This window comes from Leopardus geoffroyi, chromosome X (assembly GCF_018350155.1).
Source record: "Leopardus geoffroyi isolate Oge1 chromosome X, O.geoffroyi_Oge1_pat1.0, whole genome shotgun sequence".
Classification (NCBI taxonomy): Eukaryota; Metazoa; Chordata; class Mammalia; order Carnivora; family Felidae; genus Leopardus; species Leopardus geoffroyi.
The window spans coordinates 32,278,472-32,350,560 of record NC_059343.1 but is presented as its reverse complement, the minus strand read 5'-3'; the positions used below and the strand labels follow the sequence as shown (position 1 = coordinate 32,350,560).

The window sequence follows — 72,089 nt, the reverse complement described above, 5'->3', positions numbered from 1 at the left end:
TATAGTTAATAATATTGTAATTATATGATGTCAGATGGTGACGGTGAGCACTGAGCAACAGAATAGTGGAATCACTATGCTGTACAGCTGAAACAAATACAGCACTGTCAATTATACTTCAATAATAATAAAACAAAATAAAATAAAATAAAATAAAATACACAGAAGACCTTTCTTTCCTTGTGCTGAAACCATTAGTGGAAAAAGAAATGATAGAAAAATAAACCAGAATGCAGTGATGTCAGGAATCACTTAGGCCATAACCTTCAGATCTTCTGGAATGTTCAACTCAAGCACTGATGAAGGGGAGTATGTGACAGGCACGGGAGAGGCTCTGGGGTGACGGTGGTGGAACTGCTCCTCTCTTCCAAGCCCATGTTCTTATGTCCATCCCTATGGGAATCTCCTTCACACCCAACCCCTCCTAAAGTTCAGTGTCTCTTTTTATTTGATTCCAGGTTGGAGTATCTGTTATTCCTCAGCATAACCCAAGATACAAATGAACTATTATTGTTTTAGGCCACTGAGATTTTGGAACTGTTTCTTTCTGGAACACAAACTAGTTTATCCTAATTCAATCACTTTCCATGTGCAAGCAATGCATTAATGAAACTAGAATCCAAGGGAGGTTGGATTGGAAATCTAATTGAGGCTATGGATTTCTTGAGGTGATTCTTTCCAATTTTGTCGCTTTCTCTTTTACCTGTCTTAAACTATTATAGGTTTAATTACCACAGACATTGATTTGGCCAATCTGTAATAGGATATAGAAAGATTCTGATCTTCCCTCTCTAGGTCACTGTCCTGGATATCAAACAGACTGCAAGACTCTGTGAGGACTCCTACAGTGTTATTTCTGACAGGTTCTCAAGAGTCTGTAAGGATGTAATCACTGGACTCATTCCAGGCATTCATGTCACAAAATTTCCTGACAAAACTGACACTGACTGGCAGACTTGTCTGCAGTTGGAGAAAAGGGCCAGAACTAGAAGGAAATGAACTCAATGATTTTGCTTTATTCTTGCCTTTGTGAGTAGAAAGTATGACAGATGCACTCACCTACTTGAAAGGGAAGGATTCCTGACCTACTGCTTTTCCCATCTGAAATTCTTCCTCAAACTGAAAATATACTCATTAAGAGTAGAAAGTTACTTTCTTTAAGGAAAGAGCAGAGCCCTTGTTCCAATAGGTTTCTGGAAACCCAGCACAGCAAGGTACATGGGTTTGTAGGTAGGACCGTCTTAGCACAGAGTCCTAAAAGTGGGTTTTACTCTTAGCAGTCACATCGGCATTTGATTGTCAGTATCTGGTCTAAATTGGTTTTTGGTTCTGTGTGATTGGTGTTAGCTCTGCACACTATTTTCTCAATAGTTACATCATCCTTTTTTTCCTACCTAAATTTACACTCCTGGCACTCTAAAATGTAAAAGAAGCTGCCTGCCTTCCAATTTAACATTGGTCATTTCTTATGCTGCATAACAGGTGTGATTGTAGAAATGAAGTTGGTAGATCCATGAGGCATAATTTGTTCAATAAACTTGTAGTGTTATTTCTGCCTGTGACTGCCAAAAAACCCCAAAGGATTCAATGTAATTAAAACATTTTCTTTCTTTCCAGACAACCCCTACTTTTGTATTTACTGACTTAGTGGGAATTTCTTCCTCCCAGATAAATGTTGGTTTCTAACTATAGCCAAGCTCCCTTGCATACATACAAAGCTCCCTGCATAGACCCTCTACAATATCTTCCAGGACCATTCCTCCTTCTTTAAAGGTCATTCTCCCCTGCTGAACTGTAAGATTTCAAAGACAGGCCATTACTTATGTGCCTCAGTGTCTCCAGATCCTAGACCAAGGCCTGTGAATGAAGGGTTTCTTAGTTCACCTTTTGCTGCTAGTCTCTCCTGCTATGCATCTTCAGTCAAATCATGATGCTAAAATTCTCAAAGTAGAGCTCAAATAATGAAACTCTATTGGTTAAAAACACTCATCAACACTCCATTGTTTAACAAATAGGTGAAGACTCAGGGCGCCTGGGTGGCTTAGTCAGTTAAGCTTCAGACTCTGGATTTCAGCTCAGGTCATGACCTTACAGTCCTGAGATGGAGTCCTGAGTCAGTTCCATGCCAAGCATGGAGGCTGCTTAAGATTCTTTCTCTCTGGCCCTCCCCTGCACTCATTCTCTCTCAAAAAACAAACAAAAATAGGTGAAGACTCCTTAGCCTGATATTCAAAAGCCTTCTCAATCTGCACGAATTCCACAAATTCTTTCCCAAATCACTGCTCCAGAAAACCTACAGAAAAGCTCAACTCTACTACCTCCTTTTCTCCATATATCAGTGTCTCACCTGTACTTTGGTCATATTTCCTCTACGTCAAATAGTATGCCCCTTTTTCTTCAGCTTCAAGCTCCATCTTTACGCATTCGATAATATTGTTACTGTATTCCTCCAATCCTCACTCAGCAGGCCTTTGGGTCATTCCTAACATGTCCTAGGCATTATGTGTAGCAGAGGACATACAGAAATAGAAGAAGGAACAACATTCTGGTAGACAGAAAGATGTGCAAACTCCTAGGATACAGTGTACACTGGGAGCTCGAGGGATATGCACCTACCCCAGGCAAGAGAGAACACTTTAAAAATGCACCTTGTGGAGGCTATAATATCAAAACTTAAAGTTAGCTAGAAAAGAGAATGAGGCAAGAACACTGTAAGCAGAAACAGCAGGCAGCAGCAAGCTTTGGGGATTCTGGTGTGGACAGCACAACTGAGGCAGTGCATGTAATTCCAACAATTTATCTGCCTTGGAACTCCCATAGTGTCTCACCACGTCTCTTACGGACATATCACTTGTTGCCCTATATTATAGTCATTAACATGCTTATCTGATCTTCATTATTGGATAAGAAAATGATAACCATGCCCAATTAATCTTTTTTGTTCCTAACAGATCCTTTTTTTTTTTTTAATGTTTTTATTTATTTTTGAAGGAGAGAGAGAGACAGAGCACGAGCGGGGGAGGAGCAGAAAGAGAAGGAGACACAGAATTCAAAGCAGGCTCCAGACGACTCTAAGCTGTCGGCACAGAGCCCGATGCGGGGCTCAAACCCACAAACTGTGAGATCATGACCTGCGCCGAAGGCAGACGCTCAACCGACTGAGCCACCCAGGCGCCCCCAAACAGATCCTTAAAAATATCTTTCATTTACATAGCACATGATTAATATGTTTGTTGAATGGATAAATAATTTTAGATTGAATTTCCCTGGATTGTCACTTCAGGAGAGTTTGAATTGTTAATATTTGATTCATAACTTTGAATAGGGACTTCCCAATGTAGTATCTTACTTTTAGGGCATCTAGAAGAAGAAAGCTGGGAAGCTACTTAAATCTAAGGAGAAATAATCAAGGCTCTGGTAATCATCATGACATATTTTTCTGATATTATCATCTCATATTCACTGTGTTACTGGCAAATGCTGTCAAAGCAAGTGCTGATTTCCTATCTGATAATACCACCCTTGTACAGGCTACTTATAACACTTGTGGGGACTGTAACACTAGAACAAATAAAGGCCCACATATCATAAATCTATGTAATTAAAAGTTATAAATAATGCTAAGAAACTGTTAAGTAAAACATGTCCTATGCTCCTGCCTTCGCAAGGTACATTCCTAATCACCTGGAAGGGCAGGTTCAAATTCTGAACTCTCAGACTCTGGAGTTCTAGATTTGAAGGTAGCAGCACAGAAAATATCATCCCTATGCAGGAGCTAGGGGCTTGCTCCCCTCCTCTTCTGCCTGCTTTGCGTCTTCCCACACTGAGAAAGTCCCTGCACTCATGTGGACACCCCCACATACAGGTTAACATCTTATTCATTAATAAATAAAATGTAACCCCCATTAATATCTGCCACTCGGTTACCCCATGGACCTACGGATGTATACACCTGAGGCAGGTCTGCATTCAGCACGATGGCCAAGGAAGAAGCCCCCACAGCCTTGGAAGTGGACTGAGTGCCAGCTAAGAAGAAAATCCTAGGACATGAGTATGCAGAGCGTGGCTAGAAGTGGATTGCTAGTTGTCCCACGGGGCCTAGTCAGAGGTTAAGAAGGGGCTTGTGTTGCCCGGGACTTAAGGCAGTATTTCTGCTCCCCAAGCAACTGCCCCTCACCACACTCTCTCACTCCCAAGAAAACATAATGACCATCACATGTAAACAGTAGTTCCACATACATTGTTAGGGAAAATAACATTTCTTCCTCTGAGAAAGCAACAGTTCATGAAGTACAAATAATAAACATGTGTAAAAGATTTGGAGTACTTGAAATATACAGCAGAATATTTTGTGAGTAGCTCAGAGATACAAGTAATCAAAATAGTGATGATAATCATGTGTGAGACTGATTTTCTGTTAATGGATCAACCAGGAAATAAGGAAACAAAGGATTCTGGATAAATTGTTAACAAACAATGAGAATCTCTATAAAAAACTGTAACCAAAAAAATTAACCTGTAGAAAGTGCGGTGCCAGGATAGCAGATAGATAAATCGGTCTGTCAAGAATATCTACGGTTTCCTGATGCATTAGAAAATAACAAGTTCTTCACCTGATAAAGTAAAATCCTTTGACAGAAAGCCTGGCTCAAACTTCTTTGCATTTGCTTTAAAATAGTCGTAAAATGGAATTTGAGAGACTTTCCACTAAAACTGCCAATAGAGCTTAAGTTTGAGATAAGCCTCTGCTAATTTATGATGGCAGAAAACTGGTCATCATTCTCAATGATAACTATGAAACTATATAAAATCTAGGTTTCAAAGTACAAATGAAGTTAATGAATTCATTTTTAGGAATAATATAAATTTGGGAAAGTTACAACTTGATATCTGTGGTTGCCAATTGAGGAACAAAGGGAAAAACACCAGTTTCAGGCCTCAACTTAAGTTGGAATGCCAGCCTTCATAAGATATATGACTTTGGGTAAGTCATTTAAACTGAATCACTTGAGGACCAATATCTCAGCCTAAAATAAGGATAATAATATTTACTATTATTTTGTGAAGGCTAATTTTGGCTACACGTGAAGGTGCTTTGAAAACACTGATGTGTGGTAGAACTGTTACACAGCAATATTAATGTTATTTGTTTTAACTCCCTCCTGCTGTGATTTCTGACGTATGTCACAGAAAAAGGGTACATCCCTCAATAGTGGGGGTATTTCTTTTCAGCTCAGTAGCAGTCACTTCCTCAGATTTGAAACTTGCAGAACTCTGATTCAGTCATTAAAAGGAGTGGTCTGAATCAACGTGTCATCTTGGTAGTTGTTGCTTTCAACTTAACAATTATGATAAGTGTTTAACAACTGAGACTTTCTGTAACTAAAATACTTATCTCAGCTGTGATAAGTCACTTTGGGTCACTTCTGTCATACTGCAAAAACCTTAACATAATTTTTTAATGAATTTTTATTCTCAAGAGAAGTGTACATGCCTTGGACAAAATAACAAAAGGTAAGCAAAGTTTATACTATATCCTACAATGTGTATGTCTTGAGGGGAAAAAAGAGAGATTTTATATTAACAAACGTATTCTTGAAGCATAAATAAATCATCAAATGAAGCCGAGGTCGTTCAAAGGCAGGAAAGAATACATTGTTGGATAGTCAACAATCAAAGTCAAGCAAAGCCATAAACTGACCCATGAGTCGATTATGGATATGAATTAGGACAAGGATTTGAAGGGATTAATGAAGGCACAGAATTCAAAATGAGATCTCTGAAGTTGACAATAAATACAACTAATTTTTTTTTAATTTTCTTTCATTTATTTATTTATTTATTTATTTATTTATTTATTTAAGAGCGTACAAGCTGGGAAGGGGCAGAGAGAGAGGGAGAGAGAAATCCCAAGCAGGCTCCATGCTGTCCCCCCTAATGTGGGGCCGGAACTTACAAACTGAGATCCTGACCTGAGCTGAAACCAAGAGTCGGACATTTGACCAACTGAGCCACCCAGGCACTCTTAAATACAACTGAATTTTTATTTCGTGTGACATTCAGGATGATTATTTAAAAAAAATTTTTTTATTAGTTTTCTTTATTTTTGAGAGGCAGAGAGAGACAGAGCATGTGTGGGGAGGGGCAGAGAGAGAGGCAGACACAGAACTGGAAGCAGGCTCCAGGCTCCAAGCCGTCAGCATAGAGCCCAATACGGGGCCTGAACTCATGAACCATGAGATCATGACCTGAGCTGAAGTCGGACGCTCAACCAACTGAACCACCCAGGGGCCCCTCATGATGATAACTATGCAAGAGCCTGGCCGCTGTAAAATCTGTGGCACAAATAAAGGCCTTCTCTCGCTTTCACTGGTTCTCTTTCACAAACTCTATGTTGTGTCACTCTTCAAATGCCCTGGGCCCTTATAGGAGATCCTGTGATTTTAGGATAGCTTAATACCTTATGCTTATGATGTATAACTGTCTTTCTCCCCTCTCCTTTTTTGAGAACTATTTAAATTGTCTATTAAGAAGAATTTTGAACATACACAAATATATAAACAGGCTAACTCAGATATCCATTCTCTAGCCCTAAAAGCCATCACTTCACGGAAAATTCTGCCCCATGTACACTCCATCAACTTCCTCTTACAATCTGTGTATTGTTCAGTTTGCATCTCTAAAAGAAACTTTTTTGTTTGTTTCAAGTTTTTATTTAAATTCTAGTTGGTTAACATATAGTGTAATATTGGTTTCAGGAGCAGAATCTAAAAGAAACATTTTAAATAAACATAATCACAATATGATTTTCACACTTAAAACAAAGAGGTTGTCTTTGTCACAAAATATGCAGCCGGTGTTCAAAATTACAGCTGCCTTGTACATCATCATTGTGTTCATATTTTGTCTGATAAAGATCTAAATAATATCTGTATATTACAATGACTGATATACATTTTATGATCTTTTAATTTACGTGTTACTCCTTCATCGTCCCCCTCCCATTTCCCCTAGCATTTAATAATAAAATAGTTGAATAGTTACTAAGTGCCAAGTCCTAGGGAAAATTCTACATGCATGGCTTTTAATTCTTCCAAAGCACTGCAAATTGGATACTGATTCACTCATTCTCATTTACCAAGCACCAAGTTTAAAACATAAAAGTGTCTGACTATAAAGATGGCATTCTCTCAAGTATACCAATTCCTTCCAATTTCACTTTAAAGGTACACAACTGTATCACCACTCTCATCTCTACTGATTGATGTCCTCTGTGCTATGCAATTTTTGCTCATGATCATACTTTTCTGCCAACATGGGAGGAAGCTAATAATTTCTTTTTTTTTTTTAATGTTTATTTATTTTGAGAGAGTGAGTGAACAAGCAGGCAGGGGCAGAAAAAGAGGGAGAGAGAATCCCAAGCAGGCTCCACGCTGTCAGCACAGAGCCCAAAATGGGACTTGATCCCACGAACTGTGAGATCATGACCTAAGCTGAAATCAAGAGTTGGACACTTAACCGACTAAGCCACCCAGGCGACCTGGTTTTACTTTATCTTAAGAGATGTATTAGCTGGGGCTAGTAAATGTGCATAGAAACATTTTTATTTGGGGGCACCTGGGTGGCTCAGTCATTTGAGCATCCAATTTCAGCTCAGGTCATGATCTCATGGTTCGTGAGTTGGAGCCCCACATCAGGCTCTCTATTGTCAACACAGAGCCTGCTTTGGATCCTCTGTCCCTCTCTCTCTCTCTGCCCCTCCACTGCTTGTGCTCTCTCTCTTTCAAAACTAAATAAATATTAAAAAAAGAAACATTTTTATCTGGGTCCTCTAATTTTCTTGGTAAGTCTAGCTAAAGGTCTGTCAATTTTTGATTATCTTTTCAAAAAATGTCACCTATAAGTTTCATTAATCTTTTCTTTTTTTAATGTTTATTTAGTTTTGAGAGAGAGAAAGAGAGAGGGAGAGAGAGAGCAAGTGAGCAAGCAGGGGAGGAACAGAGAGAGAGGAGACACAGAATCAGAAGCAGGCTCCAGACTCTGAGCTGTCAGCACAGAGCCCGATGCAGGGCTTGAACCCGTGAACCATGAGATCATGACCTCAGCCAAAGTCACATGCTTAACTGACTGACCCACCCAGGCACCCCTCATTATTATTTTCTATTGTTTTTCTGATCTCCATTTCATTTACTTCCACTATATCTTTTTATTTCCTTCCTCCTGTTAACTTTGGGCTTAGTTTCCTGCCCCCTCCCCAGTTCCTTAAGGTATAAAGTTGTTTACTTAAGAACTTTCTTTTGTCTTAATGTAGGTGTTTTTTTTTACTAAAAACCTCTGTCTTAGTACTGCTTTTGCTATATCTTATAAGTTTTGCTATCTTGTTTTTACATTCTCATTTGTCTGAAGGTACTTTATTATTTCTCTTTTGATTTCTTCCTTGACCTATTAGTTATTCAGGAATTTGTTGTTTAATCTCCCTCTATTTGTGAGTTTTCCAGTTTTCTTGTAATTTACTTGTAGTTTCACAGCATTTTGGTCTAAAAACATGACTGATGTGATACCATTCTTCTTAATTTTAGTACTTGATTTGTGGCCTAACATATGATCTATCCTGCAGAATATTCCATGTGCCCTTGAGAAGAATGTGTATTCTGCTGCTTTTGAATGGAATAATCTATATATGTTTGTAAGGATTATCTATAAGGTCTAACATATCACCTAAGTCCAATGTTTCCTTATTGATTTTTTTGTCTGGATGATCTATCCATTGTTGAAAATGGAATAATGAAGTCCCCTACTATTATTTTATTGTTAGCTATTTCTCCCTTCAGATCTGTTAATATTTGCTTTAGATATTTAGGTGTTCCTATGTGTGGTTCATAAATATTTTTAAATGTTAAAGCCTCTTTTGATCCCTTTTTCATTATATAATAACCTTATTTATCTCTTAAATGAATTAAACTCTATTTTGTTTGATATAGGTATAGTTACCATTGTATTCTTTTAATATCCATTTGTATGGAGTGCCTATTCCCATCCCTTCACTTTCAGTCTATGTGTGTCCTTACAACTGAAGTGAGTCTCTTATAAGCCACATAGAGTTGAATCCTACTTTTCCATCCATTCAGGCATTCTATGTCTTTTGACTGGAGAATTTATATTTATAGTCCATTTATATTTAAAGCAACTAATGATAGGTATGGACTTACTATTACCATTTAAAACATTGTTTTCTTGTTGTTTTTTAAACTACTTTTTCCTTTCTTCTTCTCCTGTTCTTTTCCTTTGTGACTTGATAATTTTCTACAGTGGTATATTGATTCCTTTATTTTTATCTTTTGTGTATCTACTACAGGATTTTGCTTTATTGTCAGCATGAGTCTTACATAAAAGTCATATATATATATATATATATATATATATATATATATATATATTAAGGTAATAAAAACTAAAACTTTGAATTCATATGAAATTCTCCATTTTATACTCCACTGCCCTACATTTTGTTTTTGATGTCACAATTTATATCTTTTTACACTGTGTATCCATTAACAAATTATTGTGACCAGTCTCCTAACCTTCTTCCTAGTGTTATAAGTGATTTACCCAACACTATGATAACATTGGAAATTTTGTGTTTAACTATATATTTACTTTTGCCAGTAAGTTCTGTACTTCTTATATATTTTTCTGTTACTTTTAATATCTTTTAAGTTCAGTCTAGTGGTGATGAACCCATTTATCTTTGTCTGGAAATCTCTTTCTCCTTCAATTCTGAAGAACAAATTTGCTGGGTAGAGTATTCTCAGTTCATAAATTTTTTTTCTTTCAGCACATTGAATATGTCATTCCACTCCCTTCTAGCCTGAAAATTTTTGCTGAAAAATCTGTAGTCTCATGTGTATTCCTTTGTATTTAACAAGTTGCTTTTCTCTAGCCTGTTTGAAGATTTTTCTCCTTGCTTTTGACATTTGTTTCTCTCTGTGAGTCTGTTCAGATTCCTTTCACTGATGATACTTTGGGCTTCCTGGATCTAGATGTCTCTTTCCCCAGGTTAAGGAAGTTTATGGCCATTAATTTTTAATACATTTTCTGCTCCTTTCTCTCTCATCACTTTGTGGGACCCCATATAACACATATTGGTATATTTGATGGTGCCCCATAAGTCTTTTGAGCTATCGTAACTCTTTTTCATTTTTTTTTCCTTTTTGTTCCCTTGATTAGATGACTCCCACCATCCTGTGTTTGAGCTCATTGGTCCTTTCTTCCACTACATCTAGTCTGTTGTTGAACCCCTCTGTTGAAAATTTTGATTTAGTTATTGCATTCTTCATGATTGCTGCCCTGATTATTTTTTATTTTCTATCTCTTTGTTAAAACTCTCACATGCATTTCTATCCTGACCATAGTGAGCATCTTTATAACCATTACTGTGAACACTCTATCATGTAAATAACTTATCTCCATTTCATTAGGATCTGTTTTTTTTTTTAAATTCTTTTTAATATTTATTTATTTCTGAAACAGAGAGAGACAAAGCATGAGCGGGTGAGTGGCAGAGAGAGAGGGAGACACAGAATCCGAAGCAGGGTCCAGGCTCTGAGCTGTCAGCACAGAGCCTGACGCGGGGCTCGAACTCACAAACTGTGAGATCATGACCTGGGCCAAAGTCAGTAGCTCAACCAACTGAGCCACCCAGGTGCCCCATTAAGATCTGTTTTTGTAGATTTACAAAAATCTTTTGTAAATCTTGTTCTTGTTCTTTTGTTTGGAATACATTCTTCCATTTCATTTCTTTTTTCTTTTTCTCTTTCTCCTTCTCCCTCTCCTCCTCCTTCTTTTTTTTTCTTTCTTTCTTTTTTTTTTTTTTTTTGCTTGACTCTGTGTTGGTTTATGCACATTAGATAAAATAGCCACATCTTCCAGTCTTAACAACATGGTCTTGTGTAGGAGATGAACCTCACCAATTAGCACAGCCTGAGCTCCTAGGTGTCTCTCAAAACTTACAGATAATCCAAGCTGTATTCTTTGTTCTTAGAGGCTCTCTAAGTGTTCTAAGGCATGTCAGTGTCCCTGAGGGGAGGATCACAGTCAGCATCTAGATGCAGGCTGATTAGAAGCTGGACCCTCAGGCAGGGAAAGTATATATTTAAGCCACTTCCAAGGAGAAAGTGGAGCACTTTTGTCTGCCTCTTCTGTGCTGTGACTGGGTTTATAGCCATAGGAAGAATCCTCCTGCACCCTTTAAGAAACTACTTCTTTATTTTGCACAGTCATCTGGGACTTTTAAACGCAAGTCATGTTGGCTCTCAGAGCTAAGTGATCCAGGGACTCATTCCTTGGACAGCAGCTGCAAAACCTGGGGTGTAGTCATGTGTACAAACTTCTTCCAGGGAGATATTGGTGACTTGGAGTGGGCTGGAGGGAGAAGGCAGGAGAGGTGTCTGCCAGCTTCCCTGGCTTCTAAGGAAGATTATAGCTAGCCTCTAGATGTGCACTAAATGAGAAGCCGGACTGTCATGCAGCAGATTTATAAGTATGCAGATAAGTCTCTTTCAGGGAAAGAACGGGAGATGGGTGGTTTTTGCCTGCTCTCTCTACACTTTGTTCTGGAGGGATAGCCATAGTGAGTGCTCTCATGGCCATTAAGAACCATTCTTTGTTTGCTATAGTCTTATGAGCCTCATGGACACAAGCCCCACTGTTTTTCAAATTTAGGTGTTCTGAGGGCCCATCTCTTGGGTGAGAGTCTAAAAAGTTGGAATGCTAGATGTGGGGTCCAACCCCTTTACTCCTCTCTCCTGACTGTATGGCATGTGCTGGGGTGAAGTTTATGGTACGAGTTTGTCTCAGTCTTTCCTACCATTTCAATGTGGTATTTTCTCATTTGCCCAAAGTATTGGAGTTACTCAGCTGGTTTCTAGATCTCTTTAAAAGGGAATTGAGCCATGTGTACATTTGGTGCATCCAAGGGAGAAAGGGGCAGAATTGATGAAAGGCCCTGAGGTAGCCTCGCAGAGATGAACGCTATGCATTCAATATTTTCAAACATAATTTAATTTCATAAAAAGAACATGAGACCAAATTATGTTCAGTCAATGCTTTTTGTTACATACATGTAGGGAAATCTTAAGTTACTGAGGTACTACTAATTCTCCTCAGCTCCTAGAACTGTAGACATTCTATTTTGGAAATAAATAAACCATTTTTGAAGTATGAATCACACATAACCAGACCTACAAAGTGATGGCAAATATCACACACAGTTTTAACAAATGTAGAAAAGAGTCAAATAAAGCATCATTGAGAGAGGATGGAAATATGCATGCTTTATTCAATTAGATTTACATAGAACTTAGGGAAGGATGCTCTCCTGTTTGGCAAACTGAGAGAATTTCTCTCTAAAAATCACCTTAGCCTATTTTCCACAGGATCTTAGATTAAGGTAACAAACAAAACAAGAAGAAAATTATAGCCTTAGGAACTGCTTGACTAAATAGCTCTTTCTAAAAGGGCTGGTGGTTTCTTTGGGATACAGTTAAGTGCCAAGGCTATAATTTCCCATTTATTTTCTTTTGTCATTGTGTATATAGGGTATTTACCCCAATTTGATGCAATTTGCACTTTGTCAGAGGAAGACTTTGCAGATTCATATTAATCACATTTCCTTTCCTAAAACATGCTATAAAAAACTGTCCCTGTCACTCTTCTTTTGACATTGGCCTTCTCCTTACACAGAACTCAGTCATCAAATGATTGAAGGCCTGTGTAATTCAGCTCTAATGGATTGTAGGAGGCAAGGGTGTTTTAAGCTGCTCTAGTTTAAAATACCTTTCCTCAAATAGCTCACATATCTGAAATTGCACACACTTCAAGTAGAAAAGATCAAATTCTACTGTCATGCTACTGGAATAGCTATCTCGACAGGTTTTTATTTATAGATTTTGTTTGGAGGGTGTTTAATGTGAGGAAAGACACATAAATCACAGGTGAGTTGGAGGTCCTGGATGTGAGCTGTTGGACTTTGGCAGTTTGAACAGCAGCCTAGGCTGCACATCCTTGTCTTAAGCTGAGCTTTGATCTACTCTATGTCAGTTTCCTTTAATACAATTTTTTAAAATTTAAATTTTAACCTATTACTTAAATATTCTACCTTTTCACCAAGAGATATGGCTCTATCTTGACTACAGTACTATTGTGGAAATGGGTTCAGTTTAATGCATAGTTTATCATGGCTTTATCTTTCCAAAGGGACTATCTTATCACAAATATTAACATATAGCTCTTGAATAAATAAAACATTCTCTACTGCTATTTTACTTTTTGCCCAAAGTTCTCTTAAACCTCAGTGATACAACAACAAACTAACTAAAAACTGAACCAAGACCATAATGAACACCTTACCAAAAAGAAAATACAGATGGAAAACAAGTATATAAGAAACTCCTCATCATGTGTCATTTGGCAAATGGAAATTAAAACAGCAAAATACCACTAAACACCTATTAGAATGGTCAAAATCCTGAACACTGACAATTTCATATGCTTGTGAAGATATGGATCAACAGTAACCTCCGTACACTGCTGACAGGAATGGTAAATGGTAAGGCCACTTTGGAAGACAGTTTGCTGGTTTCTTAAAAAACTAAACATACTTTGACCATACAAACCAGCAACTGCACTCCTTAGTATTTACCAAAAAAAAAAAAAAAAAAGTTAAATATTTTGTCCACCCAAAAACCTGCACATAAATGGTTATAACAGCTTTATTCACAATTTCCAAAACTTAGAAAAATACAAGATATCCTTCAGTGGTGAACGTATAAATAAACTGGTTCATAGACAATGGAATATGATTCAACGGTAAAGAGAAATAAGTTATCAAGCCATGAAAAGACATGGAGGAACCTCAGATGCATATTACTAAGGGAAAAAAGCCAATCTGAAAAGCTATATACTGCATGACTCCAACTATATGACATTCTGAAAAAGGCACAACTATGGAGACAAGTAAAAAGATCAGTGGTTGCCAGGATTCAGGAGGGAAGAAATACTGAATAGACAGAGAACTGAGAATTTTTAGGGCAGTGAAACTACTCTGTAAGGTACTATGATGGTGGATTCATCTCATTATACTTTTGTCCAAAGCTACAGAATGTACACCAAGAATGAACCTTAATGTAAACTGTGTTATGTGGGTGATATGTCAATGTAGGTTCCTCGGTTGCAACAAATGTACCACCCTGCTGGGGTATGTAAATAATGGGGAGGCTATACAGAGGTGGGGGTCTAGGGATATGGGGAAACTCTCTACCTTGTGCTCAATTTTGCTAGAATCTAAAACTGATCTTAAAAAAATATGCATTTTCTTGGGGCGCCTGGGTGGCTCAGTCGGTTGAGCGTCCGACTTCGGCTCAGGTCACGATCTCGCGGTCCGTGAGTTCGAGCCCCGCATCGGGCTCTGGGCTGATGGCTTAGAGCCTGGAGCCTGCTTCCGATTCTGTGTGTCTCCCTCTCTCTCTGCCCCTCCCCCGTTCATGCTCTGTCTCTCTCTGTCTCAAAAATAAATAAACATTAAAAAAAATATGCATTTTCAGAAACAATGAAGTTTTTTATTCACATATCCATGGTTAAGATTAGTAAGAAAATGGACATTTGTCATTGAGATTGGACTGAATATTTTTATTTATTTTTATTTTTTTAAGTTTATTTATTTTGAGAGAGAGAGAATGAGCGGGGGAGAGGGGCAGAGAGACAGGGAAAGAGAGAGAATCCCAAGAAGGCTCCACACTGTGAGCACAGAGCCCAACGTGGGGCTTGATCCCATAAACCATGAGATAATGACCTGCGCCGAAATCAAGAGTCGGATGCTTAACCGACTGAGCCACCCAGGTGCCCCTGGATGGCATACTTTTAAAACTACCAAAAACTTACCTCATGTAGGTCACTAGGTATTAGTGTGTTTGTCCACGGTTTATTACCCTCCTTTTACCAGTCTTCTTAATCTAAGAATGCCTATCCCTGCCCCCCCTCCAAAAAAATTTATCACACCCGGGAAAGATTCTTACAAAATCCCTTTTTAGTTAACTATGACACAGAAGAGAGAGTTAGGAAAAGCTGTGATACAAATTAGCTTGTACAAATATAAGAGAGGAAGATGAGCAACTGCTGGCACATGCATCTGAAGACGCAGAGGAAGCAACAAATGGCAGGTGCTTACCAGCTGCCTGACCTCCCCAGTCCAGACAGGCTGTACACCTCCAGTCAGCACTGAGGCAAGCACATCTGTCACACATGTGTTCTGGACACTACTGTAAGGTACAGACGGTTAGAAGCAAGGAAGAAAGTTGACAACAGAAAAGGAAAATGTGAGAAAAAAACATGCAAGAGGAGCTCTAAACGGGAACACTTGAGAGATGTCTGGGTTGCCCACTCAGTTAAGCGTTCGGCTTGTGATTTTGGCTGAGGTCATAATCTCACAATTCATGGGTTTGAGAGCCCTACGTCCGGCTCCTGGCTGACAGCATGGAGCCTGCTTGGGATTCTCTCTCTACCCCTCTCTCTGCCTTTCCTCTGTTTGTGCTCTCAAAATAAATAAATTAACATTAAAAAATACCAAAAAAAAATGGGGCGCCTGGGTGGCTCAGTCGGTTAAGCATCTGACTTTGGCTCAGGTCATGATCTCGCAGTTTGTGGGTTGGAGCTCCACGTCAGGCTCTGTGCTGACAGCTCAGAGCCTGAAGCCTGCTTCGGATTCTATGTCTCCTTCTCTCTCTGCCCCTCTTTCCCTCCCTCCCTGCCTCTCTCTCTCTCTTCCTCAAAAATAAACACTTAAGAAAAACTTTAAAAAAATACTAAAAAAATAAATGGGAAGACTTAAAAACAGTTTAAACATGGCCAATAAAAATAGAGAACAGAGTAGGAAAATGTTCTTTGTGTGGTTTGATTTAAATGAACTTACTATAGACATCTTTATCCCTGAACAATTTATAGTTACTTTTATATATTGACTACTGACACTTTATTTTATTTATTTATTAACTTTCTTTATTTTTTGTTTTTTGTTTTTTTTTAATTTACATCCAAATTAATTAGCAAATACTGCAACAGTGATTTCAGGAGTAGATTCCTTAAGGTCCCTTACCCATTTAGCCCATCCCCCCTCCCCTAACCCCTCCCATAACCCTCAGTTTGTTCTCCAGATTTATGAGTGTCTCCTGTTTTGTCCCCCTCTCTGTTTTTATATTATTTTTGTTTCCCTTCCCTTGTGTTCATCTGTTTTGTCTCTTAAAGTCTTCATATGAGTGAAGTCATATAATTTTTGTCTTTCTCTGACTAATTTCACTTAGCATAATACCCTCCAGTTCCATCCACGTAGTTGCAAATGGCACAATTTCATTCTTTTCAATTGCCAAGTAATACTCCATTGTATATATATATACCACATCTTCTTTATCCATTCATCCATCAGTGGACATTTCGGCTCTTTCCATACTTTGGCTACTGTGGATAGTGCTGCTATAAACATGGGGGTGCATGTGTCCCTTAAAAACAGCACACCTGTATCCCATGGATAAATGCCTAGTAGTGCAATTGCTGGGTCGTAGGGTAGTTCTATGTTTAGTTTTTGGAGGAACCTCCATACTGTTTTCCAGAGTGGCTGCACCAGCTTGCATTCCCAATTGACTACTGACACTTTAAAGCCAATACCACCAAAGAAACACAGATAATGATATTGATTTAAAATGCATTTGTGTCTCTCTGCCCCTCCCCCGTTCATGCTCTATCTCAAAAATAAAAATAAAAAAAATTAAAAAACGTTAAAATGCATTTGTGTGTGTTCATATGCATGCACACATGTAAACATACTGGAGAAATAACAACTAGCAACAGAAGTGCACTGCTATGAGCTCAGACTCTGGAGTTAGATTGGTTATTTTCAAATTCTGAATTCAAACTGAGTGAGCCTGAATAAATTATTCCACCACAGAGGTCCAGATTCCTAACCATTAATATGGGGACAATAAGAGTACCTACTTCAGAGGATTTTTGTAATGATTAAATGAATGAAATCATGTGACAATGCTTAGCATATAATAAGCAGTAGTTATTGCTATAGTTTTAATGACTACTCTTGATAATTATTGGAAGGCAAATACAGTCACATGAAATGATGGTATGCTCCTGAGAACTGTAAAACTGCTTCCCCCTCTTGACCTCTGTCATCCAAAAATCACTATCACCATAAGCAGTTGGTGGTAATTCTCTAACAAGCAAAAATGGCACATCAAAGATAAAACAGAGTGAGACGGCGGGAGACAGAAGCATTTCCCCTAAGTTCTGATTTCTACATCCCAAGGGAAGAGAGAAGAGAAAAGCTAGAACCCGAAGTCAGGGGACCTCCGCCGATCACAGCATCTGCAGCTCTGTGCTTCATATTCTGACCTCTGCATATTTACCTTCCTCCCACTTCATGCTCTGATTTGCTTCCTGAGGCAGAGCCGCTGTGTTTCATCAATTAAAACCGGCTCCCGAATCCTCAGCTGTGAGTTTCTCCTGACTCCTGCTTTCAATGGGATGCATTTTTATTGTACGGTAAATGTCAGTTTTCATCAGCTCAAACGTCCTCATAACATAATATGACTTGAAGATATGCAAATACCTTCCTACCAGATACTTCTAATTAGGCAGAGGTCTTGGGTGGGGAGGTACTCCCTAATTACTTCTGAGGTAATCAGGAGAAATCACGTTTGATTATATGCTGTACATTGGCTTCAGGAAGCTCAAAGCCAGCATTCACCACCACAGGGCTTCGGGGAGGCAGGCTCCCAGCTTTTCTTGTCTGGAAAGATACTTCTCTCTCTTCTCAGCTCCCTCAGACCACCTCCTCTCTCTTTGTAGTCACGGTTTGCAAACAGCCAGGGACCTTGGTTGGCATTAAAAGTGGGCCACCAACCAGGCTGAGAGCACATGGCTGCACAGTTCTAAAGCCACCCGATAATCAAACCTCAAAGCACACACACAGGTGCCAGGCGGCTTTAATCAGAAATCACTGGGAAATGTCACAAGTGCAGGCATTATGGTTTAAAGGGAACTTGTCAGCTACTGGGGAAGTGACAGTGATGGTGTCCGGCTTGTGCACAAGACAGGGTTTTAGTGCTACTAACTGAATGGAAGAGAAATCCCTTAAGAACTATCACCATGAGAACTTGAGGCCATAAATCCGTTTTTATGCACTTTTCCCTGTCATTCTCTTTGGGGCCATTAACTTTTTTTTTTCCAGTATATGAAATTTATTGTCAAATTGGTTTCCATACAACACCCAGTGCTCATCCCAAAAGGTGTGGGGCCATTAACTTAAACTTAGTTTGATTCATAATTGTTAAAGGTTCGTGTTCTTAAAACTGATAGGGTTTACGTTAAGCCCCACCTCTGGACTGACAGTAACCAGTATAACTACGAAATCCAGGGAACATTCCAAATGAGTGTGTGTGGTTTGCCTGAGTCACTTCCACTGTCCTGACTCAGGTATAAATGCACAAGGAAGGCTCCCCTCAGAGACTCAGTGAATTTTTCTACTCCTGGTTTGCAAGTGTCTGTGGGTTTTCTACTTAAATATGGGGATAAGAGGCAAATTCTCTACTGTGATGGCAGGGGTCCAGGGAAGGAGGTCAAATGTCTCTCTGCTGCTGCTGTCTACTAACGTAGAAGAGAATTCGAACCACACTGCAGTGCTCAATGCTTGTGTGATTTAAAGGGTAAAGGAGGTGGTACTGTCAGGTTTGCTTTAGGAACGGGGACTTCCCATTTACCTGGACTGACAAGGGTACAGAATGCACTTTAAGGTCAAGCAGTTGGGCTAACTCTGAATTTACCAGGTATTACACAAAGATTGCATTCTGATTTCAGAACTTGTGAACTTCTGTGTTCAAAGACAATCTAATTGCTTGTCATTGCCTTGCAGCCCTTATTGGGGCAGAGGATAGAGCCATCCACTCAAAGTCCAATCCAAAATGCTAGTCATGTAAAAGCATTCACATTTGACATGTAACAGTGGATCGCTTAGGGCCAAGGGGTAAGAAATGGTTCAAGTGTAATCTAGGATTAGGCAAGAGAAAGCGATAGGGGATGATTTAATCAACATAAACAGCCAGAAGAATACTTTCAAGACCAAATCAGAGCACTGTACTATCTCTCAAGAAAGCTGATTGGGCAAAATATTCTATTTAATTACCCAAAAGCTATTTAAATTACCTGTACTTGACAGTTATTCATTATGCAGATCAATGAATAGCATAGTAAGCAGACACCCCTCAATTCTGATGCCATTGTTTCAATAGAAACCTTTAAAACCATCAGACACCTAACATTCATTCTGTCTTACAGCCACACACCAGATAAGTACTGCTTATTCATGTTCTCGGGATCGATATAATTATCTTGTCTTTCAAGTCAGATACTTGGTCAATAATATCTATCTCGCGCCCCAACTTTATTTACTTGACAATTTAGAGAATCAAGTTGGGAAAGGGTCTTTAACTTAATTAGAATACAGAATTTACCTGCCCTTGATGCTGAAATGGTAGCAGGGAAAAGAAGTTAACAGACTGTGTTAGTAGACAGGGAACATGACTTGTGTTGGTGGTAAAGGACTCTACACATGTCCACACAAGACATGCGCACCATAACAGGTAGAATGATCTACTGGCATTTATATCAGTTTGCACTGGACCACTGGCCTACAAAGCACATAACACAAATTAGGTTCAGTTAATAATAAGCAAAACACATCATGAGATTTGTAAGATAATTCAAAGGAAATTATATAAACCAGTTAGGCTGTGAAGGCAGGAAGAAAACAGAGCAGGAGAGTCACCTCTGTATAAAATTATGGTTTAAATACCCTGGGTCCATATCTCAGGTGTCAGCTCACTATAATCACAAATGGAAGAAATAAAGAGTATTCTGTGGTTTTTGATACCTGCAGCACTGCAGGATCGAATGGAATTATAAAACAATACTAAATCACATGACCACTGCCTCAAACACCTCAAGTTGCATCATGAGCAGCATGGTTTGAATTTACTTCATTTTGCTTCTAGAACTGGCATTTAAATTTTCTGAACAAAGGAAACTATTTCAAACACAATGTTTCTGCCTGGTAGAATGTCTCCGGTTCTCAGCCAAAGTGCCTGAATAACACTTTTTTTCAGCAACTTACCAGGTGAAGATTAAGGAACTCTATAATTGGCATGTAAGGTGACAGGACCATAATGTGTATCACTAGTTGTCACAGAACACAGCCGAGATTCCCCAGGGCTATGAACGAAACACATTCTTCTTTGGCTAATGAGTTCTGAGAAAGCATCACTGGTCCTACAGATGTACTCTACTAATAGGATGGCATTAAGAAATAAAAGCACAAAAATTTTGGAAGCTTGTCCTAATTTTAAACATAAATTCACAAGTGTCATTGTCTACATATCACATTTAATAGTGTAAGGTTCCACAAGGTACGCCTATTACTAATCTATTACCTTCTGTCTGCTTTGCCCCAGAAAATAGGGAGTTACAGGATGTTCAAACTGGAAACTATATTGGGGCAGGGGAATATTCAAACATGAAACACAGACTATACAAACATCATGCCTAATTATTTATTGGTTGAAAATTTTGGCAAATATGTAGTTTGCTTTTCCTTCAGTCCTCATTTGACCAGGTCATTTAAACAAAATTATTCAGACACCTTGTCTGGAATACTAGAAGAGTCCTGTGCTAACAGTAGAAATGAAGATGGTAGGGATAACCTACTTTGTGCTTCCTAACCTATCAGTGGATCCTATACCTGTTAGTTTGCTACTGGGATACATGAAGGTACTCTTAACAGGGTACCAAAAGTCCAAAATTGGATCCACCGCATGAGCAGTGAAATAGGCAAATGCTGAATGAAAAAAATCATCTTACAGCTTAAAAACATCTCTTTGCTAGTATCTCCTTTACCAATATCATTCTTTTTTTTTTAAGTTTATTTATTTAGAGAGAGAAGGAGAGAGAATGAGTAGGGGAGGAGCAGAGAGAGAGAGTCCCAGGCTGGTTCCACGCTGTCAGCACTGAGCCCAATGCTTGGCTTGAACTCACGAAGTGTGAGATCATGACCTGAGCCAAAACCAGGAGTCCGACACTTAACCGAATGAGCCACCCAGACACCCCCCAATGTCATTCTTCATGATATCACCAATTATTATTCACTGATTCCCCTTCCCTACTAATGGGTCCGTGCAAACGGGGCTAAGGTAGGGCAGAGCCGCCAAGTACTTCTCGCCCAATGTTGCATCAGGTGGTGTGATGAGTCTGTACTGAAAATCAGATCCTAAGACTAACTTCATAAACTCCCTCCAACTGTTGTTATTGTTGTCGGGATGGTGGCAGTGGTGATGTTTTCCTTTATTTTTCCCTATCCACTGTGTTTGACACTTACTAGGATTTTTCATTCTAGAAAGTTATATAGTTACTTCTGGGAATTGGCATGTATTGTTTTAAGTTGTTACACATCACTTACAAGGGATCCTCAAGAAGATTAAAAGCCAATTTCTCACCAGAAATCATGAATGCCAGAGGGCAGTGGGATGACATATTTAAAACGCTCAAAGGAGAAAAAAATGGCAATCATGAATTGTATGCCAACTATACTTCAATAATATTTTTTAATAAAAAATAAAAATAAATTTTAAAAAAGCCACTGCTAAGACAATGAAAAGACAAGCCACATATTGGGAAAAATATTTACAAAATACATACCTGATAGAGAACTTGCATCCAAAATATGCGAAGAATTCTTAAAACTCAACAAGAAGAAAACAAAAATTTAAAGGGGCAAAAGATCTGAACAGACATTTCACCACAGAAGTTGCACAGATGGCAAAAAAGCAATGACATGATGTTCAACATCATTAGCTATTAAAGGAATGCCAAGTAAAATCATAATGAACTATCACTACATACCCATCAGAATGGCTAAAATTCAAAATACTAACACCAAATCCTGGTGACGATGTGGAACAACAGAAACTTTTATTCATTACTGTGGCAATGCAAAATAATATAACTACTCTGGAAGACAGTTTGGTGGTTTCTTACAAAAATAAACATACTCTTACCCTGTCATATGATTCACCAGTTATACTACTCCATATTCATTCAAAGGATTTGAAAACGTGTACCTATGCAAAACCTGCACATGAATGTGCAGAAGCTCTATTCTTAATTGCCAAGACTTGGAAGTAATCAAGATGTCCCTCAATAAATAAGTGTATAAACAAACTGTGGTATAAACACACATTGTAATATTATTCATTGATAAAAAGAAATGAGCTATCAAGCCATGAAAAGACATGGGGGAGGGGCACCTGGCTGGCTCAGCCAGTGGAGCATCTAACTCTTGCTCTCAGGGTCATGAGTGTGAGCCCACATTAGTGTAGAGACTACTTTATAAGTAAATAAATAAATAATTACATGGAGAAAGCTTAAATGCATATTACCAAGTGAAAAAACAATCTGAAAAGGCTCCAATACTGCATGAATCCAAATATATGATGTTGTGGAAAAGACAAAACTATGGAAACAGGGGTGCATGGCTGGCTCAGTCAGAAGAGCATGCAACTCTTGATTTTGGGGTCATGAGTTTGAGCTTCACATAGAGTGCAGAGATTATTTAAAACAAACTTAAAACAGAAAAACTATAGAGACAGTAAAAAGTTCAGCCAGGAGTGGGGTAGGGAAGGGGCAAACAGGCAGAGCACTGAGGATTTTTAGGGCGGTGAAACTATTTTGTAAGATACGATAATGGCAGAGACATGTCACTATACATTTGTCAAAATCCACAGAATTTACAATACAAAGAATGAATCCTAATGTAAATTATGGATTTAGCTAATAATAATGTATCAGTGTTGGCTCATCAACTTCAACAAGTATACCACACTAATGTCTGATGTAAATAATATAAGGGGAAAATGCATAATGTATAAGGGGAGTATATGGGAAATTTACATTCTGTTCAATTTATCTGTAAACTTCAAACAGTTCAAAAGAATAAAATCTATTAATTTTTTCTAAAGTATCCTGAAAGGGGCGCCTGGGTGGCTCAGTTGGTTAAGCATCCAACTTCGGCTCAGGTCATGATCTCATGGTTCATGAGTTGGAGCCTCACATCAGGCTCTGTGCTGGGATTCTCTCTCTCTCCCCACCGCCCTCAAAATAAATAAACTTGAAAGAAAGAAAGAAAAGAAAAGGAAAGGAAAGGAAAGGAAAGGAAAGAAAAGAAAAGAAAAGAAAAGAAAAGAAAAGAAAAGAAAAGAAAAGAAAAGAAAAGCAAAGAAAAGAAAAGAAAAGAAAAGAAAAGAAAGAGAAATTCTGAAAGGTCTTAGATGAGATAGGCATACCACTGCTGTGTTCCTGCGGCAGCCAGACAGCCAGACCTGGATACCCCGCACACCTGCAACCTGACAAGACCCACACCACTACTGTGCTCACGTGCGCACCTCAACAGCACAACTGATGCAGTTTATGGCCCAGGTGTTCATGGCTTCAACAGGGCCTTTTGTGTGTGTGCTGCCAGCGACAGCCACTGCTCATCTGCCTGGGCAGGGTCAAGGTAGTAGAATGACAGGTAGGGAGTCCTCCTGGCTGGAAGTGTAGAACCACAGGAACTTGAGAATGAGAACTCTGTGGAGAAGATCCCTCTGCAACCTCCCGCCATGAAAAGCCCAGATAAGTTAACTTCTTCAGGGACATATAGCCAGTAAATTACTCAGTGGGGATGAGGTCCAGCTGGTTTGGCACTCACTCTGCAGGCCATAGCCATGATCACTGTGAAACACTGTTGATTTCCTTGGCTTCACAGTCATCAAGGGCTCCCCATGAGGTTTGCCATCAGGGCAGGGTGGGGAACCCAGTTCTGGGAATGCAGAGAGCTGACCAGGCATCAGGCTCTGTTGTAGGCATTTTACTTGTTATTAAGTCATTTAATCCCCCCAGCAGCTTTATGAGTGGTCCATGCCATCAGAGGCAACTTACAGTCTAATATCAAAAGAAATTTGGTTGGCACCACCACAGTTCTGTGAAACAAGAAGACTAGAATACTTGCCCCCTTTTTTCTGACATGCACAAATTTTGCTGGGATACTGCATTAGAAGGAGGGAAAGATGGCTGCTGATCACATTAACTGCGACTGGCACTCCAGCATTTACCAGCACGTAAAATGTACTACAGAAAATCATTTATCCACTGAAGAAAAACCAAAGGAATCATGAAGGAAGGCAAAAAATTTCACATAGTTATGTACCATGTCCATCTTTATAGTATGAATGTGACTATTCAAAGTATAAACACTTTTGTGGGCACCTGGCTGACTAAATCAATCGGTAGAGCATGCGACTCTTGATATTGTGAGTTGTGAGTTCAAGTCCCATGTTGGGTGTAGAGATCACTTAAAAATAAAAGTATAAACACTTTTATCCTACAAGATGCACACTAGCAGCCTAAGAAAAACATATATAAAAGACAGAGAATGGAGATCCAATATGCAAATTATTGGCATGTTTGAAAGAAAATTCCTGAACAAATGGAAGAGAAGCAATATTTAAATAAGAAAATAAAGTTTTCTTGAGATGAAGAAAAACGTTGATCTTCAGATGAACACATCTTGTCATGGTCAAACAAAATTAACAAAAAAACTGTCTAATATCTGAATGTGAATGGCTGGCATTTTGAATTTTAAAGATAAAGAATACAACAGGTATTCAGGAAAAAAAATAATTTTCCACAAGGGTACCAAAGCAGGCTTCTCCTGAGTGTCATAGAGTAACAGGATACAAAAAGAACAGCATGAAATATGTTAAGGGGAAAAGGCTGTGTCTGACTCAATAATTCTATATCAAGTCATATCTGAAAGCCACAGAAATAATTCCAATTATAAATGGACTCTGAATAAACCACCCTCTCTGCAAATATTCATCAAAATTCAAATAATTAATCAAAGTAAAACCTTTGAAGTAGAAGTGCATAGTTTAAGTCCTGAAGGTGAATGTAGAAATCAATTAAACAGAGGAAGTAAGTCTGAATCGTTGCTGTAAATACGGTTGTAAAGCACTACAAATGTTAATAATTCAAATTTTAACCTATTTTGTTTTTAAAAATTCTTTTTAATAAAAACAATTTGGTTTAATTATGACTCCCCCAAAGTGTATGCTGATAACATATATTTGAAAATGGTGATTGTGTTTGTCTCATAAAACATTAAAGGTATTTCATTTTGTTGATGTTTTCACTTTATTTCTCTAATTTAAAGCAATGGTTGACAGAAGCATTGAGTTCTTTATTAACATCTAACTCCTTACCTGCAATAGAGACTTTTCAAAGAGTATTAAAACTGTGAATCACCAATACCTCTAACAGTGCCTGGTACATAGAAATACTTAACAAATGTTTGTAGGATGAATATATAAATGAACGAAACTTACCTGGGAAGTTCTAGGTTTCCCAGTAGGTTCCCAATCTTCGATGGTTCTTCTTATCCAAATTCCTCTGCAAATTGCACAGTAGTGTGAACTGGTGGTATCTGTAATCAGACATAAAATAACAGTGAATTCTAGGGGCAGACAGTTGGAGAAGAAGCAACAGAAGTCACTTAGAGGGTGAAAGGGAAACCACGAGGCCACGTAGACACGTGTAAAGATAAACTTCCTTCTAATCCAGTAGTGCTTCCGGGTCTGGTTCTTGTTTAAGTTTCTCATGTGCATCGGGCCTGAAGTGTATTACTGGAAAGCAGTGAAGAGACAAAACAGTCTGCCTGCTCATGACGGATCTGTACGTGGACATCAGTGGGCTGGAAAGAGTAGCCATTCGAGAAAGTCTCAGAGCAGTGCGACTGACCTTCTGTCTGTGATGGGAAGCACTTAGGAGCCAGCACTCCTAGGTTTTGATGGGGTTGTTAATGCGGCCCCCTCACGGAGCTAGGGCCATGCAGGTGGTCGCACACAGAATAAAGGGCGTACCTCCTGCTGTTTGCCATTTTTTTTTTTTAATTTTTTTTTTCAACGTTTATTTATTTTTGGGACAGAGAGAGACAGAGCATGAACAGGGGAGGGGCAGAGAGAGAGGGAGACACAGAATCGGAAACAGGCTCCAGGCTCTGAGCCATCAGCCCAGAGCCCGACGCGGGGCTCGAACTCACGGACCGCGAGATCGTGACCTGGCTGAAGTCGGACGCTTAACCGACTGCGCCACCCAGGCGCCCCTGTTTGCCATTTTTGAGTGAACTTGTCCCTGCACCGTGTTGTCAGCAAAGGGTAAACGTGTAATAGGTGGTTTCTCCATGACAGACCTCGAAAAATACATAAATGCTGGGCTCCACAGAGCAGGAATAGTTCTAGAAAAGCATCATTTCACATACTTCATCCCATGTGAGAAAGACCTAGAGACAGGATTCCAGTCTTATTCCAGGAAACCTCCTCCATGTCAAGAGTGTGGGTGCTGGTCATAATGACTAGTGGGGCCTATCATCTGATACTGGATGTGGGCGCTGAAGCGGTAGCTGACTTTGGATTTGCTGGAAGCAGACCTGAGACCACACTGAAATGCAAGTAGTTACATTTGGGGTGGGATTGATCTCAGGCCACCCAGGAGTCGGGAGACAGGGCAGGGAAGGCAGCCAATACAAGGTACAGTATCAAGAAGTTACCACTGTGGATGATTCCTAGAGCTCAGTCCCACTGGGGAGCCCTGAGAGTCAGTGCAGTGCATGCACCTCCGTTATGTTTTCTGAGACAACGGAGGGCCGCGTCTGGGACATGAAGCCTCTGGCTCTCGCAGCTGGCCTGACTGGGCAGAGTGGGCCCTGGCAGCCGAGCAAAGTCCTCAGGCAGGTAGAAGTCGCAGAGCTTGTGCTCCTGTGCTAAGGCACCAGGGGACAGGGAAGGGGCACCGCAGCATCCTCTACAGGCAGTGAGGACATCAGCAGAAGCCCATAGGTTAGTGGCTGGTATTTCAGAGGGTCCGAGTGCATGGGTCACTGGCACTTCTCACTAATGTGGCACTGAGATGGCCAAGGGCTGGCGGACCTGGGTGAGGACAGCCCAAAGTGGGCAGATGAAGGACTGTGCCAACCTATGTCTCTGTGGCTAAGTTTCTCTAGCCAGACTCGGAAATTTCTCTGCCTCGTCTTCCTACTGCAGGTGGGTTTGGGCTATAAAAGTCACTGTGGGAGTGTGTTTTCCGTTCTTGAGGCTAATGTTGTGGAAAAGAAGATCACAGCCTCGGGGTATCAAATGAGGTACGAGTTACTGACGACTGTGCTGCAACAAGGGAGGAGGGGAGGGCTGGGGAACCAGTAGCTGGGTTACCGCGACACACGAAATTCCAAATGATCCGAATTATCGTAAACTGTCATAAAACCAAAGAGCCCGTCCAAGAACTGCCTTGTGGGTGAGGTGCAGGGAGGTGAGGTCCTCAGGGAGCAGAGGGAATCCCTCAGTGAGACGTCAGCCGGAGAAAGGGGTGTTGGTAGCACACTTCTGAAAAGTGTGACAATGTCTGCTCAGGACTGTCTTAAGTATCTCTGTTTCTACTGCAACCTGCTTACTTCATAACTCCTGACACATAACTCCTGGCACAGTCTTGCAGGGAGAGGCTGACTTCTTCAGCGGCGCTGGTTAAGAAGCCCGGCTGAGCCTCTCCCAGACAACCCCTCCGTGGCCACCTCTCAGGGATGTTGCGGCTTAGGAATTCCGAGAGAGAGTGATTGCTGACATTCAGATAGTCATGGATTCCAAGACTGGCCTAAACTAACCTGAACCGGTTAAGAAAATATCCTAGGAGACAGGGATGCAGGCTCATCGGTGTCAGATGTGCAAGTGTATTTCTGAGCCTCTGATTGAGGATGTTATGAGAATTATCTAACAACAAATATTATACATATAAAATGAATAGAAATGTAAAACCACAAATATATCGGCACAAGTACTAACCGATCGGTATAACTGGAGAGGGTACATTAGGGGCCCCAGCTCTGTGAGGCACTGACTCTATAGTCACCGGATCCTGGAGAAGGGGTGAGGCTCTGCTGAACCCTGGTTACACTGCTCAAAGTTACTTTCCCCACTTTATGTCCCAAACTTATTTCCTCTTCTTTCTTCCACGAGCACCATACCCCTACGTATTAAATATTGTCTAAAGGTTTAGAGTTTCTACCCATTAAAGTTGACTTGGCTTATCTTTTTCAATGTACTTTAACTTTGGCACATTTAATGTAGCACAACTATGTAGGGAGAGACATCTGGCTAACTAGGTGGCTCCGTGGCGAACACAGTGCTGCTTTCGAATGTCAGGTCCACAACCTTGAACCCGAGGCAGGGCCCTCCATTCCCAGAGCAGAAGGAGCGGCAGCCAGGAATGGTGTGTGTTCCTGCAAGTCAGTCCGCTAACATCCTGCAGCCTGGCCTGCAGGGGTCACTTCCGGGCATAAGAGGATAATTCAGCGTTCACAGCCCATTGATTTCCTGGCCATGCCTGCAGAAATGTCAATAAGGTGCCAACTGTGGCAGGGGTTGCTTTGTGATCCGTTCTCTTTTCGGCTGAAACTCGGTTTGTCAAGGCTGCCAGACAGTCCATGAAGACTTTCAGTCACAACAACCTGGGCTGGATTTGGGTCACTGACTTGGTTTCCATGTTAGTTACCTCATATTCTAGAGTGTAACCATCATGCATATTTATGTCAGGGTATATATCTTAAGCAATTACAATGTCTGAAAATTTAGAACCTCTGCTTTCAGAGTGTTCGGTGATATATATTACACGATACATGACAGGCTGTGAGCAGGATGGCAGGAAAATTGGTTTTCCATTAACTATCTCAGTAGTATCTGGAAGGTCACCTCAAGCTCCGAAAAGCAGATCAGCCTACTGCAGATGAAACGTTTTACGACACCGTGACCATAAATCACACCATCTTGAAGGCACACTTGTAATTCTCCTGGGGTACCGGATAACAGCACTGCAGGTCTTACTGACTTGGGAGGGCATTCAAAGCCATCCCTGGCTTCCTCCAAATAGTATAGCGGTGGGAATGCTGAGCCCATCAGAGCAGTGCACAGGTAGGGGTCTTCCCAGTTATTGCACTGCACACACACACAGTGGAGCTCTCCACAACTGCCCTGTTCACATCCCCAGCCTGGTCACTCTGCTGCATTGATGGGGTGCGGCTCCTCCTAACTGTTCTGTTCACAATGTACATTTATTTCACCACACCAATGTGATGGGGATTCTAATTGCCCTGTTTGCATACGCTGTCCACTTTACTACAGGGCACTGATGCGGCAGGGCTCCTCCTAAATGACCCACTCACATCACCTACCAGTTACTCCACTACAGTGGTGGGGCAAGGTTCAACCTAATTACCCCATGCATATACACAGCCTAATTAGTTGATTGCACTGAGCAGCAGGAATCCTCACAATTGTCCTTTTCACTACCTTTGTACACTTACTCCCCTACAATGAGATAGTGGGACTCATCCTAACTACCCTGCATGCATACACTATATAGTTACTCCACTAGTGACGGGCAGGGCTCCACCTGATCGCCACATTAACACACACTGTCTAGTTACTCCACCACAGGGCTGCTCCCAATTGTCCCATTCATATATACTGTGTATTACTCTACTGTACTGATATTGTAGGACTCTTCCTAATTGCCTCATTGGCATACACTACAGTTACTCAACTGCATTGATGAGGCAGGTATTCTCCTAACATCCCCATTTGTATACACTGTCTAATCACTCTACTGCTCTTATGTGGAAGGACTCCTAAGAATTTCCTAGTTCATGTATACTGTCAGTTACTCCAGAGCACTGATGTGGATCTTCCCAAATGACTCCAGTCATAGACACTATACAGTTACTGCACTGCACCTATCGTATCTTCGTTGCTCTATACGCAGCCCTTATCTAGCTAAATAAGTTGTAAGGCTCCACATCTTCATATCCATAAAATATTCTTCCCAATTACACCAATGCATGGAAGATTTAGAGCTCTGTGTATTTGCTCCATCCACACTCTCGTATCTAGTTATTCAGCTGCACTGAGGGGGTGGCGTTATTGCTTTGGGCCCAATACATATCCCCTGTCCCGTTATCCTACCACACTGGTGGTTTGGTGTTCTTGCTCTTTGTTGAGTTGGCATTTCACCACTGTCCTGACGGTGAACGGCTCCTCCTCTTTACCCCATTCATATATGCTGCTCATCAGTGCCACTGTACTGCCGGGGTTGGCATACTCCTGACTGTCCTGTTTACATTCACTGTCCAGGCCCCAGTCCCATGATCGAGCAGGGAGGGCTCTTCCTGTTTGCTCTGTTCACTCCTTCAGCCCAGTAAATACTACTTCACTGAATATTCAGAGGTCCTCCCGTTTGCCACGTCCACAACGCTGTCCAATCAGCCCATGCCAGTGATGAAGAAGGGCTCGTGCTCTTCATCCCATTCACATACATGTCTCAATGACAGCCTTGCCCTGGTGGTGTGGGCATAATCCTCTTGCTGCTGCTGAAGTCCCCCGTCCAGTTATACCATCAAGATGCCAACACAGAGGGGCGCCTGGGTGGCGCAGTCGGTTAAGCGTCCGACTTCAGCCAGGTCACGATCTCGCGGTCCGTGAGTTCGAGCCCCGCGTCGGGCTCTGGGCTGATGGCTCGGAGCCTGGAGCCTGTTTCCGATTCTGTGTCTCTCTCTCTCTCTGCCCCTCCCCCGTTCATGCTCTGTCTCTCTCTGTCCCAAAAATAAATAAACGTTGAAAAAAAAAATTAAAAAAAAAAAAAGATGCCAACACAGAGATCTTTCTCTTTGACCCATTCACACCCCACTCCACTTACATAACTGGGCCAATGGGAGGGGGAGGTTCCTCTTTGCCCCGTTCTTGCCCAGTTTCTACTTGCGCCTCTTCAGTGGTGATATGCCCTGTTCACGTTCCCCCTCTACTTACGTGACTGCATCCATCTAATGAAGGTTCTCCTTTGCCCTGTCCTCATCAATTTTCCATTTGTACCACTGTAGCAGCAATAAAAGAATCTTACTCTTTGTCCCACTCCACTCCTAGGTATACATGGCAATGATGATGCATTTTTTCCTCTTTGCCCTTTTCACATTCCCTCTCCACATACACAACCACAACAGAGGACATAGGGCAGCTCCTATGTGTAGTTCCTAATGCACTCAGGTCACAGCACTATACCTGTGGTCTGAGGATGCTCCTAATAGTCCTCCTTGTGCCTTGTGTCCAGTTACACCTATGGACTCACGTTTCAGGGTTCCTATTATTTGCCCAGTTCATATCAACTATCCAGTACAGCATTGCCGGGGTGAGACTCCTTCCGTCACTGTGTTCCCATCACCCCTCCGATTCCACCAATGCACTAAAGTGGAAGGAATCCAACTCTTTATCCTGTTCAACTTCCCTATATTCCATTGGGCAATATGTGGGTTTTGTCTTTGCTCCTTTTACATCCATAACAACGGGAATGATGATGTGGGGTGGCTCCTGCTCGAGCAGTTCACTTCTTCTTTCCAGTTGCCCTCCACCCTGATGGTGCACTGCCCTTGAGCTCTTCACATGCCATGCACCTCTGCACTGATGGTGTGTGACTCCCGCCAGCTCCATTTTCAACCCCCGTCCAGGCAACGACTGTGCTGACGTGTGGTATCCCTCCTCATTGCCTCGTCCACACACCAGGCCCAGTCCTACCATGGTACTAGGGTGAGAGGATACTCCAGGGTGCCTCTTTCACATCCCCTGAAAACCTTCACCACAACACTGACTATGCAGGGTTGTTCTTCTCTGCACCCCTCATATCACCTTTTCACTTAATGCTACTGATAGTGTACGGATGAAATAACAGCATCAGGATTCTTTTCCTCCCCCTATTCACTTTCCCTACACCAAGGAAACCAATGTTCTTACGATGCATCCTTCCTGTTTTTACACCATTCACATCTTTTCTCTAGTTCAGCTGCCTCACTGATGGCACAGGGATACTCTTTTGCACAGATCAAATACCATGTCTACTCACACCACTGACTGACTTGCACTGACTGCAAGTCTCCTCCTGATGGGTCAGTTCACACCATCCTGGTAACAACTGTGCTCCTGGTGAGTACTTCTTCCTCTTTGCCCCCATCACACTCCCAGTCCCTGTGTAAACACAACAATGATGTGGACTGCTCTTCCCTGCACAATTACCCTTTCCAAGTTATGACCACCCTGATGGTGTAGGGATGCTCCCTTCTGCCCCGTTTATATCCCACGTCCAGTAGCACTTGTGGTACATGCTCGCTCTTTGCCAAGTCAGATCCCCTGGCCAATTACAGCAATGCATAAATGAGGTGGAGAACTCCCCTCTGGCCCACTCAGATCTCCTGTCCAGTTACAACACTGAAATGATGGTGTCAGGATCCTCTTCTTCGCTAGTCACAATTGATGCTATTATGCTACAGCACCAATGACTTGAGAGTCCTCCTCTTCTTTGCCCCGTTCACATCTCCTGTCTGCTGAAACCACTGCATTGATGATGCAGGCTACTCTGTCTTATGCCACCCATGTCCATTTTCCTGTCATACTACTGCATTGATAGTGTGAGGATGCTTCTTTGTTTTTTTCTACTTCGCTTTCCCTACTGAGGTACAACAGAACACAGAGGTCAGGGGACGCTCCTCTATGAGCTGTTTACAATCCAGCGTCCAGTTCCTCCAAATGCACTGATGTTGTGAGGTTCTTTTCTTGGCCTCATACATAGGGCTTACCCCCACACTGATGGTATAGGGCTCCTTTCTGCCAGTTACTATCACCCTTCCCCCTCCACCACTGCTAATCATGGAAGGCTCTCCCTGGGCTTCATTCACTGACAGTGCAAGGCCCTCTTCTCTTCCCAGCTGCTACCCCATACCAAGTACACCGCTGCTCTGATGGTGCAGGTTTCTTCTTCAGTGTCCATTCCCCTCTCCTGCCAAGTATTCCACTGCCTTGATTCTGCAAGACTTCATCTCTTTGCCTCGTCCTCCACTTTGCTCTGTTCACACCATACACAAGTCCATCAATGCCCTGATGACGTAGGGCTCCTTCTGTTTGTTGCTTTAACAATGCCATCCACTTACACCACTGCCCTAACGATGTCGGGCTGTGCCTTTCATTCCTTTCATTCATTCACAGCCTTTTCCGGGGCAGCACTAATGATGGCACAGGGCTCTTCCTCACTGCCTTGTTCACATTCCTATCTGGGTACCCACTGAACTGATGGTATAAGGGCTCTTTCTGTTTGCAGCTTTTGGTTCCACAGTGCACTTACACCATTGTGTTGATGACGCAGGGCTTCTCCCTTTCACACACTTTGCTTTTGGAGATGCTTCTTTTTACCTTGTTCACGTCCCCTGTCTCCTTCCATCACTGCACTAATGATGCCAGGATTCTCCTCTCTGCACCATTCTAATCCCCTTCCATACAGACCACTGCCCTGATGGCGTGGGAATGTGCTTCTTTATTCCTTGCACATTCACATGCCAGTTACGGTATTACAGTGTTGATTTAGAAATGCTCCTCTTGGGGCGCCTGGGTGGCGCAGTCGGTTAAGCGTCCGACTTCAGCCAGGTCACGATCTCGCGGTCCGTGAGTTCGAGCCCCGCATCGGGCTCTGGGCTGATGGCTCAGAGCCTGGAGCCTGTTTCCGATTCTGTGTCTCCCTCTCTCTCTGCCCCTCCCCCGTTCATGCTCTGTCTCTCTCTGTCCCAAAAATAAATAAAAACGTTGAGAAATGCTCCTCTTGTGTCGTTATATCTGTGTTCGGTTGCAGGACGACTGTGACAGTGCAGGAGACCTTTTCTCCTCCTCATTTGTACAGCCTACCCCCTACACCAATGGAGTGAGGATGCTCTTCTTTGGCCCATTCATTTGCATTTTCCAGTTACTCCACTGCCCTGTTCACCTCCCCTGCCAGGTACGCACTGCACTGATGGTGCTTGCTGTCCTCCCTACCTTATGTGCATGCGCTGTCCACTTACATAAGTGAACTGAGAGGGGCACCTCACCATTTGCTGCGTTCAGATCCACTGTCCAGGTAATTGCTGTGCCGATGGTGCGAGGATCCTCCTCTGGGCCCCACTCACATCCCCTTGCCCAAGTCACCACAATACTGAGGGTGTGGACTTCCTTCTCTTTGCCCCTTTCCTTCTTAAAAATACTGCTGCACCAATGTGTTGGGAGCCCTGTTCATATCCCTTTCCAGTTATAACACCACACAGACGGCCTGGGGCTTCTCCTGTCTTGTTCATATCTGCAGTCTAGTTATACCACTAGCCCAGCTCTTTCTGGTCTTCGGGTCTCCTGTCCAAGTAACTCCACTACAATGATGGTGTGGAGCTTCTCTTCTCTGACCGGTTCTCCCTCTTTTCCCAGTTACATCACTGTACCTAGGGTGAGTGGCTCCTCCTGGGTGCCCCATGACACTGCTGTCCAGATGCACCACAGCAGTGAAGGCCCGGGTATACCACTATCCAGGTATACAACTCCACGGATGGTGTGGGTTTCCTATTCTTTGCCCTTTTCACATTCCCTGTTCAGTTACAGCACTGATTTTTTTTTTAATGTTTTATTTATCTTTAAGAGAAAGAGCGTGAGTGGGGAGGGGCAGAGAGACAGGGAGATGGAGGATCTGGAGGAGGCTCTGAGCTGCCAGTGCAGAGCTCTTTAGCTCTGGTCTGGAAGGGCTGTGAAAAGAAGAGATGGTAGGAACCAAAACACCAGCTTTTCAAAGATCTGAAATACTGGGCCTGTGGCCAGCTCTATCCTCTTGTAGGTTATATTGAGACATACTGACAATCTTTTTTTTTTTTTTTTTTTTAACGTTTATTTTTGGGACAGAGAGAGACAGAGCATGAACGGGGGAGGGGCAGAGAGAGAGGGAGACACAGAATCGGAAACAGGCTCCAGGCTCTGAGCCATCAGCCCAGAGCCCGATGCGGGGCTCGAACTCACGGGACCGCGAGATCGTGACCTGGCTGAAGTCGGACGCTTAACCGACTGCGCCACCCAGGCACCGAGACATACTGACAATCTTAATGGGAGGTGGAAGGTTCACAGGTTCCCACTGAGCAAGTCCCATGACAACCGCTACTGATTTTGGTTTGTTCCAATTTAAGAGATTTTCCAAAATGGTGTCCATGCCTAAGGTCACATGGATCAGAGACAGACTGGCTATCAGCACAGTAAATTTACTTAATTTCATAGATCAATCATAACACCGTGTGTGTCCTGTATGCTGTGAATGGGGTGACCAAATAGGACCTGCATTTTAAATGGATGGCCATATTTTCTGAAAAGAGAATTATCCAGAATAACTGACTTGTACCCAGTATCTAAAAGAGCCAGGGAAAGTTGGTTATTTTATGTTTTTGATAGGCTCTAGTAGCCTATCAGTTCCTGTGTGGCTATCTCCAGGCAGTGGGACAAAATCCAGGAAGCTGTCATCACCCTAGGGGAAGGGGCTAGATGACAGACACTGTCTAAGGTCAGAATAAGACATGGGGCATCAGGACTCCTCAAACTAGGAACTGATAATGCCAGCATCTGGCCGAGCAGGGCTTCCCATATTAAATGAAGGAAACTTGCTAAGATAATCTAGCAAGTTTACCAATTGTTGGATTTTAAAGGTAGACTGGCCTGAAATTTTTTCATGAGGGGTGCCCAGGTCTCTAAGGTGCCCAGATATAGGTTTATCTTGGGATGATGTTTGAAAGCTCTGTAGTGCCTCAGCAGGGGCTGGTTATAGATAAGGAAAAGGTCCTAAATTAAGAAATGCCTTCTTGAGTAGTCAGAGCATTTGAAATGGCTGCGCAGTGATGAGGCCTGTGGGAACCCCGGGGAAATGGTAGTTCCCCATGGAGAGATTTATGTGTGTGTGGAGGGGGGGGGTCATCACCAAGGGAGAGGTTCCAGATGTAGAGGAGGTTGCCGGGGGAAACTGCTTAGAGGATCAGCCAGTGGCTGGCTCTGATAAACTAAAACCTGCATATTATTGGGTGAGTCACTTTCAGGTCAACTAGGATACTTACTCCCTCTAGTGCTTCCCTAAATGTGTGGGCATAGCCCATAAGAGAAAGGACAGGTTTATAATTTGGCAGGGCCCTACTGAGGAAAAGTTCCTTGGATTCTGGGTCAAGGAGCGCAGACTCTGGGTATGAAATCACTTCATTATCTGCAGGATCCGGGTTTTCTACAAAACAATAAACCCACTGAACCATGCCAATCTTGAGTAATAATGTTTTGGCCTTCTCTTGCTGTTGTCATTTATCATGAGCGTGAGCAGAGATTGTGGCTATGCTAGGGTGAGCCCATTCCCAGGCCATAAAAATTCAGTGTAATAATAGAAGGGGCTCACCCGGCATAGCAATTGTCTAGGGGGCTGCTCTGACTGACCTCATAAGTGTCACTTTCAGCTGTTTGATAGGTATACTGAGTTAACGTACAAGTTGAGCCAGGGCACATAGGGAGCAGTCTAAACCTAGGTAAAAACTTCTCAGAGAACATTAGCATTAGGAGTCCTGGGTTCATCCCACTAATTGCCTCATTTCTTGGACCATAAGCCAGAGCTTGGAGACAGTAGTAAAGATCTTTAGAACATAGTATGCCCACTTTTCCTGAATTCTCTCTGTACAAAGTCCTGTAAGGTGGTTTATACATCTAGCCTTGTAAAATTGTGAGTCTCTGTCTCAATTTCCTGTTCACTCCCCACAGTTTTAATCCGTTGGGTATTTATAAGAAATACCTGCAGCAATGGTTTGCTATCAGCCTCCCTTTCTAAGATATCATAGTCGAACTCCAAGGAGTCAACATTCACCTCTAAGAAGTCAAATGTGGCACTTCCTAATTTGTTCTTATGCTTTGTTTCTAAAATCAAAGCACTTGGAGTGATGACATACTAGGGTGTTAAGGACCACTTAAGAGTGCCCTTGTGGTATTCTACAAGTATTAATTAAAGTGAATACATCATCAGGAGTTTTGGAGATGCTGGAACTAGATGTTCCCTGTCCTTCCATTTTTTCATTAAATATTGTGCCAAGGGCCTCTAAGAATACAAACTCTTATAACCCACAGGGTTCAGAGACAAAGTGCAATACAGCAACAAGACAGACAAAATAGCAAAGGGGTTTGGGACCAACCCAAAAATGTGAGCAGGGAGCCACAGACTCTGTAAAAAGAGTGGACCACATCACTGGTCAGCAGGTCTCTTCAGTGTAAGGATATCTCTAGGTGGGCAGTTATCTGCTACAAGTCAGGCCAGTATGCCTACCACCTATTAGGAAGGAAGATGATTTTAGTTGAGTAGTTCCTAAAGACTTCACTCCCAGGGGAGGTTCAGTGGATCAGAACCACCTATATCAGGAGGGAGGTAACCACCTCCTGTTTCTTGGCAAGGACCTTCACACAGTGCAATGGCCAACTGCCCTAGGTTCTCTTCCTTAGATTAGGTGCATTGTAAACACTTAAGGAGCCAGATGGGGACCACCTTGCTCAGACTACAGCACCCTAAGCTAGACAACCACTTGGAGAGGACTAAGCTTTTTGAGCTCTGCTAAAATTTAGATTGCAGAGCCACTGCAATACCAGAAAGACACAACACAGTGTGATGGCCACTAAAGGACAAGCAGCCAACAGCCAGCCAGCAGTGCCTTCCCACGGTATTTGCTGTCTGTTGGATTCGTTTAGTAAACCTGGAGGCACGTCATCCCCATCTGTCATCAGACACCCTGCTCACTGCACCAACGGTTTCCAAATGTACCCAAGATTTGTTTAATCACATAAAGTAAGATTACAGTCATAAGAAACAATTGCCTTTCAAAGAACAGCTTATTACTCACAGTTCCCCAGAAGGCAGAAGGCCCGACAAGTCACACGGGCTCACTTGAAGGGAGATGCAGACAGACAGATCAAGTGGAATTGGGACCTTTATTACTCCATCAGTGAGAAGTAACTAGGTGAAGACATCGCCTACTAGGCAGGAAGCAAAACACATTGAAGCTAGTGAGTGGCTGGAGGGTTTATAAGATGACTTCATGCTCAGGGTAACACTGGGATGATAGAGATGTAGAAAATATCGGGCTGTTAGAATAGCTCAATGACTTCATGATGCCAAATCATCAATTACAGAATATCAAAAACAGTTATTAAGTTATCACAGCCTACCACTCATAAGCCTCCGGCCGAGTACTCCCCTAGGCTGAATGCTCCTACCAGCCACACACGCCCAGTCAGATCCTCCCCTATTCCTGTCTGTACCCTCCACCTCTACAGCTCTTGCTGAATACTCTCCCAGGCTGTCTGAATCCTCCATTTATGTACATCTTACAGGATACTCCCCTAAAATGGCTTTTAATTTCACCCATGCACCTCCTGTCCAGTCCTGCCATAGACTAGGTGCTACCTCTTTCCATGTACCACCTTCGGTGTCTTCTCCTAAGGCAGGTGTTCATCTACCATTTAGGTCCTTCTGAGTCCTTCCCTAGTCTGAATACCTTTTCCTCCCTTGCACTTCCTGTCAAGCCTCACCCAAGGTTACGTACACCCCCCACTCAAGGGCCTCTTGTAGGGTCATCTCCTAGGTTGGCTACACCCACCAATGCCGTACCTGTTGCTGGTTCCTTCACCAGGCTGGTTTCCCTCTATCCATGCACAGCCAAGAATCCTCCTCTAGGCCAGATGCTCCTTTCAACCATGCACAACCTTCTAGGTCTTACCACAGGCTGGATGTTTCCTCCATTCATGCAACTCCTGCCCAATCCTCCTCTAGGCTGGTTTCTCCCTCTTCCCAAGAACCTTCTAATCTATCAGGCCCTAAGATGGCTGCACCTTGCACACATGCACCACCTTCTGAGGACTGTCCTAGAGTTGCTGCATCCTCCACTTGTGGACATCCTGACGACTCCCCACCTAACCTGGATACAGGCTTCCAGGACCATGCACTTCCGGCTTATTCTCAGCTAGGCTTCCTGCACCTCCCCCAATGCACCCTCTGACAAGTGCTTTATTTAGGTAAAAAGTTCTTGATTATTAAATGTTAGCAGCTAATTGATTCTCTTTTAAAACATCTGTGTAGGACTACCAAACCCATCTGCTGTCCAGATTAAGCCTGTGAACTGCCTTTTTATAATTTATGCTTTAGAAATGATTTACTGAAATGCTGTATAAATGATTCATAGATAGTCATGTTATTCTTGAATTCTATTTTGGGGCTCCAAAGGCCCTTTCTGAAAAGTCAGTGGTCTCCTTCTGGCCACATCCTATAGAATCTGTCAGATTCAGGGACCAAAGGAGCCTGGGCCTTCAAAAGTCTCTGTTCCTGGCGTGCCTCGGTGGCTCAGTCAGTTCAGCGTCTGACTCTTGGTTTCAGCTCAGGTCATGATCTCACAGTTTATGAGTTTGAGCTCCGTGTCAGTCTCTGTGCTGACACTGCAGAGCCTGCTTGGGATTCTCTCTCTCCCTCTCTCTCTCTCTGTCCCTTCCCGGGTAGTACATCCTGTCTCTCAAAATAAATAAATAAACATTAAAAATGAAAAACACCTCTGTCCCTAAAGTTTTTCTCAGTGGGAGACTGGCCTAATACGCATGCCTTGTGCTCATGCTATGCCTGAGCCCACACAACCCTCCAGGTTTCCCCCCAGACTCAACTCTTGGGCTCATCTCTTCTCACACATTATGTTTTCTACTGTGCTGAACCGTGTCTGACTCCAGCTTCCCCTGATACACTTTTTGATTCCAGACCTAGTTTGGCAGCTACACCCCCCTCCAAGCCCAGCCCCTGTCCCTACTCACTCCGGTTTTAGTTTCCCATTCCCAACAGGGCACTGGTCATCAATGGTGTCCTCAATCCAGGGACCAAGCAAGAGCTGATCCTTCCTCAACATCCCACACTTCCAACTTTTTTGAAATGCACAAAGAACCTAAACTTGGTGGTTCATTCTTTCCCAAAGGCAGTGATTCCCCCTCTCCACCTGCCTCCCCTGAGTGGAGGATTCCTGTGCACGTGTAGGAGGGGGATTTGGCAGGGGCTGCATTTACACCCATCCTGTACTGGCCCTGGCCCCCATGTTTCCTGTGAAATCCACAAGCACAGCTGAAGCACAGTTCTTACAGGGATGGCAGGAGTGCTCTGCCCGATTGTCCAAAGCCCCTGTGACTCAAGATGGCTTGCCAACACGAAGGCACTGAAGCTCCACCTCCAAATTCCACCTTGGATGCTGGATAGTCTGAAGGAGCCCAGGAAGTCTGGCTCCCTACAGGTGTCACAGAGACCATTAGTGTGGACTCCTGCATGGACTGTAAGGTTACCACCTGACCACACAGGTCTCCTAACCAGACATGGATTACCCATCTACTCTCACATCTCCAGCCTTCAAAGAATTCCTCTGCTGTGCGTTCTGGTGAAATACCCAGGAGACTATTTTGTGCTAAAACAAGCCAAAGCCATGAGCCAAATCAACTGCTTCTAAAAATCAGACAGCTATTTAATCAACGTATCAAGATCTTAGCATAATGACTGATTCTCTGGCATGACCCACCCTGGAGGCAGTCCCTGTTGGCTGAAGGACACTGAAGTATGAGAAACCATGCCCTGGTCACAAAGAAACTCAACTTCAGGGATGAGGTGGCAATGTGGGTGCTATCCTGTAACCAGGTGAAGGCGAATCTCCACCTGCAACTGCGAGAGAGAGAGAGAGAGAGAGAGAGAGAGAGATGCCTGCTTGCTACTCAAATGAACACAGGAGTAACAGTTGGGCTTGGCTAAGGCAAAGAGGGCTTCCTGGCTCTCTACAATAAATCACAACTTGGAAAGGCAGACATCTTGACAGTGAGGTTTCTGTAACTATTTGGTTGAATGGCATCGTGGAGCAAGAAAAGTTTCTTGGATTTGTACGAGCACATATTCAAATCAGCTCTAAACACAACCCTGACACTATTATTGTCAGGACACTCCTATGAAGTAGGTAAAGGCTAAGCCAACACCATACTTTAACACCATACTGGTGGCAGGAAGCAGAGAGAGGGTGAGTCCCCAGGCAGAGGGGAGCAGAGAGGAAACCAGGCTGAGGCCTGTCTGGTTCCTGGGTGTACCTCTGGCTGCTTCCTCTGCGTGCCACTCTGTCTCTCCCCAAGGTTCAGCAGGCTGCGGTCTCACAGCCAGTGGCCCAGGCCCCCGGCCATCGCGTGAGATCCAGGCCAGGGGCACCTGGGGAAGCACGCCTAAGCATGTGGTCTACAGGAAGGGAGAGACGTGCAGCTACGCACTCAGGGCGCACCCTGTGCCGGGCGCTGTGCTATGCGCCAGTTGACAGGCACGCAATGACTTAATCTTTGCAAAACTCCAAAGATGGGGGACCCCTTATTATCCCCATTTCACACGGGAAAGTGCTTTTCAGAGGCAACAGAGGAGTGTCCCACATCACATGGCCACAAAGCGGTGAACTGGGATGGCCAACCCAGCTCCTCTGATCCCTTTGTCGACGCTGCCTAGGCAACCTCTGACCAGCCCTCTGTGACAGTCCAGGGGGCTGCGGGGGAGGGGGGGTGGGGGTGGGCCTTGAGCACATGATGAACCGGAGAAAATATTAAATGTTGACAGTCACAGGAAGGGGAAAGACTGCCAGAACACTTGACGTGACAACTCTTTTTAACCCAAAACACCACAAGAGTCTTTGTAAGAACTCTATGTCCTCCTGAGTCCAGCACTTGGGACAGAACTTACACGGAACACACTTGTACCTCTCCAAACACGTATTCAGCCACTGATAACTCTATGTTGCTCCATCAAGTATATGATCGTAGACGGGTTAGGTGTTTCATGGAGAATGAGATTACTACAGGAGTTTATAATGGACTATATTTCTAAATAAATCTATTAACAATAACCATTAAGAACTTCATAGGATTGGGACACCTGGGAGGCTCAGTCCAGGGTCTGACTGTTGGTTTTGGCTCCGGTCATGATCTCACAGTTCCTGGGATCGAGCCCCGCATCGGGCTCTGCGCCGGTGGTAGGGAGTTCCCTTGGGATTCTCCCTCTCCCTCTCGTTCAGCCCCTTCCCTGTATGCTCTCTCTCAAAATAGAGAAACGTTAACAAATGGTTTTTAAAAAGAACGTCTAGGATCGCATGTCTGAGGCCAGATGCTACCTTTCCTAGTACTATACGGGTGACCAGTGTCCGCGAGAGAGGGCGGAAGGATATACTCCACAGAGCACCGCAGCACTAGCTAATAATCCCTACCTCGAGCCCTTTTTTGGAATGAGGCGGGGTAGAAGGCCATCAAATCAACCTGAGCATAGTTCCTTCTACGTGTACCTCTTCATGGCTTCCCCGTCGCTCCTCAATCTTCAATCTCCACGCGAAGCCCTGGCCCCGTTAAGTGCGCGTCGGCTGCTATGCCACCCTCTCCACCCACCCCCACGGCCATCACCTCCTGACTTCCACGTGGTCTCCGGTCAGGAATAAGGCCTGTGGCACCTCAGTCGTGGTCTTCAGCCCCCACCCTCCTTCTGGGCATTCAACATGCCTGGGAGAGCCACCCCCACCCCGCCAGCCTCCTGGCCTCACAAGCCTGGACTGGCTCAGCGCCAGCGAGGAAGTCTCTTCCCCCTGACCCGCTACTCCCTCAGGGCCGCTTCCCGCTCCGTCCCCAGCGAAACCGCTCCCCGGAATGCCCGCCCGAGTCCAGCATCCCACACTGACCGCCCCGTCCACCCTCCACCTCCCGTGGGAGGTCTCCTCCCGGATGTCTGACAGACACCTCCGGCTACCTCCCAATGACAGAAACAGACACCGGTCAGAGGCACGGCCCTGGAGTTAACTCCTTTAATGTCACGTGCAGACACAAGGCCACGCCTCCCTCATCTGTGGGCGGCTTCGGGGTCCGGACGAGGGGGCGCGGGCATCACCACTTCCGAACTCGGGGCATCCCATCCACCCGAGGGGAGGTGGTGTTCTCGAGGAGACCCTTGAGGTGCTGGTTGCTGCCCAGGGCTCGCTGCACGTGCTCCGGGGTGATGCGCATCTTGTGGCTGTCCAGAGCCTCCTTGCCCGCCAGCTCCAGGATGTTGGCCGTCAGGTACTCGAGAACGGCGGTCAGGAAGACCGGGGTGGATGTGCTCAGGCGCCGGGCGTAGCGACCCTCTCGCAGCAGACGCTCCACGCGGCTGACCGGGAATTGCAGCTCGGCTCTCCTGGAGCGGGATACCGCGTGCCTCCTCTGTCTGCGACGGTCCCGGCGGCGGCGCCTCCTCTGTCTGCGACGGTGCTGGCGGCGGCGCCTCCCAGACATGCCGCGTGCTGGGTGGGAACCCGATCGGCCCGGCCTGACCGTCCCGCTCGCCCGAGGGTGGCAGGATGTGGGCGCCGACTCCCACCAAGTGTGCCCCTCACTGGTCAGGGAGCTGCTTATATGACACCTCCGACATTATGATGTCACTGGTGTCGCTGATGTCACTGTGCCCTGCTCAGGACTGGCCTGGACACATCCATGACAGAAACCTGGTCTCCCTGTTGACTGCACTGGACCCTCTTTACGAGGGAACTCTTTCTCCTGGCCCTCAACAGTCTAGTACAAACAAGAACGGGAACCTTTCCACTGACACAGTGCTCTGTCTTGAGGACACTCCCCTCCAGGTTACCTGGTCCCGGCCTTCCATGGTCTTTGAGCTCTTTGACAGCCCTTTGTAAATTGCCAGTCACGGACACACATACTGAATGCTTTGTCCAGTAGAGGTCCAAACGAAACCCAATTTTGCCCCCGTTGACACATTTAAACATTACCAATATTTCTACGTTCTTTGGATTCTCTTCTGGATTGGTTACAATATCCGCCAATTTCTCATCAGTGAAGACTCTTAACACATTTTCACGTTACATTGATATAAAGGTCATGAGTTCACTCTCTTTGAAAATATCTTCTAACTGTTTTGGAGGTCACAGTGATATGCCCACTAGATTCACCAGTCAGAGCCAGATACAATGCAAAGACAAAAAAGTGTACCTCATTCTCAGTTAATACCCAGGCGTGTCTCATTTCTTCTAGGTGAATCCAAAGCACCAAGAGCACTTTGTTGATTTTTTCTAATTTAAATTTGTAATAATTTTAATTTCCTTCTCTGCTAACTTGGTGTTTCTGTTTCATTTTTGTTCATTTACAGCCAATAATTTATTTTTATTGTTAACCAAAATGACTGGGGGGGGGGGGGTTGCCTGGGTGGCTCAGTCAGTTAAGCATCCAACTCTTGATTTTGTTTCGGGTCATGAGCTCAGGGTTCACGGGTTCAAGCCCCACGTTGGGCTCCACTCTGGCAATATGGAGCCTGCTTGGGATTCTGTCTCCCTCTCTCTCTGCCCTTCCCCTGCTTGCTCACTCATTCTCTCCCTCTCACAATAAACATTTAAAAAAAAAAAAATGGTTCAGAGTTTGGTTTTAGGATCTGACCATGTGGAAATCTCTCAAAATGAGTCCAAAGAGATCTAGTTTCTTTTGGGTGAAAGACAAAACACAACCTCATTTTCCAGTCTTTGTTCAAATCCATTAAGAACTGCATACTCTCTGAGGGGAGAAGAGCTTTTTGATTTCTGGACTGATGAGATTTGCTGTTTCTGTGTTATACTTGACATATGCCTGAAATTATAGGATTGAAGCTATAAGCTCTACTTGTCTGGGCCCATATGTCTCTGTCTTTAATACACAAAGGTCTTCACCTTTGACTGTGTGAGTGTACAATGTTTTCCTACCTCTGGATGATATTAACAGATTATAAAATCTCTTAAATTAAGGGAGCTCTGTTCTTAAATTGCATTTCTAGATAAATAACTGCTTACACACATTGAGTATTTCCAAATTTTCTTGAAAATAAGGAAACTGAACTATGATACTTTAAATGAGGTAGATCTAAACAATATATATTCTCCCAGAAACTAAATCACAACTATTTTAAGATATCAAATTCAATTTAAGTAAATCTTTGGCAAACAGGACTAGTTCGATCGTTTAGATTTAATGAAAACAACTAAGTCCTTTCTCTTGTATCAGTGTTAACTATAACACAAATATGCATTTATCTACTACTCAGGTATGTTCTTCCTAAACTTATAAACTTTTACTGATAACATAAACTGGTGCTAATGTATTTTATGTTTAAGATTATGATATGTATATAAATGTATAATTAACCAAATTGAATCACTGGTTGGACAAACTTCATCCTACAAAGCAATCACGTTTCATAGTACGTCAATGAGAAGATAATTTTTAAGATTTCTAGATAATGAATAACTTTGGACTGATAGTTAATGGGCATTCGATACATACCTAATTTTTTTAATGTTTATTTATTTGAGAGGCAGAGAGAGCAAGTGGGGGAGGAGCAGAGAGAGACGGACAGAGAGCCCCAAGCAGGCTCACAGAGCCCTATGCAAGACTCTAATGAATTGTGAGATCATGACCTGAGCCGAAACCAAGAGTTGGATGCTTCACTGAATGAGCCACCCAGGCATCCCATAGATGCCTAGATAATTTTTAAGACAGAATGTTGAAACACTGATAACTAAGTACATTTCTAGTTCGTATATTTTTGCTTCTTATTTGCACATGCTACAAAGAGGCTCTATTTTTGAGCCTGCCCATGACCATGGTCATTTCTGCCACAGTGAGAAGTTATATTAGTATGTGGCTGAGTAATTCTGGGGTAGGTGTGTTCATGAAATCTGCTAAATCCACTAACATGAAAGAAATTCACAATTATTCACCCTGTAGTTTTCACAATAAAATACAAGTGATTTTGCTTAAAAGTTATAACTAACATACATGAGTGAGAGTCCACTAGGAGTTTCAAGATGACATGGGTTTTTTGTTTCTTTGTTTAAAACAGAATGTTTCTGTATGAAGTAAAATGGCATGTTGGTTCAGAATGTAACAGACAAATTTGAAGGACAAAACCCGAATGCACACAGAACGTTACGGGAGGTTTGCAAAAAAGAGAATCTGAAAAGGAACAAAAGTAAAAAAAATTTTTTTCCAAATCTGGTTCAGTTCTAATAAGTTTGTTCACAAGAATTTCAAAGAGCTCCTGGACCCTTCAGAATCAAATATTAGTGTTACAAGACCTAGCCTCAGCTTTCAGACAACGAAATAAAAGGCATCCAAATTGGCACAAAAGAAGTCAAACCTTCACTCTTCGCAGAGGACGTGATACTCTACACGGAAAACCCAAAAGTTTCCACCAAAAAACTGCTAGAGATGCTAGAGGAATTCAGGAAAGTCGCAGGATATAAAATCAATGTACGGAAATCGGATGCATTTCTATACACCAGTAATGAGGCGGCAGAAAGAGAAACGAGGAATTGATCCCATTTATACACTGCTCCAAAAACCTTAATATACTTAGGAATAAACCTAACCAAAGAGGTAAAAGATCTGTACACTGAAAACTATAGAAAGCTTATGAAAGAAATTGAAGAAGACACAAAGAAATGGAAAAACATTCCATGCTCAAGGATTGGAAGAACAAATATTGCTAAAACGTTGATACTACTGAAAGCAATCTACACATTCAATGCAACATTATCAAAACAACACCAGCATTCTGGGGTGCCTGGGTGGCTCAGTCAATTAAGTGTCTGACTTTGGCTCAGGTCATGATCTCACAGTTTGTGGGTTTGAGCCCCGCGTTGGGCTCTGTGCTGACAGCTCAGAGTCTGGAGCCTGTTTTGGATTCTGTGTCTCCTCCTCACTCTGCCCCTCCCCTGCTCATGCTGTCCCGCTCTGTCTCTCGATAATAAATAAACGTTAAAAAAAATTAAAAAAAAAAAAAAAAAGAAATGAAAACCAAAGGTGGAGGCATCACAAGCCCAGACTTTAAATTATATTACAAAGCTGCAATCATCAAGACAGTACGGTACTGGGGCGCCTGGGTGGCGCAGTCGGTTAAGCGTCCGACTTCAGCCAGGTCGCGATCTTGCGGTCCGGGAATTCGAGCCCCGCGTCGGGCTCTGGGCTGATGGCTCGGAGCCTGGAGCCTGTTTCCGATTCTGTGTCTCCCTCTCTCTCTGCACCTCCCCCATTCATGCTCTGTCTCTCTCTGTCCCAAAAATAAATAAACGTTGAAAAAAAAATTAAAAAAAAAAAAAAAAAAGACAGTACGGTACTGGCAGAGAAACAGACATAGATCGATGGAATAGAATGGAGAACCGAGAAATGGACCTACAAATATATGGCCAACTAATCTTCGACAAAGCAGGAAAGAATATCCAATGGAAAAAAGACAGTCTCTTTAGCAAATGGTACTGGGAGAACTGGACAGAAACATGCAGAAGAATGAAAACGGACCACTTTCTTACACCAGACACAAAAATAAATTCAAAATGGATGAAAGACCTAAATGTGAGACAGAAAACCATCGAAATCCTAGAGGAGAAAATAGGCTGAAACCTCTTTGACCTTGGCCACAGAAATTTCTTATTTGACATGTCGCCAGAGGCAAGGGAAATAAAAGCAAAAATGAACTATTGGTACCTCATTAAGAGAAAAAGCTTCTGCACAGCAAAGGAAACAATCAACAAAACTACAAAGCAACTGATGGAATGGGAGAAGATATTTGCAAACGACGTATCAGATAAAGGGTTAGTATCTAAAATTTATAAAGAACTTATCACACTCAACACCGAAAAAACAATCCAGTGAAGAAATGGGCAGAAGACATAAACAGACACCTTTCCAAAGAAGACATCCAGATGGCTAACAGACATATGAAAAGATGCTCATCATCACTCATCATCAGGGAAATACAAGTCAACACCACAATGAGATACCACCTCACACCTGTCAGAATGGCTAACATGAACAACTCAGGCAACAACAGATGTTGGTGAGGATGTGGAGAAAGGGGAACCCTTTTACACTATCGGTGGGAATGCAAACTGGTGCAGCCACTCTGGAAAACAGCATGGAGGTTCCTCAAAAAAATTAAAAATAGAACTACCCTACAAGCCAGCAATTGCACTACTAGGTATTTATCCAAGGCATACAGGTATGCTGTTTCGAAGGGGCACATGCACCCCAACGTTTATAGCAGCGCTATCAACAATAGCCAAAGTATGAAAAGAGCCCAAATGTCCATCAACTGATGAATGGATTAAGATGTAATGTGTATATATATACATATATACACACACACACACACAATGGAATGCTACTGGGTGATGAAAAAGAATGAAATGTTACCAACGGTAAGATTCCAATGTGGATGGAACTAGAATGTATTATGCTAAGCAAAGTCAGTAAGAAGAAGACAAATATCATATGATTTCACTCATATGAGGAATTTAAGAAACAAAACAGATGAACAAAGGGGAAGGGAAGGAAAAATAAGATAAAAACAGAGAGGGAGGAAAACTTTAAGAGACTCTTAAATACAGAAAACTGAGAGTTGATGGAAGGGAGGTGGGTAGGGGGATGGGTTAAATGGGTGACAGGCATTACGAAGGGCACTTTTTGGGAGCAGCACTAGCTGTCATATGTATGAGATGCATCACTGGGTTCTACTCCTGAAGCCAAGACTACACTGTATGTTAACTAACTTCAGAATAAAAAATAAAAAGTAAATTAAGAAAACACAAATATTATATTGAAGCAATCACAGAATTTAGTTTGTTCTCTGTGAAAAGGGCTAAGTTTCCTTAGAGCATTTGTCACATCTTCTTTTTTAAAGTTTATTTATTTATTTTGAGAGAGAGAGAGAGAGAGAGAGAGTAGGGGAAGAGCAGAGAGAGAGGGGGAGAGACAGAGAATCCCAAGCAGGCTCCACGCTGTCAGCACAGTCCCCACCCCAGGGCTTATAACTCATGAACTGCGAGATGACGACCTGAGCCAAAAACAAGTGCTGGACGCTTCACCAACAGAGCCACCCAAGTGCCCCAGTGTTAGTTCTTAATAAGTGGTTGTCAAAGATTACCCTTCACCTGTATTAGCTTCCTATGGTGGCTGCAAACAATGCACATTGATTCTCTTCTAGGTCATAAATCTGAAATCAGTTTCATCAGGCTAAAAGCAAGGTGTGAACAGGGCTGCATGACCTTTGAAAGTTCCAAGGTCAAATCCATTTCCTTGCCTTCTCCAGCTTCTAGAGCTGAATTCTTTGCATTTCTTTATTCATGACTTCTTCCTCCATCTTCAAAGCCAGCCATACAGCATCTCGTTTCAGTTGTCACATTGCCTTTTGCTTATGTATTAAAATTTCCCTCTGCTTCCCTTATATAAGGGCACTCCGATTTCTCGGGCCAACCACAATTATCCAGGATAATCTTCCCACCTCAATATCTGTAACTTAAATCTAAAAGTCCCATCTGCAAGAGAGAAAGTAACATCCCCACATTCTAGGGATTAGGACCTGAGTATTTGAGAAAGCCTTATTTCAGCCTACCATATTACTCTATACATAGTTTGCCCAAGTAGCAGATTCCGTATCTCACCAGAATATTCCTTTGTTCTGACTTCAACATGCTTGTGAGTATTCTCTTTAAACTAAAATAATAATAGCTCATTTCTGAAGTTTTAAGGACTTGTCTACATTTATTTAAATGTTGTCTTGACACTGAATTAGTAGACAGCCAAGCTACAACCATTCACGTTCTCAGGCTCTCATGATTCTACCTTAAGCATGCAAATGTCTCGGCAACTTTTGATTTTAGCATTCCCAAAATACAATCTAAAATGAAGACTGAAAGAAAATAATACTTTGCATTATCTTTTGCACTTAAAACTGTCTTTGGTTTTAAACTGATTTCTCACAGGGTCCCCAGAAAGTCATAAAGATTTTTCACTTTATGAAAAAAAGAGAAGTGCTAGAAATGATTGGATTTACCGCACATGTTACTATTGATGAGTTGCACAGAAAATTCTCAAATCAAAACAAGTACTTGGACTTCTCTTTGTTAAATATTAACAGAGAAAATATTAATGTAAGTGTTTAAAATCTTATATATTGTATGGAAAGTCTCTAGAGATTTGTCAATGGTCTCACTATCCATGAGATGTTTCTGATTATCAGAGTCCCGGTAGGGTTTTCCCCAGTGATTCAGGCAACAACACTATAGTGTTATCAGACATCATTTATTACTTTTAAATACTTGGTTGCAATCTTCCTTATAAAATTTCAATCTAGCATCTTCTAGGCCAGTGCTTTTCAACTGAGGATGCACATCAGACCTACCTATTATAATGGTTATGTTTTACGTGTCAATTTTGCTAGGCTATGGTGCCGACTCATCTGGCCAAATACAAGTCTAGGTGTTGCTGTGAAGATACTTTTTAAATGAGTTTAACATCTACAATCAGTTGACTATAAGGAAAGGAAATTACCATCGCACAATCAGTTGAAAGTCTAAAGAACAAAAACTGAGATTTCTTGGCAAGGAATTTGGCCACACTGTAACGTAGAAATCTGGCCAGAGTTCCCAGCCTGCTGGACTGCCTTACAGAATTAGGACTTGTTAGATCAGATAACCACATGAACCAATCACATGTATATGTACACACATGCAGAGATATAGATATAGATAGATATAGATATAGATATAGATATAGATATAGATATATCCTATTGGTTCAGTTTTTTTTTTTTTTTCTGGAGAACTCTAACGCACCAAGGGGATTTTATTAAAATCCATAAGTCTAGAACCGATTCCCTACTTTTTTGAAAAAGGGTTACATCATTATGCTTACAGACACTGAGTCAAAAACTCTTTTTCTGCCTTTTCTTTTACATATGACAGAAAAAGGTAATTTCACCTGTAGTTGCACTTTTATTGTTATGCCCTCCCACAAGAGTTTTACCTATGAGAATTATCACCAAGTTGAGCTCAGCCATAAGTATCTGTCTCCTCCAGTTTGTTATTTTGATTTACACTGATGCTTCCCTGAAGGCCTTATAAGCCATCTACAGCCCAGAGATTTTGCCTTCAGCAAGTAAGGATGGTCTCAGAACCATAAAAAAGGACAGTAACTTAGACACCTCAAGAAGAAACTCTTAAGCACAGGCTTCTGATGTCATCACATAATCACCTTCAAGACCATGTCAGTGGACAGAGAATCTCAAAAACACCTTATTTGAGGGGGTGGGTTCATGACACCCACCCCATTACAATGGCCAGTGGAAGAAGACCTGGATTTGCAAATTGAAAGGCCTGAACCATAAAATCAGTCCTTGATCCTAACCCTTTCTGAAATAGAACCCAAGTAAAAGTTCTTGAGAGTTGTTGCTCGTGCTTACCCAGAGATCCAATAAACCCCGCCATCTCTGTATCCAAGAGAGTAGCTTCTTTATCCCAGAGGAGAGTATTACACACTTTCTCTCTTGAGGCTCATCTCTCAGGCTATAGTAGCGGAGGAGCCCCAACAACAGGTACGAGAACAGGACTGGCATGCTCACTGTTCTGCCCATTGGCCATGTGACGTTTGGAGAGCTGAGGGTCAGCTCTGGGCCAAAGTGGCCTCAGCTGTAAAAAGGACACCCTAAAAACAATTCCTGTCCTCTGTGCCCCATTTACCCACTGTCAGTACAGACTTTTCTTGGGAAAAGCTCAGACTGGTAATTGTACACCTTGAGCAGACCTCTGAAACAATTTTGTCCAACCTCCTCATTTTATAGCTGTGGAAGCTGATGCGCCCCCAAGGAAACCACACCCGTGGGAGACCAGAACCTGACTTTCCTCCCTCTTCTGGCACTCTTCTGTCCCAGTATGTCATGAAAGCTCTCTCCTCCACAGTCGAGTTGGTGAATTCCTTTCATCCTATGTGGCAGAACCCAAGCGTCCCACAACGACACTACCTGACCTGCCTCCTTGCCGCAAACCGGTTTCCTTTCGATTTTGTTTAAAAAGATGCAGTGGAGAGAGATTTTCCCCGCAGCGATTTCAAAACCCTAAATACATGACGTACCAGTCTTCTGTGTTCATGAAGGACTCTGAAGCAGAAACACTAAATGAAACATCAAATACAGGTCCTATTCGAGGCCTTTCCTAGATTTGAAACCACACTCCTTAAGGAATAAAATAAAATAAATTCACTCTTACAGTGCTATTCAAATGTGACTTAGGGACTGATGTAGATCATTAAATTATGTTACTGATCAGCTACGACCGCTTCGGAAATGGTCGGCCTTTAGCGACCTTTACAGCAATCGTGGGTTTTGCCACAACATTGAAGTGAGTGGAGTCTTCTTGTTGAACAGAGTATATACTAGTTCAGATGTTGCTGAATTCGAGTGAAGAGTCAAATGTAAACTCCATTCTAGTCCTAGGAAAATAGGACCACATATCAGTTCACAATCTATCTGAACAACAGAAAATACTGGCCCCATACCAAAGACAACTGTGAGGAGCACTGTGCTGTTCTAACCTATTGAAGGAGAGAACTTGACCCTTCAGAAAACTGGTTTTAGGATGGTGAGGATAACGAACTCAAGCAACTTTAAGAGACGGGACGGTACTGTAAAGGAGTGACGTGGGTCATACATGAGGTACAACGGTGAAGGGTGAGCACTGTGGCAAACCAGAGAGGCCCAGTAGTCACGGGACAGCAGCCAGACATCTTCATGTGACAATAAACACGTGTGTGCAGACATGTTGACTTCACCCGAGAAGCCAGTGACTGAGGTTTTTTATGTTAAAAATTCTTTAGTTTAAATGCTGGCAGCTGATTAATTTTCCTGTAAATACATCACTGTAGGCCTAATGATCCCATCTGCTACCTGCATTCTGGCCACATCCTGTAGGATGTCTGGCCACATCCTGTAGGATGTCAGATTGAGGAACTAAGGGAGCCTGGGCCTTCAAACCTCTCTGTTCCCAAAGGCTGTTCTCAGTGGGAGCCCAGCCTAATCCCCATGCCTTGTGCTCATGCCAACCCCGAGCCCACACAACCTTCCAGATTCCCCCAGACTCAACTCTTGGGCTCATCTCTTCTCACACATTATGTTTTCTGCTGTGCTGACCCGTCTCTGACCTCAGCCTGTCCTCATACACCTTTGGATCCCAGACCTAGTTTGGCAGCTACACACCCCCCAGCCCCGGACCCCACTCACTCTGGTTTTAGTTTCCCATTCCCAACAGGGCACTGGTCATCAATGGTGTCCTCAATCCAGGGCCCAAGCCAGAGCTGGTCCTTCCTCACCATCCTCCACCTCCCACTTTTTTGAAATGCACAAAGGGCCTAAACTTGGTGGCTCATTCTTTCCCAGGAGCAGTGATTCCCCCTCTCCACCTGCCTCCCCTGAGTGGAGGATTCCTGTGCACGTGTAGGAGGGGGATTTGGCAGGGGCTGCATTTACACCCATCCTGTACTGGCCCTGGCCCCCATGTTTCCTGTGAAATCCACAAGCACAGCTGAAGCACAGTTCTTACAGGGATGGCAGGAGTGCTCTGCCCGATTGTCCAAAGCCCCTGTGACTCAAGATGGCTTGCCAACACGAAGGCACTGAAGCTCCACCTCCAAATTCCACCTTGGATGCTGGATAGTCTGAAGGAGCCCAGGAAGTCTGGCTCCCTACAGGTGTCACAGAGACCATTAGTGTGGACTCCTGCATGGACTGTAAGGTTACCACCTGACCACACAGGTCTCCTAACCAGACATGGATTACCCATCTACTCTCACATCTCCAGCCTTCAAAGAATTCCTCTGCTGTGCGTTCTGGTGAAATACCCAGGAGACTATTTTGTGCTAAAACAAGCCAAAGCCATGAGCCAAATCAACTGCTTCTAAAAATCAGACAGCTATTTAATCAACGTATCAAGATCTTAGCATAATGACTGATTCTCTGGCATGACCCACCCTGGAGGCAGTCCCTGTTGGCTGAAGGACACTGAAGTATGAGAAACCATGCCCTGGTCACAAAGAAACTCAACTTCAGGGATGAGGTGGCAATGTGGGTGCTATCCTGTAACCAGGTGAAGGCGAATCTCCACCTGCAACTGCGAGAGAGAGAGAGAGAGAGAGAGAGAGAGAGAGATGCCTGCTTGCTACTCAAATGAACACAGGAGTAACAGTTGGGCTTGGCTAAGGCAAAGAGGGCTTCCTGGCTCTCTACAATAAATCACAACTTGGAAAGGCAGACATCTTGACAGTGAGGTTTCTGTAACTATTTGGTTGAATGGCATCGTGGAGCAAGAAAAGTTTCTTGGATTTGTACGAGCACATATTCAAATCAGCTCTAAACACAACCCTGACACTATTATTGTCAGGACACTCCTATGAAGTAGGTAAAGGCTAAGCCAACACCATACTTTAACACCATACTGGTGGCAGGAAGCAGAGAGAGGGTGAGTCCCCAGGCAGAGGGGAGCAGAGAGGAAACCAGGCTGAGGCCTGTCTGGTTCCTGGGTGTACCTCTGGCTGCTTCCTCTGCGTGCCACTCTGTCTCTCCCCCAAGGTTCAGCAGGCTGCGGTCTCACAGCCAGTGGCCCAGGCCCCCGGCCATCGCGTGAGATCCAGGCCAGGGGCACCTGGGGAAGCACGCCTAAGCATGTGGTCTACAGGAAGGGAGAGACGTGCAGCTACGCACTCAGGGCGCACCCTGTGCCGGGCGCTGTGCTATGCGCCAGTTGACAGGCACGCAATGACTTAATCTTTGCAAAACTCCAAAGATGGGGGACCCCTTATTATCCCCATTTCACACGGGAAAGTGCTTTTCAGAGGCAACAGAGGAGTGTCCCACATCACATGGCCACAAAGCGGTGAACTGGGATGGCCAACCCAGCTCCTCTGATCCCTTTGTCGACGCTGCCTAGGCAACCTCTGACCAGCCCTCTGTGACAGTCCAGGGGGCTGCGGGGGAGGGGGGGTGGGGGTGGGCCTTGAGCACATGATGAACCGGAGAAAATATTAAATGTTGACAGTCACAGGAAGGGGAAAGACTGCCAGAACACTTGACGTGACAACTCTTTTTAACCCAAAACACCACAAGAGTCTTTGTAAGAACTCTATGTCCTCCTGAGTCCAGCACTTGGGACAGAACTTACACGGAACACACTTGTACCTCTCCAAACACGTATTCGGCCACTGATAACTCTATGTTGCTCCATCAAGTATATGATCGTAGACGGGTTAGGTGTTTCATGGAGAATGGGATTACTACAGGAGTTTATAATGGACTATATTTCTAAATAAATCTATTAACAATAACCATTAAGAACTTCATAGGATTGGGACACCTGGGAGGCTCAGTCCAGGGTCTGACTGTTGGTTTTGGCTCCGGTCATGATCTCACAGTTCCTGGGATCGAGCCCCGCATCGGGCTCTGCGCCGGTGGTAGGGAGTTCCCTTGGGATTCTCCCTCTCCCTCTCGTTCAGCCCCTTCCCTGTATGCTCTCTCTCAAAATAGAGAAACGTTAACAAATGGTTTTTAAAAAGAACGTCTAGGATCGCATGTCTGAGGCCAGATGCTACCTTTCCTAGTACTATACGGGTGACCAGTGTCCGCGAGAGAGGGCGGAAGGATATACTCCACAGAGCACCGCAGCACTAGCTAATAATCCCTACCTCGAGCCCTTTTTTGGAATGAGGCGGGGTAGAAGGCCATCAAATCAACCTGAGCATAGTTCCTTCTACGTGTACCTCTTCATGGCTTCCCCGTCGCTCCTCAATCTTCAATCTCCACGCGAAGCCCTGGCCCCGTTAAGTGCGCGTCGGCTGCTATGCCACCCTCTCCACCCACCCCCACGGCCATCACCTCCTGACTTCCACGTGGTCTCCGGTCAGGAATAAGGCCTGTGGCACCTCAGTCGTGGTCTTCAGCCCCCACCCTCCTTCTGGGCATTCAACATGCCTGGGAGAGCCACCCCCACCCCGCCAGCCTCCTGGCCTCACAAGCCTGGACTGGCTCAGCGCCAGCGAGGAAGTCTCTTCCCCCTGACCCGCTACTCCCTCAGGGCCGCTTCCCGCTCCGTCCCCAGCGAAACCGCTCCCCGGAATGCCCGCCCGAGTCCAGCATCCCACACTGACCGCCCCGTCCACCCTCCACCTCCCGTGGGAGGTCTCCTCCCGGATGTCTGACAGACACCTCCGGCTACCTCCCAATGACAGAAACAGACACCGGTCAGAGGCACGGCCCTGGAGTTAACTCCTTTAATGTCACGTGCAGACACAAGGCCACGCCTCCCTCATCTGTGGGCGGCTTCGGGGTCCGGACGAGCGGGCGCGGGCATCACCACTTCCGAACTCGGGGCATCCCATCCACCCGAGGGGAGGTGGTGTTCTCGAGGAGACCCCTGAGGTGCTGGTTGCTGCCCAGGGCTCGCTGCACGTGCTCCGGGGTGATGCGCATCTTGTGGCTGTCCAGAGCCTCCTTGCCCGCCAGCTCCAGGATGTTGGCCGTCAGGTACTCGAGAACGGCGGTCAGGAAGACCGGGGTGGATGTGCTCAGGCGCCGGGCGTAGCGACCCTCTCGCAGCAGACGCTCCACGCGGCTGACCGGGAATTGCAGCTCGGCTCTCCTGGAGCGGGATACCGCGTGCCTCCTCTGTCTGCGACGGTCCCGGCGGCGGCGCCTCCTCTGTCTGCGACGGTGCTGGCGGCGGCGCCTCCCAGACATGCCGCGTGCTGGGTGGGAACCCGATCGGCCCGGCCTGACCGTCCCGCTCGCCCGAGGGTGGCAGGATGTGGGCGCCGACTCCCACCAAGTGTGCCCCTCACTGGTCAGGGAGCTGCTTATATGACACCTCCGACATTATGATGTCACTGGTGTCGCTGATGTCACTGTGCCCTGCTCAGGACTGGCCTGGACACATCCATGACAGAAACCTGGTCTCCCTGTTGACTGCACTGGACCCTCTTTACGAGGGAACTCTTTCTCCTGGCCCTCAACAGTCTAGTACAAACAAGAACGGGAACCTTTCCACTGACACAGTGCTCTGTCTTGAGGACACTCCCCTCCAGGTTACCTGGTCCCGGCCTTCCATGGTCTTTGAGCTCTTTGACAGCCCTTTGTAAATTGCCAGTCACGGACACACATACTGAATGCTTTGTCCAGTAGAGGTCCAAACGAAACCCAATTTTGCCCCCGTTGACACATTTAAACATTACCAATATTTCTACGTTCTTTGGATTCTCTTCTGGATTGGTTACAATATCCGCCAATTTCTCATCAGTGAAGACTCTTAACACATTTTCACGTTACATTGATATAAAGGTCATGAGTTCACTCTCTTTGAAAATATCTTCTAACTGTTTTGGAGGTCACAGTGATATGCCCACTAGATTCACCAGTCAGAGCCAGATACAATGCAAAGACAAAAAAGTGTACCTCATTCTCAGTTAATACCCAGGCGTGTCTCATTTCTTCTAGGTGAATCCAAAGCACCAAGAGCACTTTGTTGATTTTTTCTAATTTAAATTTGTAATAATTTTAATTTCCTTCTCTGCTAACTTGGTGTTTCTGTTTCATTTTTGTTCATTTACAGCCAATAATTTATTTTTATTGTTAACCAAAATGACTGGGGGGGGGGGGTTGCCTGGGTGGCTCAGTCAGTTAAGCATCCAACTCTTGATTTTGTTTCGGGTCATGAGCTCAGGGTTCACGGGTTCAAGCCCCACGTTGGGCTCCACTCTGGCAATATGGAGCCTGCTTGGGATTCTGTCTCCCTCTCTCTCTGCCCTTCCCCTGCTTGCTCACTCATTCTCTCCCTCTCACAATAAACATTTAAAAAAAAAAAAATGGTTCAGAGTTTGGTTTTAGGATCTGACCATGTGGAAATCTCTCAAAATGAGTCCAAAGAGATCTAGTTTCTTTTGGGTGAAAGACAAAACACAACCTCATTTTCCAGTCTTTGTTCAAATCCATTAAGAACTGCATACTCTCTGAGGGGAGAAGAGCTTTTTGATTTCTGGACTGATGAGATTTGCTGTTTCTGTGTTATACTTGACATATGCCTGAAATTATAGGATTGAAGCTATAAGCTCTACTTGTCTGGGCCCATATGTCTCTGTCTTTAATACACAAAGGTCTTCACCTTTGACTGTGTGAGTGTACAATGTTTTCCTACCTCTGGATGATATTAACAGATTATAAAATCTCTTAAATTAAGGGAGCTCTGTTCTTAAATTGCATTTCTAGATAAATAACTGCTTACACACATTGAGTATTTCCAAATTTTCTTGAAAATAAGGAAACTGAACTATGATACTTTAAATGAGGTAGATCTAAACAATATATATTCTCCCAGAAACTAAATCACAACTATTTTAAGATATCAAATTCAATTTAAGTAAATCTTTGGCAAACAGGACTAGTTCGATCGTTTAGATTTAATGAAAACAACTAAGTCCTTTCTCTTGTATCAGTGTTAACTATAACACAAATATGCATTTATCTACTACTCAGGTATGTTCTTCCTAAACTTATAAACTTTTACTGATAACATAAACTGGTGCTAATGTATTTTATGTTTAAGATTATGATATGTATATAAATGTATAATTAACCAAATTGAATCACTGGTTGGACAAACTTCATCCTACAAAGCAATCACGTTTCATAGTACGTCAATGAGAAGATAATTTTTAAGATTTCTAGATAATGAATAACTTTGGACTGATAGTTAATGGGCATTCGATACATACCTAATTTTTTTAATGTTTATTTATTTGAGAGGCAGAGAGAGCAAGTGGGGGAGGAGCAGAGAGAGACGGACAGAGAGCCCCAAGCAGGCTCACAGAGCCCTATGCAAGACTCTAATGAATTGTGAGATCATGACCTGAGCCGAAACCAAGAGTTGGATGCTTCACTGAATGAGCCACCCAGGCATCCCATAGATGCCTAGATAATTTTTAAGACAGAATGTTGAAACACTGATAACTAAGTACATTTCTAGTTCGTATATTTTTGCTTCTTATTTGCACATGCTACAAAGAGGCTCTATTTTTGAGCCTGCCCATGACCATGGTCATTTCTGCCACAGTGAGAAGTTATATTAGTATGTGGCTGAGTAATTCTGGGGTAGGTGTGTTCATGAAATCTGCTAAATCCACTAACATGAAAGAAATTCACAATTATTCACCCTGTAGTTTTCACAATAAAATACAAGTGATTTTGCTTAAAAGTTATAACTAACATACATGAGTGAGAGTCCACTAGGAGTTTCAAGATGACATGGGTTTTTTGTTTCTTTGTTTAAAACAGAATGTTTCTGTATGAAGTAAAATGGCATGTTGGTTCAGAATGTAACAGACAAATTTGAAGGACAAAACCCGAATGCACACAGAACGTTACGGGAGGTTTGCAAAAAAGAGAATCTGAAAAGGAACAAAAGTAAAAAAAATTTTTTTCCAAATCTGGTTCAGTTCTAATAAGTTTGTTCACAAGAATTTCAAAGAGCTCCTGGACCCTTCAGAATCAAATATTAGTGTTACAAGACCTAGCCTCAGCTTTCAGACAACGAAATAAAAGGCATCCAAATTGGCACAAAAGAAGTCAAACCTTCACTCTTCGCAGAGGACGTGATACTCTACACGGAAAACCCAAAAGTTTCCACCAAAAAACTGCTAGAGATGCTAGAGGAATTCAGGAAAGTCGCAGGATATAAAATCAATGTACGGAAATCGGATGCATTTCTATACACCAGTAATGAGGCGGCAGAAAGAGAAACGAGGAATTGATCCCATTTATACACTGCTCCAAAAACCTTAATATACTTAGGAATAAACCTAACCAAAGAGGTAAAAGATCTGTACACTGAAAACTATAGAAAGCTTATGAAAGAAATTGAAGAAGACACAAAGAAATGGAAAAACATTCCATGCTCAAGGATTGGAAGAACAAATATTGCTAAAACGTTGATACTACTGAAAGCAATCTACACATTCAATGCAACATTATCAAAACAACACCAGCATTCTGGGGTGCCTGGGTGGCTCAGTCAATTAAGTGTCTGACTTTGGCTCAGGTCATGATCTCACAGTTTGTGGGTTTGAGCCCCGCGTTGGGCTCTGTGCTGACAGCTCAGAGTCTGGAGCCTGTTTTGGATTCTGTGTCTCCTCCTCACTCTGCCCCTCCCCTGCTCATGCTGTCCCGCTCTGTCTCTCGATAATAAATAAACGTTAAAAAAAATTAAAAAAAAAAAAAAAAAGAAATGAAAACCAAAGGTGGAGGCATCACAAGCCCAGACTTTAAATTATATTACAAAGCTGCAATCATCAAGACAGTACGGTACTGGGGCGCCTGGGTGGCGCAGTCGGTTAAGCGTCCGACTTCAGCCAGGTCGCGATCTTGCGGTCCGGGAATTCGAGCCCCGCGTCGGGCTCTGGGCTGATGGCTCGGAGCCTGGAGCCTGTTTCCGATTCTGTGTCTCCCTCTCTCTCTGCACCTCCCCCATTCATGCTCTGTCTCTCTCTGTCCCAAAAATAAATAAACGTTGAAAAAAAAATTAAAAAAAAAAAAAAAAAGACAGTACGGTACTGGCAGAGAAACAGACATAGATCGATGGAATAGAATGGAGAACCGAGAAATGGACCTACAAATATATGGCCAACTAATCTTCGACAAAGCAGGAAAGAATATCCAATGGAAAAAAGACAGTCTCTTTAGCAAATGGTACTGGGAGAACTGGACAGAAACATGCAGAAGAATGAAAACGGACCACTTTCTTACACCAGACACAAAAATAAATTCAAAATGGATGAAAGACCTAAATGTGAGACAGAAAACCATCGAAATCCTAGAGGAGAAAATAGGCTGAAACCTCTTTGACCTTGGCCACAGAAATTTCTTATTTGACATGTCGCCAGAGGCAAGGGAAATAAAAGCAAAAATGAACTATTGGTACCTCATTAAGAGAAAAAGCTTCTGCACAGCAAAGGAAACAATCAACAAAACTACAAAGCAACTGATGGAATGGGAGAAGATATTTGCAAACGACGTATCAGATAAAGGGTTAGTATCTAAAATTTATAAAGAACTTATCACACTCAACACCGAAAAAACAATCCAGTGAAGAAATGGGCAGAAGACATAAACAGACACCTTTCCAAAGAAGACATCCAGATGGCTAACAGACATATGAAAAGATGCTCATCATCACTCATCATCAGGGAAATACAAGTCAACACCACAATGAGATACCACCTCACACCTGTCAGAATGGCTAACATGAACAACTCAGGCAACAACAGATGTTGGTGAGGATGTGGAGAAAGGGGAACCCTTTTACACTATCGGTGGGAATGCAAACTGGTGCAGCCACTCTGGAAAACAGCATGGAGGTTCCTCAAAAAAATTAAAAATAGAACTACCCTACAAGCCAGCAATTGCACTACTAGGTATTTATCCAAGGCATACAGGTATGCTGTTTCGAAGGGGCACATGCACCCCAACGTTTATAGCAGCGCTATCAACAATAGCCAAAGTATGAAAAGAGCCCAAATGTCCATCAACTGATGAATGGATTAAGATGTAATGTGTATATATATACATATATACACACACACACACACAATGGAATGCTACTGGGTGATGAAAAAGAATGAAATGTTACCAACGGTAAGATTCCAATGTGGATGGAACTAGAATGTATTATGCTAAGCAAAGTCAGTAAGAAGAAGACAAATATCATATGATTTCACTCATATGAGGAATTTAAGAAACAAAACAGATGAACAAAGGGGAAGGGAAGGAAAAATAAGATAAAAACAGAGAGGGAGGAAAACTTTAAGAGACTCTTAAATACAGAAAACTGAGAGTTGATGGAAGGGAGGTGGGTAGGGGGATGGGTTAAATGGGTGACAGGCATTACGAAGGGCACTTTTTGGGAGCAGCACTAGCTGTCATATGTATGAGATGCATCACTGGGTTCTACTCCTGAAGCCAAGACTACACTGTATGTTAACTAACTTCAGAATAAAAAATAAAAAGTAAATTAAGAAAACACAAATATTATATTGAAGCAATCACAGAATTTAGTTTGTTCTCTGTGAAAAGGGCTAAGTTTCCTTAGAGCATTTGTCACATCTTCTTTTTTAAAGTTTATTTATTTATTTTGAGAGAGAGAGAGAGAGAGAGAGAGTAGGGGAAGAGCAGAGAGAGAGGGGGAGAGACAGAGAATCCCAAGCAGGCTCCACGCTGTCAGCACAGTCCCCACCCCAGGGCTTATAACTCATGAACTGCGAGATGACGACCTGAGCCAAAAACAAGTGCTGGACGCTTCACCAACAGAGCCACCCAAGTGCCCCAGTGTTAGTTCTTAATAAGTGGTTGTCAAAGATTACCCTTCACCTGTATTAGCTTCCTATGGTGGCTGCAAACAATGCACATTGATTCTCTTCTAGGTCATAAATCTGAAATCAGTTTCATCAGGCTAAAAGCAAGGTGTGAACAGGGCTGCATGACCTTTGAAAGTTCCAAGGTCAAATCCATTTCCTTGCCTTCTCCAGCTTCTAGAGCTGAATTCTTTGCATTTCTTTATTCATGACTTCTTCCTCCATCTTCAAAGCCAGCCATACAGCATCTCGTTTCAGTTGTCACATTGCCTTTTGCTTATGTATTAAAATTTCCCTCTGCTTCCCTTATATAAGGGCACTCCGATTTCTCGGGCCAACCACAATTATCCAGGATAATCTTCCCACCTCAATATCTGTAACTTAAATCTAAAAGTCCCATCTGCAAGAGAGAAAGTAACATCCCCACATTCTAGGGATTAGGACCTGAGTATTTGAGAAAGCCTTATTTCAGCCTACCATATTACTCTATACATAGTTTGCCCAAGTAGCAGATTCCGTATCTCACCAGAATATTCCTTTGTTCTGACTTCAACATGCTTGTGAGTATTCTCTTTAAACTAAAATAATAATAGCTCATTTCTGAAGTTTTAAGGACTTGTCTACATTTATTTAAATGTTGTCTTGACACTGAATTAGTAGACAGCCAAGCTACAACCATTCACGTTCTCAGGCTCTCATGATTCTACCTTAAGCATGCAAATGTCTCGGCAACTTTTGATTTTAGCATTCCCAAAATACAATCTAAAATGAAGACTGAAAGAAAATAATACTTTGCATTATCTTTTGCACTTAAAACTGTCTTTGGTTTTAAACTGATTTCTCACAGGGTCGCCAGAAAGTCATAAAGATTTTTCACTTTATGAAAAAAAGAGAAGTGCTAGAAATGATTGGATTTACCGCACATGTTACTATTGATGAGTTGCACAGAAAATTCTCAAATCAAAACAAGTACTTGGACTTCTCTTTGTTAAATATTAACAGAGAAAATATTAATGTAAGTGTTTAAAATCTTATATATTGTATGGAAAGTCTCTAGAGATTTGTCAATGGTCTCACTATCCATGAGATGTTTCTGATTATCAGAGTCCCGGTAGGGTTTTCTCCAGTGATTCAGGCAACAACACTATAGTGTTATCAGACATCATTTATTACTTTTAAATACTTGGTTGCAATCTTCCTTATAAAATTTCAATCTAGCATCTTCTAGGCCAGTGCTTTTCAACTGAGGATGCACATCAGACCTACCTATTATAATGGTTATGTTTTACGTGTCAATTTTGCTAGGCTATGGTGCCGACTCATCTGGCCAAATACAAGTCTAGGTGTTGCTGTGAAGATACTTTTTAAATGAGTTTAACATCTACAATCAGTTGACTATAAGGAAAGGAAATTACCATCGCACAATCAGTTGAAAGTCTAAAGAACAAAAACTGAGATTTCTTGGCAAGGAATTTGGCCACACTGTAACGTAGAAATCTGGCCAGAGTTCCCAGCCTGCTGGACTGCCTTACAGAATTAGGACTTGTTAGATCAGATAACCACATGAACCAATCACATGTATATGTACACACATGCAGAGATATAGATATAGATAGATATAGATATAGATATAGATATAGATATAGATATAGATATAGATATATCCTATTGGTTCAGTTTTTTTTTTTTTTTCTGGAGAACTCTAACGCACCAAGGGGATTTTATTAAAATCCATAAGTCTAGAACCGATTCCCTACTTTTTTGAAAAAGGGTTACATCATTATGCTTACAGACACTGAGTCAAAAACTCTTTTTCTGCCTTTTCTTTTACATATGACAGAAAAAGGTAATTTCACCTGTAGTTGCACTTTTATTGTTATGCCCTCCCACAAGAGTTTTACCTATGAGAATTATCACCAAGTTGAGCTCAGCCATAAGTATCTGTCTCCTCCAGTTTGTTATTTTGATTTACACTGATGCTTCCCTGAAGGCCTTATAAGCCATCTACAGCCCAGAGATTTTGCCTTCAGCAAGTAAGGATGGTCTCAGAACCATAAAAAAGGACAGTAACTTAGACACCTCAAGAAGAAACTCTTAAGCACAGGCTTCTGATGTCATCACATAATCACCTTCAAGACCATGTCAGTGGACAGAGAATCTCAAAAACACCTTATTTGAGGGGGTGGGTTCATGACACCCACCCCATTACAATGGCCAGTGGAAGAAGACCTGGATTTGCAAATTGAAAGGCCTGAACCATAAAATCAGTCCTTGATCCTAACCCTTTCTGAAATAGAACCCAAGTAAAAGTTCTTGAGAGTTGTTGCTCGTGCTTACCCAGAGATCCAATAAACCCCGCCATCTCTGTATCCAAGAGAGTAGCTTCTTTATCCCAGAGGAGAGTATTACACACTTTCTCTCTTGAGGCTCATCTCTCAGGCTATAGTAGCGGAGGAGCCCCAACAACAGGTACGAGAACAGGACTGGCATGCTCACTGTTCTGCCCATTGGCCATGTGACGTTTGGAGAGCTGAGGGTCAGCTCTGGGCCAAAGTGGCCTCAGCTGTAAAAAGGACACCCTAAAAACAATTCCTGTCCTCTGTGCCCCATTTACCCACTGTCAGTACAGACTTTTCTTGGGAAAAGCTCAGACTGGTAATTGTACACCTTGAGCAGACCTCTGAAACAATTTTGTCCAACCTCCTCATTTTATAGCTGTGGAAGCTGATGCGCCCCCAAGGAAACCACACCCGTGGGAGACCAGAACCTGACTTTCCTCCCTCTTCTGGCACTCTTCTGTCCCAGTATGTCATGAAAGCTCTCTCCTCCACAGTCGAGTTGGTGAATTCCTTTCATCCTATGTGGCAGAACCCAAGCGTCCCACAACGACACTACCTGACCTGCCTCCTTGCCGCAAACCGGTTTCCTTTCGATTTTGTTTAAAAAGATGCAGTGGAGAGAGATTTTCCCCGCAGCGATTTCAAAACCCTAAATACATGACGTACCAGTCTTCTGTGTTCATGAAGGACTCTGAAGCAGAAACACTAAATGAAACATCAAATACAGGTCCTATTCGAGGCCTTTCCTAGATTTGAAACCACACTCCTTAAGGAATAAAATAAAATAAATTCACTCTTACAGTGCCATTCAAATGTGACTTAGGGACTGATGTAGATCATTAAATTATGTTACTGATCAGCTACGACCGCTTCGGAAATGGTCGGCCTTTAGCGACCTTTACAGCAATCGTGGGTTTTGCCACAACATTGAAGTGAGTGGAGTCTTCTTGTTGAACAGAGTATATACTAGTTCAGATGTTGCTGAATTCGAGTGAAGAGTCAAATGTAAACTCCATTCTAGTCCTAGGAAAATAGGACCACATATCAGTTCACAATCTATCTGAACAACAGAAAATACTGGCCCCATACCAAAGACAACTGTGAGGAGCACTGTGCTGTTCTAACCTATTGAAGGAGAGAACTTGACCCTTCAGAAAACTGGTTTTAGGATGGTGAGGATAACGAACTCAAGCAACTTTAAGAGACGGGACGGTACTGTAAAGGAGTGACGTGGGTCATACATGAGGTACAACGGTGAAGGGTGAGCACTGTGGCAAACCAGAGAGGCCCAGTAGTCACGGGACAGCAGCCAGACATCTTCATGTGACAATAAACACGTGTGTGCAGACATGTTGACTTCACCCGAGAAGCCAGTGACTGAGGTTTTTTATGTTAAAAATTCTTTAGTTTAAATGCTGGCAGCTGATTAATTTTCCTGTAAATACATCACTGTAGGCCTAATGATCCCATCTGCTACCTGCATTCTGGCCACATCCTGTAGGATGTCTGGCCACATCCTGTAGGATGTCAGATTGAGGAACTAAGGGAGCCTGGGCCTTCAAACCTCTCTGTTCCCAAAGGCTGTTCTCAGTGGGAGCCCAGCCTAATCCCCATGCCTTGTGCTCATGCCAACCCCGAGCCCACACAACCTTCCAGATTCCCCCAGACTCAACTCTTGGGCTCATCTCTTCTCACACATTATGTTTTCTGCTGTGCTGACCCGTCTCTGACCTCAGCCTGTCCTCATACACCTTTGGATCCCAGACCTAGTTTGGCAGCTACACACCCCCCAGCCCCGGACCCCACTCACTCTGGTTTTAGTTTCCCATTCCCAACAGGGCACTGGTTATCAATGGTGTCCTCAATCCAGGGCCCAAGCCAGAGCTGGTCCTTCCTCACCATCCTCCACCTCCCACTTTTTTGAAATGCACAAAGGGCCTAAACTTGGTGGCTCATTCTTTCCCAGGAGCAGTGATTCCCCCTCTCCACCTGCCTCCCCTGAGTGGAGGATTCCTGTGCACGTGTAGGAGGGGGATTTGGCAGGGGCTGCATTTACACCCATCCTGTACTGGCCCTGGCCCCCATGTTTCCTGTGAAATCCACAAGCACAGCTGAAGCACAGTTCTTACAGGGATGGCAGGAGTGCTCTGCCCGATTGTCCAAAGCCCCTGTGACTCAAGATGGCTTGCCAACACGAAGGCACTGAAGCTCCACCTCCAAATTCCACCTTGGATGCTGGATAGTCTGAAGGAGCCCAGGAAGTCTGGCTCCCTACAGGTGTCACAGAGACCATTAGTGTGGACTCCTGCATGGACTGTAAGGTTACCACCTGACCACACAGGTCTCCTAACCAGACATGGATTACCCATCTACTCTCACATCTCCAGCCTTCAAAGAATTCCTCTGCTGTGCGTTCTGGTGAAATACCCAGGAGACTATTTTGTGCTAAAACAAGCCAAAGCCATGAGCCAAATCAACTGCTTCTAAAAATCAGACAGCTATTTAATCAACGTATCAAGATCTTAGCATAATGACTGATTCTCTGGCATGACCCACCCTGGAGGCAGTCCCTGTTGGCTGAAGGACACTGAAGTATGAGAAACCATGCCCTGGTCACAAAGAAACTCAACTTCAGGGATGAGGTGGCAATGTGGGTGCTATCCTGTAACCAGGTGAAGGCGAATCTCCACCTGCAACTGCGAGAGAGAGAGAGAGAGAGAGAGAGAGAGAGAGAGATGCCTGCTTGCTACTCAAATGAACACAGGAGTAACAGTTGGGCTTGGCTAAGGCAAAGAGGGCTTCCTGGCTCTCTACAATAAATCACAACTTGGAAAGGCAGACATCTTGACAGTGAGGTTTCTGTAACTATTTGGTTGAATGGCATCGTGGAGCAAGAAAAGTTTCTTGGATTTGTACGAGCACATATTCAAATCAGCTCTAAACACAACCCTGACACTATTATTGTCAGGACACTCCTATGAAGTAGGTAAAGGCTAAGCCAACACCATACTTTAACACCATACTGGTGGCAGGAAGCAGAGAGAGGGTGAGTCCCCAGGCAGAGGGGAGCAGAGAGGAAACCAGGCTGAGGCCTGTCTGGTTCCTGGGTGTACCTCTGGCTGCTTCCTCTGCGTGCCACTCTGTCTCTCCCCCAAGGTTCAGCAGGCTGCGGTCTCACAGCCAGTGGCCCAGGCCCCCGGCCATCGCGTGAGATCCAGGCCAGGGGCACCTGGGGAAGCACGCCTAAGCATGTGGTCTACAGGAAGGGAGAGACGTGCAGCTACGCACTCAGGGCGCACCCTGTGCCGGGCGCTGTGCTATGCGCCAGTTGACAGGCACGCAATGACTTAATCTTTGCAAAACTCCAAAGATGGGGGACCCCTTATTATCCCCATTTCACACGGGAAAGTGCTTTTCAGAGGCAACAGAGGAGTGTCCCACATCACATGGCCACAAAGCGGTGAACTGGGATGGCCAACCCAGCTCCTCTGATCCCTTTGTCGACGCTGCCTAGGCAACCTCTGACCAGCCCTCTGTGACAGTCCAGGGGGCTGCGGGGGAGGGGGGGTGGGGGTGGGCCTTGAGCACATGATGAACCGGAGAAAATATTAAATGTTGACAGTCACAGGAAGGGGAAAGACTGCCAGAACACTTGACGTGACAACTCTTTTTAACCCAAAACACCACAAGAGTCTTTGTAAGAACTCTATGTCCTCCTGAGTCCAGCACTTGGGACAGAACTTACACGGAACACACTTGTACCTCTCCAAACACGTATTCGGCCACTGATAACTCTATGTTGCTCCATCAAGTATATGATCGTAGACGGGTTAGGTGTTTCATGGAGAATGGGATTACTACAGGAGTTTATAATGGACTATATTTCTAAATAAATCTATTAACAATAACCATTAAGAACTTCATAGGATTGGGACACCTGGGAGGCTCAGTCCAGGGTCTGACTGTTGGTTTTGGCTCCGGTCATGATCTCACAGTTCCTGGGATCGAGCCCCGCATCGGGCTCTGCGCCGGTGGTAGGGAGTTCCCTTGGGATTCTCCCTCTCCCTCTCGTTCAGCCCCTTCCCTGTATGCTCTCTCTCAAAATAGAGAAACGTTAACAAATGGTTTTTAAAAAGAACGTCTAGGATCGCATGTCTGAGGCCAGATGCTACCTTTCCTAGTACTATACGGGTGACCAGTGTCCGCGAGAGAGGGCGGAAGGATATACTCCACAGAGCACCGCAGCACTAGCTAATAATCCCTACCTCGAGCCCTTTTTTGGAATGAGGCGGGGTAGAAGGCCATCAAATCAACCTGAGCATAGTTCCTTCTACGTGTACCTCTTCATGGCTTCCCCGTCGCTCCTCAATCTTCAATCTCCACGCGAAGCCCTGGCCCCGTTAAGTGCGCGTCGGCTGCTATGCCACCCTCTCCACCCACCCCCACGGCCATCACCTCCTGACTTCCACGTGGTCTCCGGTCAGGAATAAGGCCTGTGGCACCTCAGTCGTGGTCTTCAGCCCCCACCCTCCTTCTGGGCATTCAACATGCCTGGGAGAGCCACCCCCACCCCGCCAGCCTCCTGGCCTCACAAGCCTGGACTGGCTCAGCGCCAGCGAGGAAGTCTCTTCCCCCTGACCCGCTACTCCCTCAGGGCCGCTTCCCGCTCCGTCCCCAGCGAAACCGCTCCCCGGAATGCCCGCCCGAGTCCAGCATCCCACACTGACCGCCCCGTCCACCCTCCACCTCCCGTGGGAGGTCTCCTCCCGGATGTCTGACAGACACCTCCGGCTACCTCCCAATGACAGAAACAGACACCGGTCAGAGGCACGGCCCTGGAGTTAACTCCTTTAATGTCACGTGCAGACACAAGGCCACGCCTCCCTCATCTGTGGGCGGCTTCGGGGTCCGGACGAGGGGGCGCGGGCATCACCACTTCCGAACTCGGGGCATCCCATCCACCCGAGGGGAGGTGGTGTTCTCGAGGAGACCCTTGAGGTGCTGGTTGCTGCCCAGGGCTCGCTGCACGTGCTCCGGGGTGATGCGCATCTTGTGGCTGTCCAGAGCCTCCTTGCCCGCCAGCTCCAGGATGTTGGCCGTCAGGTACTCGAGAACGGCGGTCAGGAAGACCGGGGTGGATGTGCTCAGGCGCCGGGCGTAGCGACCCTCTCGCAGCAGACGCTCCACGCGGCTGACCGGGAATTGCAGCTCGGCTCTCCTGGAGCGGGATACCGCGTGCCTCCTCTGTCTGCGACGGTCCCGGCGGCGGCGCCTCCTCTGTCTGCGACGGTGCTGGCGGCGGCGCCTCCCAGACATGCCGCGTGCTGGGTGGGAACCCGATCGGCCCGGCCTGACCGTCCCGCTCGCCCGAGGGTGGCAGGATGTGGGCGCCGACTCCCACCAAGTGTGCCCCTCACTGGTCAGGGAGCTGCTTATATGACACCTCCGACATTATGATGTCACTGGTGTCGCTGATGTCACTGTGCCCTGCTCAGGACTGGCCTGGACACATCCATGACAGAAACCTGGTCTCCCTGTTGACTGCACTGGACCCTCTTTACGAGGGAACTCTTTCTCCTGGCCCTCAACAGTCTAGTACAAACAAGAACGGGAACCTTTCCACTGACACAGTGCTCTGTCTTGAGGACACTCCCCTCCAGGTTACCTGGTCCCGGCCTTCCATGGTCTTTGAGCTCTTTGACAGCCCTTTGTAAATTGCCAGTCACGGACACACATACTGAATGCTTTGTCCAGTAGAGGTCCAAACGAAACCCAATTTTGCCCCCGTTGACACATTTAAACATTACCAATATTTCTACGTTCTTTGGATTCTCTTCTGGATTGGTTACAATATCCGCCAATTTCTCATCAGTGAAGACTCTTAACACATTTTCACGTTACATTGATATAAAGGTCATGAGTTCACTCTCTTTGAAAATATCTTCTAACTGTTTTGGAGGTCACAGTGATATGCCCACTAGATTCACCAGTCAGAGCCAGATACAATGCAAAGACAAAAAAGTGTACCTCATTCTCAGTTAATACCCAGGCGTGTCTCATTTCTTCTAGGTGAATCCAAAGCACCAAGAGCACTTTGTTGATTTTTTCTAATTTAAATTTGTAATAATTTTAATTTCCTTCTCTGCTAACTTGGTGTTTCTGTTTCATTTTTGTTCATTTACAGCCAATAATTTATTTTTATTGTTAACCAAAATGACTGGGGGGGGGGGGGGTTGCCTGGGTGGCTCAGTCAGTTAAGCATCCAACTCTTGATTTTGTTTCGGGTCATGAGCTCAGGGTTCACGGGTTCAAGCCCCACGTTGGGCTCCACTCTGGCAATATGGAGCCTGCTTGGGATTCTGTCTCCCTCTCTCTCTGCCCTTCCCCTGCTTGCTCACTCATTCTCTCCCTCTCACAATAAACATTTAAAAAAAAAAAAATGGTTCAGAGTTTGGTTTTAGGATCTGACCATGTGGAAATCTCTCAAAATGAGTCCAAAGAGATCTAGTTTCTTTTGGGTGAAAGACAAAACACAACCTCATTTTCCAGTCTTTGTTCAAATCCATTAAGAACTGCATACTCTCTGAGGGGAGAAGAGCTTTTTGATTTCTGGACTGATGAGATTTGCTGTTTCTGTGTTATACTTGACATATGCCTGAAATTATAGGATTGAAGCTATAAGCTCTACTTGTCTGGGCCCATATGTCTCTGTCTTTAATACACAAAGGTCTTCACCTTTGACTGTGTGAGTGTACAATGTTTTCCTACCTCTGGATGATATTAACAGATTATAAAATCTCTTAAATTAAGGGAGCTCTGTTCTTAAATTGCATTTCTAGATAAATAACTGCTTACACACATTGAGTATTTCCAAATTTTCTTGAAAATAAGGAAACTGAACTATGATACTTTAAATGAGGTAGATCTAAACAATATATATTCTCCCAGAAACTAAATCACAACTATTTTAAGATATCAAATTCAATTTAAGTAAATCTTTGGCAAACAGGACTAGTTCGATCGTTTAGATTTAATGAAAACAACTAAGTCCTTTCTCTTGTATCAGTGTTAACTATAACACAAATATGCATTTATCTACTACTCAGGTATGTTCTTCCTAAACTTATAAACTTTTACTGATAACATAAACTGGTGCTAATGTATTTTATGTTTAAGATTATGATATGTATATAAATGTATAATTAACCAAATTGAATCACTGGTTGGACAAACTTCATCCTACAAAGCAATCACGTTTCATAGTACGTCAATGAGAAGATAATTTTTAAGATTTCTAGATAATGAATAACTTTGGACTGATAGTTAATGGGCATTCGATACATACCTAATTTTTTTAATGTTTATTTATTTGAGAGGC

The 72,089-nt window shown here is 43.5% G+C and overlaps 3 protein-coding genes across 6 annotated transcripts; all 3 read right to left on the bottom strand.

The window, feature by feature from the left end:
• Positions 1-42,920: 42,920 nt before the first annotated feature.
• On the bottom strand, positions 42,921-43,526 carry LOC123594524 (histone H2A-Bbd type 1-like). Of its 2 annotated transcripts, XM_045471280.1 has the most exons (2): positions 43,405-43,505; positions 42,921-43,371 (listed from the first exon to the last, which is right to left on the bottom strand). In XM_045471280.1, exons 1-2 carry the CDS (start codon positions 43,413-43,415, stop codon positions 43,029-43,031), a joined length of 354 nt encoding a protein of 117 aa, XP_045327236.1. In that variant the 5' UTR covers positions 43,416-43,505; the 3' UTR covers positions 42,921-43,028. The 2 variants fall into 2 exon arrangements, with proteins under 2 accessions (XP_045327236.1, XP_045327235.1); XM_045471279.1 differs by having other exon boundaries at positions 42,921-43,526.
• Positions 43,527-56,220: 12,694 nt separating this feature from the next.
• LOC123594817 (histone H2A-Bbd type 1-like) lies at positions 56,221-56,821 on the bottom strand. Of its 2 annotated transcripts, XM_045471792.1 has the most exons (2): positions 56,705-56,802; positions 56,221-56,671 (listed from the first exon to the last, which is right to left on the bottom strand). In XM_045471792.1, exons 1-2 carry the CDS (start codon positions 56,713-56,715, stop codon positions 56,329-56,331), a joined length of 354 nt encoding a protein of 117 aa, XP_045327748.1. In that variant the 5' UTR covers positions 56,716-56,802; the 3' UTR covers positions 56,221-56,328. The 2 variants fall into 2 exon arrangements, with proteins under 2 accessions (XP_045327748.1, XP_045327747.1); XM_045471791.1 differs by having other exon boundaries at positions 56,221-56,821.
• A 12,711-nt stretch (positions 56,822-69,532) lies between these two features.
• On the bottom strand, positions 69,533-70,138 carry LOC123594315 (histone H2A-Bbd type 1-like). Of its 2 annotated transcripts, XM_045471096.1 has the most exons (2): positions 70,017-70,118; positions 69,533-69,983 (listed from the first exon to the last, which is right to left on the bottom strand). In XM_045471096.1, the coding sequence occupies exons 1-2, from the start codon at positions 70,025-70,027 to the stop codon at positions 69,641-69,643; spliced, it is 354 nt and encodes a 117-aa protein (XP_045327052.1). In that variant the 5' UTR covers positions 70,028-70,118; the 3' UTR covers positions 69,533-69,640. The 2 variants fall into 2 exon arrangements, with proteins under 2 accessions (XP_045327052.1, XP_045327051.1); XM_045471095.1 differs by having other exon boundaries at positions 69,533-70,138.
• Between the last annotated feature and the right edge of the window lie 1,951 nt (positions 70,139-72,089).

Coding starts and splice junctions, on each gene's coding strand:
- LOC123594524 (XM_045471279.1), bottom strand. CDS start 43,415: ATGTCTGGGAGGCGCCGCCGCCAGCACCGTCGCAGACAGAGGAGGCGC.
- LOC123594817 (XM_045471791.1), bottom strand. CDS start 56,715: ATGTCTGGGAGGCGCCGCCGCCAGCACCGTCGCAGACAGAGGAGGCGC.
- LOC123594315 (XM_045471095.1), bottom strand. CDS start 70,027: ATGTCTGGGAGGCGCCGCCGCCAGCACCGTCGCAGACAGAGGAGGCGC.